This window comes from Pyrus communis, chromosome 4 (genome assembly GCF_041283825.1).
Source record: "Pyrus communis isolate YQ-2024b chromosome 4, ASM4128382v1, whole genome shotgun sequence".
Taxonomy (NCBI): Eukaryota; Viridiplantae; Streptophyta; class Magnoliopsida; order Rosales; family Rosaceae; genus Pyrus; species Pyrus communis.
The window spans coordinates 16,692,674-16,763,027 of NC_142568.1; the positions used below are offsets into that span (position 1 = coordinate 16,692,674).

The window sequence follows — 70,354 nt, forward strand, 5'->3', positions numbered from 1 at the left end:
AAAAATCAAATTGTTTCTATCATTCCATATTTGCCAACAAATAAGGAGAGCCTAACTAAGATCAGACAATTCCACCTTATCATTAGCATTCAATTGAGATAACGAATCATAAGGGCCAGAGAATGTTCGCCAAACTTCTTGAGCATAGATACATCTAACAAAAAGATGTTGTTGATCTTCTTCATCAATATAACAAAGATGACAAACACGATTAGTATTAGGAAAGAAATTATGCAATCTCACTCGTGTTTGGAGTCTCCTACAAAAGAGAAGCCAACAAAACATTTTTATCTTTTGAGGTATTAATAGTTTCCACATTTTGTTCAACAAAACAGTTGAAGTAATAAATTTTTCTTAGTATCAAAACCATTCATTTAAAAATATCAAGTAAGTTAAAATTGCAATAGATAATGTGAAAACTAAAATTGCAATAGATAAGAAGAATCTGGATCCTCTTTGTGAGAATCCCGGAGATTCGTGAATCGTGTCCCTTCATCGTACATCGTGCAGTCAGAAACTATTTTAAATATTTTTATTTAAAATTAAACACAAATAATACCTAACTAAAACTGACTGCACGATGCACGATGAACGGACACAATTCACGGATCCTCAGGACCCTCACCAAAAAGATCAGGATCCTGTTAGAGATAAGAAAAGTGAAAGTCTTAACCGATGATTAATTTAAAGCATGATAGAGTTTTGGCCCATCCTTTCGTTTTAGTATGAACTAGTCTTCATGCACGCGCTCACTCGCGTGTATAAGACATTTTTTGAATCACGGCGTGCTGTGCACGACTTACATGTTTTAAATGTATTTATATGCGTAAATTGATAAAAGGAAAATCAAATATTTGAAGTAAATGAATAATCTTAGATCATGCTAGAAAAAATCTTTCGTAAACTAATTAAAGCAGCTAAATTCACATATAAAATCGGTCTTCATAGAATTTGCATTAAGAATAGAGAAAATAATATTTAATAAGAAATTGATTGAATCACATTATTATTAGCCCATTGTGAGACTAAGCCCACCATCCTCCTCCTTAATATCGTTTGTTAAAATAAAAAATAAAAAACAATCATTTAACAACTAATTTAATCACATTATTATCTGCGTGAGAAAAACATTTTTTATGACCGGCATTACAAGTCTCGTAAGATGTTTTGAACGTGTTTAAAAATAGAGAAATTGGATCATATTATTGCTAACTTATTGTGTGATACTAATTTTTTTTTTTTTTTTTTTAAAAAAGCACAAAAACATTAATTATTAAAAAAAGTACTGTTTAAATAACAAAATACCGCTGCCTTATTTGATGTATTATTTTGGAATGCCTTTGAAATTTTTTATCTTGGAAACATTTTTGTCTAAATATTTTTCTTGAAGTTTGGTGACACAAAAATTACTATTCACATTTCATTTGGCTTTATATATAGAAGAAGATATACAAGATGATGATATCGATTGATTATACAAAAAAAATTAAATTCTAAATGAAAATAAAAATATAAAAATAGGGAATTTTTCGAATATTTCTTTTTCTCTTAGTCCGACTACTCTAAAACCCCTTTGCGTTCCAAGTTAGGGTTTTTGGATGATCCAATTCGGGAAGAGAAATCGCAGGAACCACGATGATTCCCACCGCAATTAAGCTATCACGATCTGCGGCCACTGTCGCTCGAACCGCCAAGCTTGGGCCCTCCATACGATCACCGCTGTTCAGGCTAGTCCACGGCGGGATCAACGGCTCAAACGCCAACCCTGTTGCTCTTCAGATGATCAACTACGCCCTCTCTCACGCCAGGTCTCAGAAATCAGGTCCTTTTACAATCCGGTCCTCTCATTTTTTTAATTTCCTTTTTTATTAATTTGTTTATAAATCTGAAATTAAAATCATATTAATTTGAAATTTGGGTTGTGGGAAGTGTAGATGAATCGTATGCGCAAGGTCTGCTTGTACTGGAACAGTGCCTTTCGACTCAGACGAGTGAAGGGCAAGACTCTGCTGGTGATAATTCAAGGGGAATGGTGTTATTGGCCATGTCCACTTTATCATCTGAAAGGTTTCTTTTTAATCTTCTTGGTGTTTTTCTTTGATTTGCGCACTAGTGATGTTATACTTTAAACTAATTTAAATAGCTGAGAGGGGGATTAGAACTCGGGTGTAGAGGGGGCCCATCCGCTCTAGCCAAGTTTGCTTGTTTTTGGGTGATTAGATAACCTGTTTAAGTTATCTGTTTGAGGGAATATGAAACTCATATAAATGAAATTCAAATTTTTCAGAGGAAATTTTGATGAAGCAATGGAGAAACTGCAAAAGGTTCAAGATTTAACCAGCTCTTCATTTGGTGTAAGGGGTAAGGTTATTTTATTGTTTTACATTTTTTCTGTATTTATTTTTTAAAGTTTTGCCTTAATAGACTGATCTATTGACTAATAAACCATACTGGGTTTTGCTAAAGTTGCGGCCTTGGAGGCTCTTGTCGGACTTCACTTAGAGTTAGAGCAGGTAAGTAGACACAAAAACGAAATGTTTTCTTGTGTTCTTTTATAGCTTGAATATGTAAATGATTCTCCCTATATAGGATGATACTTCATCAGTGCTCGCAGATAAATGCTTAGAACTGTTGGTGAAGAATGAGCCTGAATCTAATGGTGGAGATTTTATAAATGCTCGCGCTAGAGCAGTAAAAGGGCTTGTTGAACTTGTCCATGGTAATGCTGCATCAGGTACAGTTGAAGGCTAGCCTTTGGCTATTTATATACATTTGCTTCAACTAGTACACTGCTGAGAGTCAGGAAAGAAAAAGAAATTTCTGAATTTAGGTTCTGTGCAGCTGAGTCGTTCTTTCAAGGACTTAAGGACAACCAGGCAATCACTGGTGAGGTTCATCTTTTAAGTCATGATTGTCATCACGTCTAAGACATATGAGATGATTAACTGATATCTAGTTTAGGTAGTAATGCTTTATCCTATGGAGAATTCTTGCACGCAACACAGAACTTTTCATTAGCAAAGGATGTCTACCAGAATGTTATTCAAGGGGGGTCAAAGAACGAAGAGCTTGGTAACTCAAATGCATTAGCAGCCTGTAATATGTCAGCAGAGGAAGTTTCCTTAGCGGCCACATGTGCTTTGGGACAACTTGAGGCTCATTTGGGGTAAGTTCCTGACTACTGTTGAGACTTGAGTCTTTCCTTCTCTCTCTGTTTGTTTTTCCTGTTTAGAATGATCGAGAGAATAAATCTTGTTCTTTTAGAAACTTTGCTGATGCCGAGGAGATATTGACCAAGGCTTTAACAATAACAGAGGAACGTTTTGGTATGTTTCTTTGGCATAACTTTTGTTTCAGAGTGCTGTAGAATTCTCATAATTTTTATCTATTGATATGTTGGCCTCCTTTTGGTTCCTTGATTTTTGTGTAGGTTCTCATCACCCCAGGGTTGGTGTTGTTTTAACCTGCATAGCTCTCATGTTTCGACGTAAAGCAATGCTAGAGCATTCTAGTGCTCTTTTGATTCAAGAGGTTAGAACTTACATATTTCTTTGTCTGCTATATTTCTCAACTTAGGAAGCTTTCATTTTCTTGCTACTATATTCTATGGCCTTATCCTTCCCCCTTCCACCCCGAAAAATAAAAATGACAGGGACTTTATAGAAGGGCAATAGAGTTGCTGAAAGCCCCACCATTGGACGCAGAAGGTATGTGTTAACTGTGCCATAAATTTCTTCATATGAGAGCGGGTAGTAATTGCTTATTGCCCTTTATTGGGTTGTGTAGGTACAGAAGCAAATGTAGATAGAAGTGATATAGTGGCCCTTGCAAGAGGTAATGGCTAAACATCCAAATGTTTCCTCAACATGAGCATACTCGATATTATACCCGAGCAATGACCATTTTTAGAAAATCAGCCTTGATTTGTTAAAACGACTGGGCCTTATTCCATACATGTTAACCAGTTTCCAGTTGCTCAAATCTAAGCATTGTTTCCTGCACCTGGCCGGTGTGGCTTACACTGTAAAATGAGTATATATTCAAGTAGAATAGGTCTCTGTCTGGATATTTGGAAACCTGTAATGGCCTATATGGCTGCAGCTGTATGACCTGCTGACTTTTTAATTTAAAGATTCTAACCAGTTAATTGATTGTGTAGGCGGGTATGCCGAAGTGCTTTGTGTCCAAAAGAACCGAAAGGATCAAGGTGAAAAAGCGAAGGGTTGGGCGGAGGCTGCATGGAGGAACCGCCGGATGTCATTGGCCGAAGCACTGGACATATCTAATACTAGTTCAGCGGTTCCAATTATAGATGTTCGAATCAGGAGGGTACTGTAACGACGCCATTTCAAATACTTGCAATCGCAGTTGGAGGTTTTCTGGTGATATACATCACAAAGAATGAGGAGCCTTGCTCGCATACCGTCTTATGCCCTTTGCAGGCGTTAAGGATGCAGCAACTGAGAGAAGCATTGGACCAAGCATATCGTTACGCCATGCGACATCATGGCATGAATGTACACCGTTATGTACCTATTTTCGGATAATGTAAAGAGGTATCTTAGGTGGCCATAGGTGAGATGAACAAGCCCTCGGAAATAGATTTGTCATCGGAGTTGGATACCTTATGCTTATTGTCGAATAAACGTTTGTTGATTATAGCATCAATCCGAGGTGGTTTTGTTGCTTCGACATTACGATATCTTTTTGAGTTGATGGAGATTTGACTTCATTGAAGATTTTACGACGTGCACTGGCCGGAGATCATGAAGAAAACGTCATCGGGTTGGACGTAAAAAGTGAAGAATATCAGAAGTGTCCTATATTATGAGAGTGAGATCTTCACACAAGTTAATTGAGGTGCAAAACAGAATTACCCACTTAGATGAATTGCAAAATGCGGTTGAGTACCAGTGCTTGTTACAAATAAAGACCTCATCACAACGAAATTTAACGATCACAGAGGAATATCAAGGCCCTTTCCGATCTCCACTCCGATCAGCTGCAGTATTCCCTTGTTCAATATCTGGAAATTATGAAACCAAAATTAAACATATCAGCCAAAACCAAAAGCGGTCGTTCTACGGTGATGTTAACTGCACTTTTTCGACCGACTGTAAGGTCGAAGTATGAATGCTAGACCATGAAAAGCCAAAAGAAGAAGAATTTTACCAGTTCCACAATGAAGGTTCCAATAAGTCCAATCATACAAGCTCTAGAATTCCATATTTCTGCAGTCCTGGTGAATCCAGCAAAAGGGGCCTTAAGTTTTGGCTCTACTTTTGGCACCACCACCTGCAAATTTTGATCCATATTCATGATTAATCCACCTTTTCACAGCTATACTTTTGCATAAAGTTCTAAAAATTCGTACAAATTACAACATCATGAGAGAAAACAAGTGAACAAATGGATGGCCTGTTTGGAAAGCGCTTTTAAACTCTCAGATCACCAAAAGCGCTTATGACAATAATTAGAGAAAGAAAGAAAACAGTTCATTTTTATTAAAAATATGAACATGCTTGTAATTACACTAAACTCTCAGATCACCAAAAGTGCGTTTTAAAGAAGCATTTCCGGCCAAAGAACGTACCCCAGCAGGAAGTTTGGCAGCTTGAACTCTGAAGGAGCCGGGACGCCTCCTGGGAGCTGGGTGGAGTTGCTGGGTTTGAGGATTTGCTGTTAGAACCCTAGTGGGGAGGAGAGAAGACGAAAGTATGGTAGATGAAGTTGCCATGTTTTTTCTTTCTTTTTTTATTTAATTTAGAGTGTCGTTTTGGTTGTGATATATGTCATGCTCTCAAGCTATGGCTTCTTTGCCATCCTTATCCACACAGAACGATTGGCAAATAACCTTCCACGTCCATATAATTCTTTTGTGTTTTGTGGGGTATGAATTGACATCGATTTATGTAGAAAGGATGTGGAGCGTTATTTTGGTATTCTGCAAGTTCGCTGGGCGATTGTGAGGTCTGCTGCTAGAATGTTTGATGTCGAGGCTCTTTGATCCATCATGATAACGTGTATTATTCTCCACAACATGATTATGGAATATAAGTATGATTATGATGTCATCGATGAATATGAGCCGGATTCGATGAATAACTCAAGAACACATATCTACTATGCTCATGACCGAACCGAAGATCCCGTGCAACACGAGCCGTTGGAACAGGATGGACGTTACAATGAATTGATCGTTTAGCGTTACACTGATGTGCAAGAGCCGTAATGGCACGTAACCCGCCAGAATGACTTGATTGAGCACCAGTGGGGATTGCAATGAGCTGAAGATAATTAAAATAAGCTTGTGGTTGAAGAATAAAGTGTATTTGATGAGTTTATGTAATTTTATTTTAGTGTGTTTTTTTAAGTTTATTTGATGAGTATGTAATTTTATTTTAGTTTGTTTTTTTTTTTTTTAAGTTTATTTGAAATTTTATCTGAAATTGGTTAAAAATTTTATCCGAAAATAAAGCTATTTTTTTATTTATTCTTTTTTTAAAAAATATAAAATATTTTAAATGGGCTGAGTGCCAGCGCATTTTGTAAGGGTGGAGATCGTTTGTGTCATCGCATTTTTAGACTGGGTGCTAGCGCATTTTTTTAGGAATGGAAATGCTTTGGCCTATTACTGTTCACTGGGGTCTATTACTGTTCACTTGAGTGCATAAATGCGTTGGGTGCTGGCGCAAAGTTTTTAGGGATGTAACTGCTTTTATGGATCACATTTCATGAACTAGAAGTTATTTTACACACACACACACGATATTTCCAGGAAGTGTTAAAAATTTATGATTATTAGAGAATTTTAAAATGATGGAATTTAAAAAGAATGAATTTTATTTCTAAAAATAGTGAAATTTGTCTTTTGCCTAACTCAATGATTGTTGATCCTAAAAACTACCAAGCCTATGTGATACGTAAGCCGATTAATTAATAAGCTAACTACTTCTTTCAGTTGTGTGTGGGGCATGCCAACTCATCAGTTGAGCTTAGCTGGGAAGTAAAATGTGTTGATGTCGTGTTGGGTGCGTTGCTGACTTCTTGATCTCGCGACTGCGGCCGAGGAAGGAACATGTCTCCGCCTTTGGGTTCTAGAGCCTGAAGACAAGATTGCTAGTTCTGCGAAGTTCAATATCAAATTCGACTTTCAATGTGCCTAATGTAGTAACCTGTAATACCTCACTTTGCCGAGAAAGCTAATAAGATGACCTCTACCAATAATGATTTGAAAATCCTTCTCGACCGAGACTTGAATAGATAACCAGTCGGCCTCGACGCAGTGCTGTTTATCCAAATTGAAAGTGCTCCGTATTCGGTTGATTCTATGACCACAGTGCTGCTTATCCAAACTGAAGATGTTCACCGGTTGCCTTCACAGTGCTTTTTATTCAAACTGAAGATGTGTTGGCGAAAAAGAATATATAAAATCTCAAGGTGTTTGAGAGGTTTCATATGGAGTGAGGGCTTACGTAAGGCAGTTTGTGTGTTGATTTGAAGGGGCCCTTTCCCGTTGCCACTGCCTCTGTATTTATAGGTTTCAGTTCTTGCTTGGCATAGCCTGGTAACTTTGTAGAATTCAATTGGGATTCTACCTCCTTCTCCGCATAATATGCGACATCAAAATCCCAAATCTCTGATATAGACCACGTGCATTCGTGATAATGGCCCCAGGAAACAATTCTGATATTTGATGGTATCGTACCATGCATATGCATCCCTTAATGCCACGTGCTTTATTGGAGGACTTATCCATTGGTTTCTGTAAAACTTTATTAGCTTGTTGTCCTCCTTCCTTATCTTTTGCATAGCACCAATCTAATCCAAAATTGGTTTTATTATTTGAATGCCTAAATCGCAGTTTACGTGGATCTCATCTTAATGTACCATGCTGCTCCCATCTGATAACAAGAATCCAAAATCCATTTGAATTGTACTGCTTGCTTGGAAATATAATTTGCATCTTATCTATCTTGTTTAAGAATATGCCAAGACAATTCATATTAAAAGATAATTATTATGATAAAAGCCACAATATTATCCTTTAATAACAAAATTATCTTCACTTTTCCATCCGACGGTTGGGAGCTATGCTCACTTAACGCCCTTGATTGCATGGGCCAATAATGTAATTTGGGTCTAAGCAATGATACAATGAAATTTAAATGTGGAATTTAATGTATATTTATAGTCAATGTTATATAAATGAGAGTAGTTAGCTAATGTTCTAGTATTGATGGTGGTAGGTCCTGCAACGGTGGTAGGAATGGCGGTGAAGACCACGAAAACGCGATGATTGTAGGGGTGATGGTGGTGATAGTGATGGTGGTGATGATAGTGAAGATGGTTGTGACGGCAACACTAGCACTGGTGGAGTTGGTGACAACTCCAAAATGGTGAGAGTGGCAGCAATGCCTATAAAAATGTGGTGGTCATTGAGGTGGTGCCGACGGTGATGGTTGTAGTGCTGATCAGGAGAATATGGTGATGGTGACGATCGTAGTGGTGCAATTGGTGGTGACGTAGATATAGCGAGGGTGAGAGTGGAGGTGGTGGTGATAGGGATGGTAAGTTGGTGGTAGCAGTGATTGTGGTGATGTTGGCAACTTGACATGCATGGTTGAGTTTCTTACTTTTTTTTTTTTTCTCAAATTTTAAATTTATTTTCTTCATGCAAGGTCAAGTTTCAAAAAATTTATTCAATATACAGAGTATTTCAAGCCCAAGAAGTAGCATGTGCGAAAAAATGAGGCAATAATCAATAAAGCAGAGAGTCGAAAATTTGAAACCCTTTAGGAAGACAAAATTTCAAGTTAGCTAATTTAAGAGCTACTTAGTATTACAATCTAGTTGTATTTCTTTTTACTTTAATATTTATAAGTTGAAAGTCCTAGATTCGACTACTGTGGATTACCAGTGTGATGCCAAATTAAAATGGCATACTCATTGTGTAACTTAGCCCAAATATTACACCCCTCATAGCCCAGATCCTTTAGCCTTTAGTTTAAATATATATATCATTAAAAAGGAAAAAAGTGTAAATATATATATATATATATATATATTATAATAATTGATATCGGACTTATTATTCACGAGAATCGAATTTAAGACCTACTACTATATCCCTTGTATTAGAAAAAGATAAAAAATTATCTTGTCTAATTCCTCTTAAAAGAAAAAAAAAAAAAAAAAAAAACTCTATAGATTAGATCAAATTTACTTATTTGGTACGAAGATGAGAATGAATAGGTAAAAGAACAAACAAATGACTACAAATATTGGATGTGGGATAATCGATTGATCTTCTTGGTTATCTCAGATAGATCTTACCTTCAAATAACATGAACAAGAATGATACTCATTCCTATGCAACGTGATACGTAGGACTTCGTTGCCAGAAAACAAAAATGCACGGCTAAAATCGTCAAAATAAAAATGACGAGGGACGATAGTGAAAATAGGTCAAACTATAAGTCCCTTAAAACTAACCAGCCTTACATTTTTACATCCAGGTTCATCCTCCCGAACCAATTAATTGAATTTATCGACGATTTGCTGCTTCGTTTTCGCCGCTTCATTTTTCCATATACACACAAAAAGCTCCCCCCCTCTCTCTCCTCCTCTCTCTCTCTCCTCTCTCTGGAACTTGCTGGCCAATTTCTCACAAGCTTTAGGGTTTGTGCATGGAACCCTCTGCTTCTTCATCAGCGACGTCCGGCCAATCATCGACGGTTCGTATCTGTCGCTGTAGCTTCTTCAGACGCTGTTGTCGCTGCTACTGTTGCTGTTTCTACACCTAAATTCGGTAGCATCGATAGCATCTCGATACTTTCTGACCAATTTTGACCGGGAATTTTGAGAATTTTTGGGGTTTTTCGGTGGTTATGGGGCTCACGGAGGCTCAGCCGGGCCTCTCTCTAGGGTTTAGTTCGCATCAGAGTACGAGCTCGTCGAATTCAATCCAATCCGTTCCGCTGCAATTGCTCGACCAGAAAGGAGATAGGATTACGGTTGAGAATGGGGATGATCGCGAAGAGGACGAGAAGTTCAACCTCTTGGGGCACTCTATCTGCCTGAAAAGGCAGCGGGATGGGTTCGGAGTGAACCCGAACCCGTCAAAGTGCTTGGCGGTTGAATCGGCTGGGCTGGAGGCGAGGCGGGCCGCTGTTCGGTCTTGGGGGAACCAGCCCCTTTCGGTTGCGGACCCGGAGGTCCATGAAATTATGGAGAAGGAAAAACATCGGCAGTTCAAAGGTATTGAATTGGTTGCTTCTGAGAATTTTGTGTGCAGAGCTGTGATGGAAGCTCTTGGCAGCCACTTGACGAATAAGTATTCTGAGGGTATGCCCGGAGCGAGATACTACACGGGCAATCAGCATATTGATCAGATTGAATTGCTATGTCAAGAACGCGCATTGGCAGCTTTTGGTCTTGATCCAGAGAAATGGGGTGTCAATGTCCAGCCTTATTCTTGTACCTCTGCGAATATCGCAGTCTACACCGGTCTTTTGCTCCCAAATGATAGGATTATGGGCTTGGATTCGCCTTCGGGAGGGCATATGAGTCATGGGTATTATACTTCAGGTGGGAAGAAGGTAACGGCTGCCTCGATATTCTTTGATAGTTTCCCTTACAAGGTAAATCCGCAAACAGGGTACATTGATTTTGATAAGCTTGAGGAGAGGGCAGTTGATTATCGTCCCAAGATACTTATTTGCGGTGGTAGCTCATACCCCAGGGAGTGGGATTATGCCAGGTTTAGGCATATTGCAGATAAATGCGGAGCTGTGTTGATGTGTGACATGGCTCATATTAGCGGTCTTGTGGCGGCCAAGGTTTGAAATTTGATACCTTAACTCTCTCCCATTTATTTATTTTGTTAAGTTTCTCAAGTCTGTTAGCTATTTCTATACATGCGCGGTGCTGTTATTATTGCTTCATAGCATATATGTCTTGAACTTGTGGGAAGAAGGAGAAAGCAAATATTTTGACTGATATACTAAGATATCATATCATGTGGGCAGAAGGAGAATGCCAATCTTTGGAAAGTTCCCAGAGCTGTGATTTGGTGTTGAGTGTGGACCACAATTAGCAAGTTGCTGAATTTGTTACCTGTTTCTGTACATGTGTGATGCTGTTATTACTGTTTGATGTCAATTTCTTCACAAAGCTATAGACTGGCTGAGTAGCTGTTGTAGGAGAGCAGGGTACTTTTAGAGTCCCCTCTCTTACTTGGCAATATAGTGGACCATCTTTTTAATGCTCATAAGTTGAGCTGCTAAATAACAACATGGGTCACTGTGGCTGCACCATTTTACATTCTTATTGACAAAATGAAATAGATACTGAATTGATTAATCGAGATATATATCACAATCTCTTGGTTCGAAACCGATACCTAAATGGTATTTTATCTTTTAAGTATTTTGGTTGAGCTGTTTATTCATAAACAATTGTGTAATAGCATGCAAATAGTTCTTTTGCTGGCTATATGGCGGTCTAGTGGACTTTATGTTGACTTTCTAGCATCATTAGATAACTGCAGGATTGAGATATTTATTAGGCCATACTTATATTAGTTGAAAAAAGGTATATCTGCTATATATTTTGTTAGTTACCAGCTACTATTCATTACAGGAATGTGCAAGCCCGTTTGATTATTGTGATATTGTTACATCAACAACGCACAAAAGTCTCCGGGGTCCTAGAGGAGGTATTATTTTTTACAGAAAAGGCACAAAATTAAGGAAGCAAGGTGTACATCATACTGATGAGGGTAGTAACAATTATGATTTTGAGGAAAAGATAAACTTCGCCGTTTTCCCCTCCCTACAAGGAGGTCCTCACAACAATTATATTGCTGCTCTTGCCATTGCCTTAAAACAAGTAGCTACTCCAGAGTATAAAGCATACATGACCCAGGTGAAGAGAAATGCACAGGCCTTGGCTAATGCTTTGTTAAGAAGAAAATGCAGATTGGTGACTGGGGGTACTGATAATCACTTGCTGCTTTGGGATTTGACTGGTATTGGTATAACAGGTATTATAATGTTAACCAGCCCAATTTACACATGGTGGATTATGAAATTATATTTTTCCATGTAGAGAACATCTACTGTTTAACTTTCCAGTTCTGTTATCATTTTAGTCGAATTGGATTTTTATAGTTAGGTAAAAATCCAAGTTTACATACCTGTTCATGTTGGCATTACATTGTAAGCAAAAACATGCTCGAGGCCGGGCGCTTCCCTCTTAAGGAAGGGGCAGCGTGGTATTCCACGGGAGAGGTTTTATTCCAGGCACACATTAGTGCGTTGGGCTCACATTAACAACCCAACTAATTTTTTAAAGAGGTTGCTATGGGGGTTCCAAAGCCGCTCTGCTGCTCTAGTTTTTTTGCAGCATTTGCGATCTGTTTGCCCTACATCCTTTCACATTTTTATCACATGATTGCTTTTATATGCCAAACACAGAAGGTGATTTTCTGTAAGCACAACATAAATATGTTTTTGCAAAGTTCAATAGTGAACTTCTGGTCATTGATAATTTCAAAATAGAGAGAAAGGAAAATGTCTACAGAGATTCTAGGTTAGAAACACCAACCTGGCATTTTAGGGTGGTCAAGGCTACTTAGGGAAGCTACATTTGATGGATCACCGCTTTAAGCGGTTATGTTCTGGGATCCTTAATATACTTTGCATAATTTCTGAAATTGTTGTGGGGACTTTATATCCTCTCACTTTCTGTACAATTTTAATTATTAGCTAGTTTAATCCCAAATGTGGATGATAGTTGGGGTTCTTATCTTTTTCCTACCCTTTCTTTATTTCTTTCACTTTGGTTAAACTTGCAGTCTTGTGTAATTTTAAATTCTTAAGGTCTAATTTTGTACTTCACTATCCAACCCTCTTTCCTGTGTACAATTTAAATGTTATAGGTAAGAACTTTGAAAAGGTCTGCGAGTTGGCCGACATCACTCTCAATAAAACTGCTATATTTGGTGATAATGGTGCTCTTTCTCTTCGGGGAGTGAGAATTGGTAAGTAGCCTTTGTCATTTGAATTTGATCTTTTATTTTCTGCCATTTGGCTGCTTGAGTTCTTTTGAAATGTGGACATCAGGATCAAACAAACTCCCAATTTTTTGAAAGTCATTTCGTCCAGATTGCCTTTCGTCTTTGGTTTTCCTTCTGTCGTGTGATGTAATAAATTACTCAGCCAGCTTGCCTCACAACACATTTTTCTTTTCATTATTCAATGGTGGAGCAATTTCGTATCTCAGCTTATCTGTTTTCCAAAATACGTTTTGCTGTATTATGTATGGATATTAAGTTTCCTTTTGCCTGTTTGTTTTTTCAGGTACTCCTGCTATGACGACTAGAGGTTGTGTGGAGGCCGATTTTGAGACAATTGCAGACTTTCTTCTAAGGGCTGCTCAGATCACTGCTTCTGTTCAGAGGGAACAAGGAAAATTTCAGAAAGATTTTATGCAAGGTCTCCAGAACAACAAAGATATTGTTGAGCTCAGAAATCGGGTTGAAAAATTTGCGTACCAGTTTGAAATGCCAGGATATGATTGATGTTCAAACATGTGACATTGTTCTTGCATGTGCAGCTTATTATCTTTGCTTCTGTGGCTTACACCTTGCAATCGTGGTAACCATACACGATTCTTACTTTTTGACCGTCTGTTGTGTTCTCTGATTAGTTTGGTGTAAATTGCAGAGGAATACCAGAAAATATGTTGCCGATTTTCACAAGTAGTCCTTGTCCCGCATCCCTGCCTGACAATTTCTTTGTGGTTTTTGTATAGATTATAGCAAAGTTTAATTTTCTACATCTTTGTGAAGGTGTAACTAAAAGTATTGAGTTTGGTCTCTTTTGTTAGCTATTGTGCGTTCATCTAGTTGGAGATGCCTAACCTCCACAGGTCCGTTTGATTATTCGGGAATCGGAATTTAAAACCATACACCGGTATGGAAGAGGAGTTTCGTTCCCGAGCAGCCTATTACGGAACTGGGGGCTTCTAGCTATTGTAACGAAAGTTTATGTGCAGCATTTTACTCTTTTATGTATCCTACATTTATCTGGTCGTATTCAACATTCTGCAGTTGTATCATGCCTAGTGTGAAAGAAGCTGGAATCTCAAGCGGTACTTTTCTTTCAAGGACACTTTTTTTCCTTCTTGCAAAGGTCCAAAAGATCATAATAATTGCGTGTGTTTAGGCCAATTGACGAGGATAATGTGCTTGTCTCTTTGCAGTCAAAGTTTTATTCTCTTTTTGTAAATTAGAGTAGTTTAATATATCGTCGTCACGTAAAAACTTTCTTCCCTTTATTTTGCAACGTTTCTCCAAACTCCCAAACAAGGTGGAAGAAGGGAAATTATCTGCCTCAGAAAAGCCTATATAACTTGTTGTATACAGTATCTATATCTTCACTTACTACGCGACTAACTGGTAGTTAGGAAGTCTTTCCCGTGAAAGAGTTATGATACCCAATACCTAAATCTTGAGCTTTGACAAAATCAACCCCTAAATCTAAGACTCAAAGAACTGAATGAGAATACGTGATTCAGTTTATATAATTATGTGCATGTCGACTAATCGGTGATTGGCAAATTTTTCTTGTAAAGAGTAATAGTTATGAACCTTGTAGACCATCTCCATGAGGGTAGTGAAGGGAGGGCCCCAATTACTAGAAAAAAAAAAAAAAAGAAAAAAAAAAGGGCAACCCCTTGGGGTTATCCTACACTAGGAAGAAGACGGATTTTAAATGAATGAAATTACGATCTGTATGAAGTATAATGAAATAAAGCCGTTATGAGATTTCTTTTGAAATGAAGCATAGATCAGAGCACTACAAAGAAGTTCCGGTGGTTACAAAGGAAACTTAAAGCTCATATAAGTTATCAGAATGTTATGAGAAGGTTTCATCATGAGCACCGTTGCCTTCAAAGTGAACCGAATCGGATAAAAGCTTCTTAATTATGATCAAAAGAAGGAGCTTTTTTGACCCTAAAGCAACCAAAGAATCAGACTACAGTCTTAAGCCTCCCTTTTTCATCATTCCTTCACAAAAAGAATCATTACTCATTTACAAAAACAACTAACCACCTACTCTCGTACTTCATGAAAACGATTTTTCTTGATTACCTACAGGCACTAAGAGCCAGTATTTTTTCAACCATTTGATCGGGTCCGACTTTTATTGATCTTTAATTTTAAGTTGCTGGATCAACTCCAACGATCAATTGTGAAACAACACTTAATATTTGTTGGTACCTGAAAAAAAGGAAGATATTTTCATGAAAGACACCATCAACCACAAGAGAGAAACCTTTTCAAAAGAATCATATACTCTGATAATTAATATTTCCTTTTCTTTTTTTATATCAACTAAAAAGTTTGAATAAATAGGATTTTGATTGTGCCCTCAAGTCTTAAAAGATAATGACAATAAGCTTCCAATCCATTCTTTTTCATCTTTTCGTTCACCCAATCCTTTTTTACTCTCACTTTTTCTTCTTTTTGTGTTCTTGTAATTAATTTTCCTTTTTTACTCTCACTTTTTCTTCTTTTTGTGTTCTTGTAATTAATCTTTGAAGAAAAATAGTCCTCAATTAGATTTAGCACTAGGTCTTCTCAACCCATAATTGCATTTATTTTTTATTTTTTATACCGACGGTTTTTTTTATACTAGTGAAATTCTAATTTTGACGTATACTATGAGAAAGAGAAAGATTTGAATCTGAAACGTAATAATTTAAAACTAAAATTCCTACTAGGCAAATCATCACTTGCAAAAAACACTAAATACAATAAAAGCTATTATTGGATTCAACTATAATAACTAATAATGAACTATGTTTTACAAGTCGACGGTCAAAGTTGCTCTAAACTACTTTAATCTAGAGAAAAGGCGCATATCTGCAACTAGTAACTTTTCCTTTTATTTCGATTTGAGGATGTCCGATCATAATTTCATCCAAATTACAAAAGAAGGATATTCAAACATGAGCGCAAAAAAGAAAAAACCCGACGTTACCAGCAAACTTTTCTACGCCAAGTTCAACTAGTAACTACTGGAACAAAATAGAAGACACGAGAGAGAAAGTAACAAGTAAGAAAAGACATTTTTCTTCGGAAGGTAAAATTTTCTTTTCCAATAAGTTTTTTTAACTCAACACTCTTGGTTTTTTTTTTTTATTTTTTTTTATTTTTTATTTTTTTATTTTTACCTATGACTGCAAAAGTCCAAGAGCTTCTTCCTCCCCTCAACAATTTCATCAAACAAATCATCAAGTTGGCTCACAATATTCTCAGTACCAGAATTCAACACCCCAAAACACTCTCTCAAATTCTTCACTCTCTCTCCAATCCCACTCTCACTCTCCCAATCCATCACTCCCTGCTGTGGGCTCCTCCTCTCTTCCAGTTTACCTCTCAGCTCCTCCATCGCCGCCTTTGACCGCCTGAACTCCCACATCAGAATCCCAGGCCTCTCGCTCATCTGCCCCATCTCCGCCGCCACCAGCTGCTGCAGTCTGGCCGTTGATATCATGAACGGTGATCCGAAGATCAAGCAGCCTTCGTAGTCGTAGTCTCCTTCCCTGCAAAAGGTTGAGTCCTCTAACGAGCAGAAGACCAGTCCGTACAGCAAGATCATGAGAAGCAGAGAGCTCACGTTTCTCATTGCGTACAGGACTCCCCTGAACCCGCTGAACCCATTCAGCTTCGATTCGACGGCGACCCTTTCGTCGAATTTCAGTGAGAGTGGTTGGATTCTCGTCTCCATCAGCGCTCTGTTCTCTTCCTCCAATCCAAACGCCTCCCGTCGGCACCGAGAAATCGCGCGCACCACCTGTTCGAAATGACAGAACTGATAAGTCACCCAAAAATTGAGCTAAATTTTGAAAGAAGTTTAAAGATTGTGATCAGAATTGAAGACCCACCTGGCGGGAGAGCTGAGGATTGAGATGGTGGTGAGAGTCTAGGAGGGTGGAGGTGATGGTGAGGCCGGAAGTATAATAATTCTCCATGGCGGAGACAGCGGACTTGAGGACATGGCAGGCTTCCCAAAGCTTGGAGCTTTCGTCCATGTACTCGTCAAGCCACTTGTCCCCAACAGGCAGATGGAGCTTTTGGACGAGAAGGGTCAGCTGGGAGTGGAAAGATCGAAGAAGGGTAAGAGACCCTTGGAGGAATTGGATTGACATGAAGTTGTTCGAAAGATAGACCCTTTCGAGATCGTCCATCCCACGAGCCAGAAAGGAGTAGAAGCCATTGACAGAGTTCGTGGAGGAAGGATCATCCATTTTTTAGTTTGTTTTCTTCGATTCTTTTGGTGCGGAGTAAAAAGAGAGGGTGGTATTTGAATTTAAATGATGAGAGGAAGGAGTTGAGTTATGGAATGGGATTGTGGGAAGGAGGGAGAATCTCAGAAGACGAAGAAGCTCAGGTTTCGAAGGTTGAAAACGATTGTTATTGTTGGGAGCAATGATGGGTGTTTCCTAAGGAGGGGAAAAGGATGAAAGGTAATATGCCGTTTTCATCGTTTTAAACTTTTAATGGGATGAAACGATGTGTGAAAAATAAAAAATTAGCTTTAAAAAACCCAAAAAGGTAATGTAATTAATGTGTATTTGTGGATTGAGAGACTTATACAACGAGCAATAAATTTTCATTAGCTCAATTGACCATTACCATCAATTTTATACGCATAAAAGGAGGTGGAGGGGAAATATTTAGTAGGGCAGTCTAAACACGTCATATGTATGATAGCTCTTACAAGTAAGCAAGACTCATTGCGTTTGAGTTCTACTCGGCCTCACTCTGGTCCCACACGTTGTTGTACGGAATAGAGGGTGTTAAGTAGGGTTATTACTTACATAGAATATATTTACTGCTACCGTGACGACTTAGTTTAATAATAAATTGTGATGTAAAGAGAAACTTAGATATGATATTGCATTATTGAACCGGGACGCCATATGGATGTTAACCCATCCCATGTAAATCTTTTGCACGAAGTAGAGAGACAAGGGGCGTGTGGGTATGCTTACGAATTGAGAAATGATTTTTGCATATCTAATTTATTTTTATTTTTTTTCTTATGACCATCTCTGTTTATTTCTATCTCATAATTCATCTTTAATATATTTAATTTCAATGTAAAAGTTCAGCAGAAATGTGTAAGGGAAGAAAATAAACGCGCTTTACAAATTTGGTTGGAATTATGTTATTGGGTTGTAAAGTGTTTCTAATTTTACCTGTACAACTTCTAGTCCTTCCAATATTCTTGATTTGATGTTCCTTCTTCCTTCCTCCTTTTCTTCCTCGAGCTACTGATTTGGCTCCTTAATCCCCCCCTCCCCTCTATTCCATTGAAATCTGTGAGTTTCGTTTTTCCTAGATACTTCTTGTTTTGTTGATTTTTTTTTTTTTTTTTTTTATGAAAAAGGAGGGGGACTTTCTTTACTTGGAAATGGAACGATGAGGTTCCTTCCCTTGTATATGTAGTAGTTGTATTGTAATTTGAAAACCCTTCTTACCATGCATAAATACTCAGTCTTTTTAGGCGACAATTACCTTTAATATACAGTTTCTGTTAATCATTTTTCTTTGGGGACAAAAATTGATGATGCTTCTTCATGATTCATGCCCCATTAATTAAATCCCAGCCGTTTATTTGGCACTCCTTTAGGACCTGTCCAACGGCTGAGAATGTAAATCTTAGTTTGAAATGATCGAACTGCATGGGTGCTGCAGTCCCCTCCAAAGATTATTTGTACACCACTTGCCATATGTCATCATCTACATATATTATAATAGGCATATTTTAGCAATATTTATGAAATTCGAATTTAATTCCATATTTTTACAACAATAAAACTATAGCTACTTTTTATTTTGCAACTCGATTTTGCTCCACTTGTATTCACTCTATTTCTTTGAAATTGCTGACGTGGCTTCCATGCGGTAGAAACGAGATGGGTCTTTCGGTCAAACTCTCTCAATTATTTATTAATTAAAAATTAAAAAAAAATTAAAAACCAAGATCCCCATCTTCTAACCGTGGCTTCTGGGTTTGTTCATATGCTAGGGTTTTTTTTATTTTTATATTTTATTTTATTTTTTAATGGAGATAAAGATTCATACATAAGGTATCAAGGACTCAATCTATGAAATAAGATCCCAAAATAGTAAATCATATCTCAAGGCTCTTAAGTTTCTTAGGAAGTGTAAACAGCAAGGTTTGGATACATGTCTCATATGCTAGCTTTTAATTTGTAGTTTAAATTTCTGGAGTTTTGGGTGGAAGCAACATTGAAATCAATGTTAAGATGGTATGTGAATTGGCGGGGACGCAGGATGAGTGGTGAGGACAATGGCATCAAGCGGTTTATTTCCTGGAATTTCTAGAACGTATCGAATGCATTCGTTTTCTTCCTCCGTCGCTGCTGCATCATGTTTAGCTTGGAAGCGTCAACAGAGAGAGCTTATGGAGACTATCATCTCCAATCCTCCATTGGAGAAAGGAGAGGATTTTTGCTCACCACCATAATTCTGATGTATGCTTACCAAATACCTCATCATCTGATATGTGTTTTTTCAAGTAATTATAGTTAACTGTAATATTACAGTTTATTTTCTAATTTTGAAAAAAAAAATAACTATCATTAAGTGAAAAGATACGTGTCAAATAAAAAAGTATACGATGAACATACAATATAATTTATAGTAGTGAACAAAAAAGCGCTTAGACCTTCGAAGCCGACACGTTGATGTTGTGTACATGGAAAAGGACCATGTGGCAGCTTCTGAATGATAGACAAAATACCGCCAAAATGGAGTAAAAATTAAATTTCAACGTGTAAAGTGAAAAGTTTGATTAAATTCAAGTTGGCACTGCAATAAATAAATAACTACAATAAATAAGTAATTGTAATATGCGAAGTTTCACTTTTTATTCGGATACACATAATAATTTCTCTCAATCTACGGCTATAAATATGTTTAAAGTTGTGAGGTATATGTTTGTTTATTGTTTACAAAGCACTACGAAAGTTCCTTTAAATTTAATAGTAATTTCATCTTTATTTATTTATAATGCGGTTCTTTCTTGATGTGGGGAGGGGGGACCAGGAAATCTAAAATTATGTTGGGGTATATGACAGTTTACTTTCATTTTATTTTATTCGGGTTCTCGTGTGTTTTTGGAAACAAAAAAACGACATCTTAAGCGGATGTTGGTCTTTTGAGATTTCATCGGAAAGTGAAGTAGAAGCTTAGGACCAGTGCTTAAGGGAATTGTTATGGGTGTACGTACCTACATTTTTTTAGGGTAAAAGTGGTGACATATGATATAATGTTTCTCCATTCAATTTTTCTACTATTGAAATTAAAACACATATTTATTTTTTATTATATAATGTGTAAATGAGACATATCAATTATGTCTCCTACACATAATATAACATATAAAATAATTATACCACATGATGGTGCTATTAGTACACACAAAAATTTCTCTAATTTTCTTACAAACGTTTTTTTCTTTAGTTTTTCTACGTCATTAATTGAAGAGCATATTCACCTCGTATTAAGGTCAAATTAAGCATAAGGTCCTGAGCCCCAGAGTTAATAGGGCCCTAAGCCATCGGGTGCCCTCAAGTTAGTTGGACATTCCCACCCCCAATGGGCGGGTAAAAAATCACCTTGTAAACTATGACTTTGAACCTTGGAAAGTTTTGAGGATATTTCCGAATTTCTTTTTTGTTCGTATTTTGCTTCGAATTGATGCTGACATTGTATTACACGCTTTTATTTTAAGGATTATTTTATTCTACGTTAAACTTTATTTGTTAGAGAAGTAATATATTCTCATGTAATCTCTAGTTGATGTTTAAAATTTGTATTTCTTTTATTACAAAGGCAAAATTTTATTGTTTGATGTTATGTTGCCCCCCTTTAATACATATCTTATTTTCAACATTTTGTTGAAGAATCACAATATGAGCTTTAAGTTTGGCATAACAAATTCAACAAGCTTAAACTTTATTAAACTTTATGGGTTACCAACATAGTGCAAATTTCGATTACTAGAGGTCAGGAGAAGAAACCCTGATTGATAGTACAAATTGTGATTTTAATTTCCAAATTATTTTTCTTGAGAAACTCAGTTTGACAGTGAACACAATGAGACTGGAATTTTTTTTTTTTTTCCTGGTCAAGCGAATAGTTGTAGTTGAACTGTTCACTTACTGAATCCAATCCCATAGATGTTGTACCCCATACTCGCCATTATAGCTAGGCCTGCATATTGCCAACTGAGCCGGTTGTTATGGTTGGGAAGAACATAAATAGCCCTCTTTATTTCGATCAAGTTTCGGAAGAGAGTGATTTCTGTACAGAATTTTTCATGATCCGCATACTTGTTCAGAACTCATCTTTTTCAAAATTATAATTAAAAATAAAAGGATAACAAAAACCCAGCTCCATCAGATGTATTTAGAAAGTTTCTATTCTTTGCCAACCAAACAAAAGGAAGAATCCAGATATTGCCAAGTAAAATAAGGGTAGGTTTTGGATTTAGGTTATGGTGCGTGGGATGAGGGGTTGCTTGATTATTAACGGTTAAATATGGATTTTTCCTTAGAAAGTAGAAGAAAAAGAATCACAAAAAAATAAGTAGAAAACATATGGTAGATAAATACCTGCAGATGGAACAAAAAAATAAAATTAGGCTTTGACACCTCATTTGAGGTAAAAGTAAACGCACTTGATGGTTAGATTTGTCAAGCAGCATCGCTTTCATCCCCATCATGGTAAATACCAATAAAAGTCGATCTCTATGGAAGAATGTTTCATTTTCCTCTTAAGGAGCTTAATTAGATGCATACAACTGGATGGCCGGGAGCCCATTCAACCATGAAAATGATACAAAGGAATGAGTCGAATGATTGTTTAAGTCAAATTCAAAGGAGTTTTGGGTTGTCATGGCACTAGGGTTTTGTGTGTCGGTGGTGTTATCTGAAGAAAAATTGAGGTTTAACTATAAAATTAATTGACAAAATAAAGAGTAACCCAATTTTTTATAAGGTTCATTCTATTCCTAATGTGAAATTCATACTCTCAACATTATTTTGAACCTCCATGCCTCATGTTAACAGTTTAGATATTTATTTTCTTGGTTCACCTCAAGTCGTCATAACACCTAAATCTCAACCCTAATCCCACCATTCCTACGTTCACATTTTACTCCTCTATCCCATCTTCTGTTTTGTTCTTGTTCCTGAAATTAGATATGAAGGATATATTGGACGAGAGTGAAAGAAAACAAGCATTTGGAAATAGGGTTCTTTACTAATAAGAATCTAACCTTAACACCGTTTGCCATTTGGTTTGCCCTTTCTTTCCCTTCTTTAGGTGCAATTTATATAAAATTGGGATTAAATTTTAGGGTGATGCTAGATAAATCATTAACTTAAACTATATTTTGTAAACTATGTGATGTGGCAATTGATAGTTAAACTTTTCGTTTAAATAATTAAAGAACATATTCGACTACTAACTATCATATCACGTGATTTACAAAATATAATCTAAAAACATGATCTCTCTAAAGTTGAAGCAAAATAAAGTTGGGAAGGCCATTGTGGTCTTTTGAGCAGCAAAGATGCTCCGCTTATCATTTGACATGGGCAAGTCACTGCCCAAAAAGGTAAACCAAATCTAGGTTAAAATATACCTCTCTAAGCATACTAGGACATGTGGCAGCAATAAAACTGAACAACTAGATGATAATCATATTCTTAAGCTTCTAAAGTATAGTCTATTTTATTTTGTTCTGGGCCAACCTAATGAACTTTACCATCAAAAGTTCAAAGACGTGGATTCGGGGAAATTTTTAGTAAATTAGAAGAAAGAACAAAACAAATTCATCCACTCAATCATGCAGAATCATGGGGCCTTCTGTTTTATGCCACGTATACAAAATATTTTAATCGTATTCTATCATTTTCATCAATTTTTTTTTTTTAATATCGAACATTAATATACCTTAAGCTATAGTTTATATTCTACTATAAAATTTGCACAAGGTCACACGATTTGGTTTCACAAGGACCTGCATCTGTCGATGCTTAGTTGAGTCCCTGTTGAATTAACTTTCTAGTTTCCTCCTTGATCATTATTATCATTGTTCATATATATATTTGTATCGATCCAGACTATACAAGACTCTATTGGTTACTCTGTCAATTAATTAGGTTGTTTTTACTATCTTAGTGCTAAGCTTGGCCCCTCAAAATAAATACTCTGCTGCTCTCTACTGATCTTCACATATGGCTTCTCTCCTGTACCTGTTAAGATTTCTTTATGCTCCAGTGCACACCTGTGTGTGTGTGTGTGTTTGAGAGAGAGAGAGAGAGAGAGAGAGAGAGAGAGAGAGAAGAGAGGATACCCTTTGCACAGAAACAAAAGCGGTACGATGCTCAATAAGTTAAGGACATATACATACCATTGCACTTGAGGCCCTTCGAAATTACTTGTATTAAAAAAGTAGTAGGGGGATTGTTTAAAATTAAGGATGATAGATATGAAGAAAGGGGCCAAGTATAAAATTGTTAAAATCATGCCCTTCTTCTCACTTTAGATTTATAGAATATGGACTAAAATGTCACAGCTTCGATTCGTAGAAACAACCTCTTTGCAAAGCAAAAATAAGACTGCGTACAATAGAGGTTTTCTCTCAAACCCTCGTAAAATGGGAGACCTTGTTGGCTTGTGATTTGCCTTTTAGACTATCAATCCCTTTTTCATTACCAAAATAGATTGTTACTATAGGCTATACATCCTTTTTTTAATTTTCTTTTTGGTTCAAGTGGAGCAAAACCCACTTCAAGATTCCCTTACCCTAAAAGGAGGAGTCTTCCAAAAATCTGCATAATTCTGCAACCAAAGTGAAAGTTTGTTAAGCATCGGCTAGCTTAACTAGAACATTTATATATAGTGCTTATTTTAGAAGCTTCATATAATTAAATGATCTAAAAGATGAGAGATTTTCTTTTGCAATCGGCGACACTATGTGACAACGATCTAATGAACGTATAATGTGCTATTCAATTACCTAAAAATCATCTATGTCATTAATAGTGCTACTAAAACCAACATATTGATTTCAAGAGAAATTTTCTTCTAGAAGAAAGCTCCTAGGTGACCCTTCTTCCATGAAGGCTTCTATTACTATAAGGTCCTACACCATGATGCATGCCACATGGTGCCAAACTAATGGTTTGCAACCTCAATGGTGCTTAGCAATACGCTTGTACAGATGCCAAGCATATAAGTTTTGACAGCCGACGTGCTTGTTAATTCTGACCATGAGTACCTTACCCAACTCATTATAGTCTTGCAATAATTCATTAAGTCAATGATGTTCTTCTCGTCACTGCTAGGTGCTAAAAAAATACATTATTTTTGGATTTGATTTTAAGATGGGCGAATAAATAGATGTAATTTTAATCTCAATCTTTGAAACTAAGTTTAATAATAAATGATCATAAATCCTTGGTCACCAAACGATCAAGTAACGAAGCTCGAAATTAAGTTCCTTTAGCAACTTCAGATTTTTGAATAATTGATCATTATGGTAGTGATTGAAAGTGCACCAAAGGCCAAGGAAAGTTAAGAAATAAAACACCATACTATATGTGGAAAATTTACTAACTACCCCTTCAATCATATAATCATGTTTTTTATTTTTTATTTATTTTTTATATAAAGATGAAACCCACTTGCATGACATTGAACATTCTCAAATGTGCATGAGAGACGTGATAAATAATGTTATTATCATTAATACATGAATATATAGATCTTTTAACAATAGGGATCCTCATTTTTAAAAAAAAATGAAAGCATTCTCTTGACCATTAGATTTGACTTTAAAGAAATTATGTGGCTTGTGATTTGATCTCAACCACATAATTTCATTAAAGTTAATCCCCCTATTCATGTTTCTTGGCCAAAATATATATTTGAAATTTACTTTACAAAAGATTTTCTCTTTAAAAATCATTATTTGCAAGACTAGATGGCAATTGATTACACAAAACAAAGAGAGACTAGTAAAGTATTCTTGTAGCTTCTGTGTGTGCTAAGGCTGACACAGGAACATTATAGTTTCTAAGCTTTGTAGGGCATTATGGATTTAGCTCAATTATTTAGGATGAAGTAATATATCCAAAATTCAAATATAATTTCAACTTTGAGCGGAAGTTTCAGCCCAAATCTATTGCTAGCTTTTCATTACTCCATGAAAAGATATCATAGATTACATATTACGTTGTATTAGCATAAATTACACATTACGTTGTATTAGCACAGAACACTACAGTGCCGATGTATCTATGCTATGAAGTTGCTTTCCTCTCAAGAATGCAGTCAAATCAAATGCAGTAAAGCAAAAACAAAAGAGGTTCAAACCCGATAATCATTTGGCACTAGGACATTGGTTTAGGCATTGCCTATGCTTCTAAGCTTGTTGTTAGGGCAATTGAGTAAGTTTATGTAGTACCTAGAAGTCATCGAGTATATTTACCTTTAAATCATTGTGGCTTTGCAGTGGCAGCCTGGAACTGTAAAAGGCTGTGAATTACAGTAAGGTCGGCCAATGTGTTAGACCTAGACCCAGGGCCGCAAAAGGAGTCGCATCGCATCAATATATGAAAAATAAAGACAAAAAGAAGATAGATGGCTTGAATTTTGGTTTTGGTTTATCGTAGAATATCCAATGGTGTAAGTGTGAACACGAAAGATTCCTTGAAACAAGAAACCAGAATAACGTGTATAAAATAATATTTTTTGTGTTTATGATTTTTGGGGTTACGATCTCTCTTAAATTTGGTCCTCTGATTCTATCTCCGTAAGATCTAGATTTGTTGATCCAAGGGCCGTCGAGGCTTGATCTTGGATGAACAGTTGTAAGTTTCTTCAAGGGCCTTCGGGGCTTGATCTTGAATGTTGATGGATGAGCGGATCTTCAAGGGCTTTTGGGCTTGATCTTGAAGAACGGTTGGTTTTCTTCAAGGGCCGTCGAGGCTTGATCTTGAATGAACAGTTGGTTTTCTTCAAGGGCTTTTGGGCTTGATCTTGAAGAATAGATGTGTGGATTTGTTTGTTGATCCAAGGACCGTTGGGGCTTGATCTTGGATGAACAGTTGTTGAACGGATCTTCAAGGGGCGTTGGGCTTGATCTTGAAGAATGGGTGTATGGGTTTGTTGAGGTTGTTGATCCAAAGGGCCGTTGGGGCTTGATCTTAGGATGAACGGATGATGAATGATGAACACTTTCTTCAAGGGGCCGTCGGGGCTTGATCTTGAGTTGGTGGGAGTTCTTCAAGGGCCGTTGGGGCTTGATCTTGAAGGAGGATTTGACGAAGAACGAAGAGTGCTTTCTTGATCCTTCGGAATTCTTGGGAATTTGGATGCTTGAGAGCTTTGGAGTTTCAAAGCTTCAAGGATTTGGGGAATTCTCTTCCAATTTGGAAGTAGAGAAATGTATTTGTGAATTCCTTGATGCTTGATACCTTGATGGAGAAGCCTATTTATAGGCTTTGAGAATGAATCACCACCACAAAATATTTTTTTTCTTTCCAAGCACCATTGCCTAATTTTCCCACTTAATGCAATATTGAAATTGAAGTGGTGTAACTTATGGCCTAATTTCCCACTTAATACCATTTTAAACTTGAAATGTGTATGCTTTGTCATTGCCCAAATGAGAAAAACTTTCTTTGATCCGTAATGGATTGAAGTGTGCTTACCTTGTCATTGCCCAACATGAGAAGAAAAACTTGTTTTGATCCTCAATGGATTGAAATGTACTTGCCTTGTCATTGCCCAAAATGAGAAGAAAAACTTGTTTAATCCTTCAAGGGTATTTCTTCCTATTTTGTTGAGTCACACGCCATGTGTACAATTTGTACAACACGTGGCGTATGCCATGTATGCCTTGACACGTCAAAACTTTAATGCATTGGTGAACATTTGTTTTTTTACTGAAATTTCGATGTCTACAAATGCCCCCACTTCAAGGCGCGTCGTAGACATGTGCTTGTCACGTGTAGAAGATGCGTTTTGAAGTCCCTTAATGTAGATGTCAACCCAAGGGCCGTCGAGGCTTGATCTTGAATTAGGCTGGAAATTTCTTCAAGGGCCATTGAGGCTTGATCTTGAGTTCGACTGGAAGATTTTCTGGTTTCCTCCAATCGTTGATTTTCCTTTGTGCTACTCTTGAACTGGGCAGCATGAAATTTCTTCAAGGGCCATTGAGGCTTGATCTTGAGTTCGACTGGAAGATTTTCTGGTTTCCTCCAATCGTCTGAGCTTTACTCATTTTTTTTCTGTTTCTTTGTTCAATCTCTCCAATTCGTATTGAAGAGGGTTAGAGGATAGCTCAGCATATGCAGTTGTTGCTTGTCTCCACATGCTTCGATGTATCATTTTCACTTGCCTTACTTGCTCCATTTGCAGAAGTGGTATTTCCTTATGCAGGTTTAGCATCTTCTCTTGTAGTATTTGTCCTCTGATGCAGGAGTTGAATGCAAACCTTGCATTTGAATGGACCCTCACTTCTTGGTGGCAGCGCAAGTTTGAGTGGAGGTTCCAACATATTGCTTTCTCTGTCCTTGTCTTGGCAGGTGAGAACAAGGGCAAAGGAAAAGACAGGGAAAAAGCATGATATGAGATACCTTTGCTTTCGCCCTTGATGATATGAGATATTTTTGCTTTTGAAGAAGCGGCGAATGGATCAGCACATGTATTTGTTGTGCTTGTCTCCACATGCTTCAATCTACCGTTTCCTCCTAGGTCATCTGTACTCCAGGCATCTGGTATCTTCTTTGGGGAAGAAGAAAAAATTGAGTATTTCGAAAGGCTTTGCTGGGAGTGCGCCCTCAGAGGTGAGGAAGAGTTGGGCATTTTTTTTTTTTTTTGCAGGTCTGCCTTGCCATAAAAGATGAAGGTTGACATATATAGGGATTTCCCAATAGCAAGTGGTGGTTATGTTCTTTTACCCTTGTCGACAAACGTCTCTTCGATTTTTTAACAAGCGTCTCTTCGATTTCTGAGCGAGCGCCTCTTCGAAAAAATAGTCACGGGTGCGGCTCTGTCACCACGCTTGTTGGCAAAGGCGCGTAGTTGGGATGATAAACTTCACGTGTTTTCAACTTTGTCAGAGATCTTTTGACAAAGTTGAACGCGTTATCTGAAAAGCCGCGAAAACGTCGCCGAACTTCACGCAGGAAAATCCGATTTTTTGAATCGGTGGTCGTGTCGCCTTGGCTTTTTATAGAGGTATCGATTACCTCCAACATGCACACTTTGAAGATCGCCCGTTTGTGAAAATCGTCTTCGGCCCTTTCTGATTTTACTCCATCCACCTTTCTCTTTTAACCTTTTGACAATGGCTAACCCGTCTAACATTTGCTTAGATTTGAGTCTCAGCAGTGATCCGAGTGCGCCGCGTCAGGTAAATGTATGGTGCCCTTCTTTCTTATCTTCTAATGGCCCTTTGACAGGTGAAGATTCTGTGATGAAGGACGCAACAACAGCTACGATAGTAGCTAGGAACTTCCTCACTCCAAAAGATAGTAGGCTGCTTTCAGAACGGTCCGATGAGTTGGCCGTTCAAGAGTCCCTAACTCTCAGTGTTCAGTGCGCAGGCTCTGTATCCAACATGGGCCAACGCCTACTTGCTCGATCCCGCCAAGTGGAATCATTGATGGCGGAGGTGGAAACTCTTAAGCAAGAGATCAAACAGCTTAAGCACGAGAATAGAAGTTTGCATGTGCTTGCAAATAACTATTCGACGGGCATGAAGAGGAAGCTTGATGAGCTGCAAGAATCCAGTGGTCGAATTCAAAGTGACCGTCAAAGTGACCGTCAAAGGCTTGCTGCTTTTTTCCAGAGGCACCTTTTTCCTGGCTCATCTAGCGTTCCACCAAGTATTGAGGCCTCTTCTTTGATGCCTCCCGCTTCTGTAGTTTTCCCAAGTAGTGGGGCTTCACGTGAACAACCTTTATGAAAGCTCCATCTCTTTTTTTTTTTTTTTTTTTTTTTTTTTGTACGCACTTGTAATTTCTCGGAGATCAATGAACATGCTTTACTTATTTAGTGTATTGTGCTAAATACAGATAAAACATATACATCACCAAGATGTGTTATTTCCTCTTTTTTTTTTTTTTTTTTTTTTTTTTTTTTTTTTTTGATGATGTGACTGTACTTGAAGTTTTGAAGTTTCAAGTTGCCTACGTACCCTTGGTTGAGGAGGGATCAAGTCATGACGTAGTTCAAAATGAGTGATGATTTTTTTTTTTTTTTTTTTGATGATTTTGCCGTACACAGTTTATGCTCTTGCGGGCCAGGAGCGTTTGGTGCCGTTTGCAGTTTCAGCTCGTGCAGGCAATGAGCGTTTTGGTGCCGTTTGCAGTTTCAGCTCGTGCAGGCAATGAGCGTTTTGGTGTCACCTTTTAGGCTCGTGCGAACGAGGAGCTTGTGGTGTCGTTTGCAGTTTCAACTCGTGCAGACAAGGAGCTTTTGGTTGTCGCCTTTTAGGCTCGTGCGAACGAGGAGCATTGGTTGTCGCCTTTTATGCTCGTGCGAACGAGGAGCGTTGGTTGTCGCCTTTTATGCTCGTGCGAACGAGGAGCTTTGGTTGTCGCCTTTTATGCTCGTGCGAACGAGGAGCGTTGGTTGTCGCCTTTTATGCTCGTGCGAACGAGGAGCTTTGGTTGTCGCCTTTTATGCTCGTGCGAACGAGGAGCGTTGGTTGTCGCCTTTTATGCTCGTGCGAACGAGGAGCGTTGGTTGTCGCCTTTTATGCTCGTGCGAACGAGGAGCGTTGGTTGTCGCCTTTTATGCTCGTGCGAACGAGGAGCGTTGGTTGTCGCCTTTTATGCTCGTGCGAACGAGGAGCTTTGGTTGTCGCCTTTTATGCTCGTGCGAACGAGGAGCGTTGGTTGTCGCCTTTTATGCTCGTGCGAACGAGGAGCGTTGGTTGTCGCCTTTTATGCTCGTGCGAACGAGGAGCGTGGGTTGTCGCCTTTTAGGCTCGTGCGAACGAGGAGCATTGGTTGTCGCCTTTTATGCTCGTGCGAACGAGGAGCGTTGGTGTCGTTTGCAGTTTCAACTCGTGCAGACAAGGAGCTTTTGGTGAGGTCACGATCTTTGTCGTTGACGGTGTTTGAAACCTTCTTTCCAAGATTTGAAGAGGAAGCAAAGTTATGCCTAGCATTTGACATGAGTTCGTAGGCATTTGGGTCAAAGCCTTCTTCGGTCTTCTTAGTTGGAAGAGAGCTTGGTTTCACTTTGACGCCATGTTGTGCCTCCAGACGGTTGATGAGTCCGGCGGTTTGCAAGTTTTTCTCCTCTGCAGTCTTTATCAGCCTTGCAACTGTTTCCTTCATCTGAACCAGCTGTTTTTCAATGGAGGTAGTGCCGATAGTCATGACTTGTTCTTTGTTTGAAGCCATGGAGTGTGCTTGAATATCTTGAACGGAGACAGAGATGAGAGGTAGAGATTGTCCCACCGGGCGTGCCAAATTTGTGAACACGAAAGATTCCTTGAAACAAGAAACCAGAATAACGTGTACAAAATAATATTTTTTGTGTTTATGATTTTTGGGGTTACGATCTCTCTTAAATTTGGTCCTCTGATTCTATCTCCGTAAGATCTAGATTTGTTGATCCAAGGGCCGTCGAGGCTTGATCTTGGATGAACAGTTGTAAGTTTCTTCAAGGGCCTTCGGGGCTTGATCTTGAATGTTGATGGATGAGCGGATCTTCAAGGGCTTTTGGGCTTGATCTTGAAGAACGGTTGGTTTTCTTCAAGGGCCGTCGAGGCTTGATCTTGAATGAACAGTTGGTTTTCTTCAAGGGCTTTTGGGCTTGATCTTGAAGAATAGATGTGTGGATTTGTTTGTTGATCCAAGGACCGTCGGGGCTTGATCTTGGATGAACAGTTGTTGAACGGATCTTCAAGGGGCGTTGGGCTTGATCTTGAAGAATGGGTGTATGGGTTTGTTGAGGTTGTTGATCCAAAGGGCCGTTGGGGCTTGATCTTAGGATGAACGGATGATGAATGATGAACACTTTCTTCAAGGGGCCGTCGGGGCTTGATCTTGAGTTGGTGGGAGTTCTTCAAGGGCCGTTGGGGCTTGATCTTGAAGGAGGATTTGACGAAGAACGAAGAGTGCTTTCTTGATCCTTCGGAATTCTTGGGAATTTGGATGCTTGAGAGCTTTGGAGTTTCAAAGCTTCAAGGATTTGGGGAATTCTCTTCCAATTTGGAAGTAGAGAAATGTATTTGTGAATTCCTTGATGCTTGATACCTTGATGGAGAAGCCTATTTATAGGCTTTGAGAATGAATCACCACCACAAAATATTTTTTTTCTTTCCAAGCACCATTGCCTAATTTTCCCACTTAATGCAATATTGAAATTGAAGTGGTGTAACTTATGGCCTAATTTCCCACTTAATACCATTTTAAACTTGAAATGTGTATGCTTTGTCATTGCCCAAATGAGAAAAACTTTCTTTGATCCGTAATGGATTGAAGTGTGCTTACCTTGTCATTGCCCAACATGAGAAGAAAAACTTGTTTTGATCCTCAATGGATTGAAATGTACTTGCCTTGTCATTGCCCAAAATGAGAAGAAAAACTTGTTTAATCCTTCAAGGGTATTTCTTCCTATTTTGTTGAGTCACACGCCATGTGTACAATTTGTACAACACGTGGCGTATGCCATGTATGCCTTGACACGTCAAAACTTTAATGCATTGGTGAACATTTGTTTTTTTACTGAAATTTCGATGTCTACAGTAAGTAAGCAAATAAAAAAAATAAAATTACTTATACCATTGGATCAGATGCTCTGAGAATCCGAGTAGTAGAGCTGCTTGGCTCTGGAGTAAGGGCACGTATTATTGGATCTACCATTGCCGAAAGTTCCACAAGAAAGCTACGTTTTTAAATCAAGGAAGTCACAATTAAATGTCGAAGTTATTATAACTATGTATCGTCTCTATTATTATGCGAGTTGAATTTGAGATTTTCTTCAACTAAGTAGAGTCTGAAAATAAATTATTAGTAGGTGAAAAGGCTAGTTGGTATTAAACGACATGGTTTAAGGTTTGACAAAACAAAGGTTGGGTGTTTAAATAAAAAGGTTGGGCATTACCAAAAAAATGAAAAAAGAAAAAAAAAGAATTAACTGAATTGGTGGGCTTTATTCGAAATCTTTAGGTTAAAAGGGGATGTTTAAAGCCTTAATCTGATGTGAATGGTTTGCTGTAAAATAAAATAAATAGAAGGAAGAAAGCACGCCCGGTGGGACTCGAACCCACAATCGCCTGATTAGAAGTCAGATACCTTATCCATTAGGCCACGGGCGCCAGATGCTACAATTGCTAAATTAAAAGGATTAATAAACTTCAAAGGAAAAATTAGTTTCTTCAGAAAACAGACGCAAATGCTAGTGCACCAAAACGAAAAAAATGCCATTAACATATCCATGCGAATTTTATGAGCTGTTGAAGATTTAGAGTGCATAAGTCACCATTAATCTTTGTATTTCATACGTTCAAAATTGTATAACAAAGTCTGAAAAGTTGATAAAATTATGAAGATATTATCACAATGTACTACTCATCTACCTGAAAGATCGATGTTTGTTGAATAGAATGAAATTTCTTGGAGAATACGACTGAGTTTGAGGCTTCTAGGCTTCAAGCTATTCAAACGCTTTGGGCTTTGGCTGGACGACTCCTTCAAGTTCGAACCGTTTTGGTCCTGGTCCTATGCTATGCAGCAGCACAAAACGACATGGCAGTGTGAAACAGAACAGATCGTTTGAAAAGGTTAAATTAGATAATATGTAGTGTCTTTTCAACTGGATCCGTGGCGCAATGGTAGCGCGTCTGACTCCAGATCAGAAGGTTGCGTGTTCGATTCACGTCGGGTTCAATACCTCCCCGGGTTTGTTTTTTAATTTCTTTTTAGTTTTGGTTGCTTGATGGTTTCGGTTGGTGTTGCGCTTCCTCCAACTTTGAACTTTTCCTATTATTTTGATAGAAGTGCTTTCTAAAATTATTTGTTTAATGATACTATGATTTAGTGATATTCTTTTTTAGTTATAAGTTAGAGGTTTTAAGTTTGATTCTACTTTCTCACCCCCCTTAATGTAGATAATATCGTTTGTTAAAAAAAGTATATTTGTTTAATGCTAGGAGCCCTTAGACCATTTCAAACCCTTAGCCTAAAACCTAAAATTTTTAGCCCAGAAAATTTATATTTTAGCCCAAAAACAGCTTTTATACTCCAATCATTTTGACATAAAATTTTAGCCCCACATTATTAAAGAATGAATTTAGGCGATTTTTTTTTTTAAATTAACTTAAAAAAAATTATATAGACTATTCTAAATTAATTTTATGAACATTTTAACCTAAAAAATATTTAAATTCTGATATATATTGAAAAATCACTAAATTGATGAAACTCATGAAACACTATGGAAGAATATGAAAATCATGATAGAGTTGTATAAACACAAAATACATGAAACACAAAACACATATGAAGCACATACAAAACACATGATAGAGATGTATAACACACCAAACATGTTAAACACATGACACACATGAAACACATACCAATACATACAAAACACATGATAGAGATGTATAACACACCAAACATGTGAAACACATAGCACTTGCAAAACGCATGAAACACAAACCTACACACATGAAACCCAAAGCTTCAATCATTCTCTATATAAGCATAGGTTGAATATCTAACCATCACACAACATATTCACCAATCTTCCAACTTTCAAAGTGTTTTTGTTTCTTTAAAATCATCAATATCTCATCAATGGGTGATAGAAGAAAGCGTAGCTTGGCAATGCAAATGGCACAATACCAAGCAAGCCTTGCAAATGCGGATGTAGAAATGAACAACGAAGAAGCCGAATTTGCAAACTCGCTTATGCAATATGAGCACCATGCTGAATCTAGCTATCGTGGTTCTGGGCATTCATTTGTGTAGCGTGATAGATAAAAGTGTCATGATTGAATGATGAAAGATTATTTCATCGAACGTCCGAGATATCCTCCTTATGATTTTCGGAGGCGGTTTCGGATGAGGAGAGAGCTTTTTGAAAGCATCTTGAACGAAATTGTCAATCATGACCACTACTTTGTAGGGAAGATATTGTCATAGGCCGACAAAGTCTTTCACCTCATCAGAAGCTCACATTTGCATTTCGGATGCTAGCTAATGGGTGTTTTGCAGACTCAACTGACGAATATTATTGACTTGTGGAGAGCACTACTATTGAGAACCTCAAACACTTCTGTAATGCAATTGAAGCCATATATGGAGCCACATACCTCTGCAAGCCAAATCATGAAGATTTGAAGAGGCTTTTATGCAAGGTAGATAAAAGAGTCTTCCATGGCATGATAGGAAGTCTCGATTGTATGCATTGGGAGTGGAAGAATTGTCCTACTGCTTGGGCTGGCCAATTCAAAGGTCGTCACAACAAGCCAACCATTGTGCTCAAGGTAGGCTGTGGTGTCTTACGACACATGGTTTTGGCATGCATTCTTCGACACTTGTGGATCAAACAACGATATTAACGTTCTTTGGTCTTCTTCTCTGTTTGATGATGTTGTCAATGGATGGGCACAGGAATAAAGGTACAAGGTAAATGGTAATAGGCATGAGCTAGGTTACTACTTAACTGATGGTATTTATCCTAGTTGGTCTACCTTTGTGAAAAGTTATTCTCATCCCGGTAGTGCGAAGAAGAAATTATTTTCGTAGAAACAAGAGTCTTACAGGAAGGATGTGGAGACAGTGTTCGAGATCCTACAAGCTTAATGAACCATTGTTAGAGGGGCTGCACGATTGTGGCATGCCGAAGACCTCCATTCAATCATGATGACATGCATAATTTTGCACAACATGATTATGGAAGATGAGTACATAGAAATTGAAGAAGATTCTGACAAAGATGTGGATGATGACTAACCAACATATGTGAGAGCTATGGTAAGAGATGTTGAATGTCTCGCTGCATCCACATATGAGACCCGACATAATAGGGTCACACTGAGTGAGTAAATGAGACGTTTAAAATAGAATTCAAGCTCCTCAAGGTCATGACACACTAGAAGAAGAACGTTGATGATGTTGGTGTATTAATGTGTTCTTGTGTTAAATTTAAGTGTGCTATGTTGTTATTTTTTGTAATAATTGTAAGTGTACTATGTTGGTATTTTCGAGTAATAAATTGAAGTGTTTTCTTATGACAAGTCTTTTGTCTAATACGTTGTCAAAATTATTGAAGGCCGTTTGAATTATTGAAGACATCTAGATTAATAGAAACATTAATTAATAAGCCATAAATTTAATACACACGATAATTAATAAATCATAGACAATTAATAAACTACATAAACTTAATACAAACGATAATTAATAATCCACATAAACTTAATACAATCGATAATTCATAAACTTGATGTGAATTTAACTAACACACAAATTAAACCCTATTAAGATAGCTGTAGTATACAAAAGTAGGGATCGTTCTAGGGCGGAGATTAACTAGAGACGCTAATCTACACAAATGTGACTCAAAAACACAGAACTAGACTTAGAAACACTCAACTAGACACTAAAAACTCAAAACACACTAAACAGAATCTAAACACTAAATTGGATAGATTTGAACACGTTTCTAACTAATCTAACATACTTAATTAAAGGGGGGATTGATTTGGACAAAATTAATTAAACTAAACATATTGCATAAACTAAACAGGTTAGACACGAAAATGGGTGTTTTAAGGGTGAATGGCTAGCTAGATGGTTCATCTCCACACATGACACATATGCATACAAATCGATTTCCAGTTATTATTCCTATAAACCATGAATGACAATGCCCAAGTTAACCGTGAACTACACAAATTAACTCTCAGATTTTCCGAATTTCATTGAATTGGATGGATAACGCATCGGCAACCAAATTATTCTTCAATAGTTCCCTACATGAACAACATAATAGAGATACAATAAAAATCATTAAGCTTTGTGAAAATCATAAGCATTGACAAGGCATTTGTAACTATGAACTGCATGATACTCCTACCATGGATTTACTTAACACAATCATGACTAGTGACTTCCACTACTTATAAATATAAGTTCATAACGATTAGGTAAAATTCCCTTATATTTTAGCATCAAATTCATGCATGCAAACTAAGTATGCATCCTTAATCAACATACAAGAATAAGTTATCAATCAAACAGATAAGTAAATCACATTCATGTTTTACGAAACAATAACTGGAGGAAATCAATTCATATCACATACATGTTCATGGCTTTGAATCCACCTCTAGCTAAAACGAGTTTAGTTCCTCATGTTTGCACTTAAACAAAGATAAATTAAATTAAAAATTGAAAACGAAGGATAGAATACACCTAAGAACGTTTCAGCAATATTCAAGCAAGGCACGGCTCCAAGGGTCTCCTCTTCTTTCTCCTTGCAAAGCTGTGGCACAAGGGTGATTTCTGTGTATGATGGATGTGTGGTGTGAATTATGGTGAGAGATGGGTGGTGAATGAAGGCTGCGACACTATGTATTTATAGGGAGAAGGGAAGGCATGACAAGGCTGAGAAAGAGGGGAATTAGGACTCCAAATCAACAAAGAACAAGGACACTTTCAATCAGATTCCAGGAAAGACAAGGAATGACCCTTACGGCAGGTTCTAGAACTTCTAGAAGGAGTGGTGCGGCATAGATTTAGGGATAGGGTTTTAGCTTCTAGAAACCTGATTTGTAAGTATCCTAATATCATTTGGATGTCCTCCTTGCAGCTAGAATTAAGGTAGATTAGGATAAGGTTAGGATAAGATAAAATAAGATTTTGGATAATGTTTGGATAAGATAAGGTTGTTTGGATAATGCTTCATTCTTCTTTGCTGATTCCTTATCTTTCAAGTCTTGAATTACTTTCTTTAATTCTTGAGCACATTCCTAGCCTCTTTTAATCTTCAAAGACGTCCATCCACTTTGCTATATGCATGTGCAATCCATTCCAAGCCCAAAACTGCTCCAAATAGCTCCAAAATGCCTTTTCTTGCCACCTTTGCCAATTGGACCTACAAACACACGAAAATGCACTAAAACACTAAAATAAATAGAAACTAACTCACTAAATGCAAGGAAATAGGCTAACAAAGTCTCATAAATATGCTCCTATCAAAACTACATAAACTTAATAATGATATCCACTATCTTGACTTGGTGGTGGACTTGGGATATAGCCTTGAGATGAATCATCATTTTGAATTATACTCCTTATGGCATGCTTTCGCAAAATTTCCTTTTGCTTATCACGTAAGAACTTCTTCCTCTCTGGAGTATATTTGCTAAGGTCCTCCATCATGAAATTACATTCAAACCTTTCTTGCTCCCTATCCCCTTCTTGCGTCATGGCCAAACGCATTCAAGCCGCTTTTTCTTCCCAAGAGCTATGGCTTTCGGTCAATCTTGCAAATCTAGCAGCAATTTGTGCACTAATCGGATCTTAAGACTTCTTTTTTCTCTTTGCTTCCTTTTGCTTATCACTTCCATGGGGCCTTGCAAAAGAAGAAGTTGGGGTCAATTCATTGACACCTTCATTGACATCATTTGTCGGTGCAGCTGCACATTGAAATAATCTTCCCCATTGTTTGTTCGCATCGATTTCCCACCTCGGACAATCCTTGAGGATGTCCCAAGCATGATGCAACTTAAAAGTTTCATTTTTTGGTGTTACTCTTGTCTTGTAAATTGCCTTTGCTTTGTCACCTTTGCAACAAATACATAAAAACAATTAGTTGGAAAATAAATGTACATGACAAATAAAATATCAACAAAGAACCCACAATTTTTGCGGCCGTCCTTCCACTAGCCATGTCAACCACGCTCTCTCCAAGCTTCCCTTCCATAAAGTGCACGCTTTGTTGATAACCTTCCACCGATCGTAAACACCACCACCTTCTATTTGGCCGACGTTGGAGTTTTCATGGAAATTATCAACGATTTTACCCCACAAAACCTTTTTATTTTGATTCATGCCAACGGTACCATCTTCGCTAATAGAAACTTATGCCAAGCATAAAGCAACATCTTCTTCAGAGGTCTAATTACAACCTCTAATATGCTTATTGGGCGTGTTGGAGGAATCAGTACAAGTGAAGGAATTGGCAACTTGATCTTGAATCGAACGTCGTTACAAGTTTTAAGCTTGCAACAAAGTCTTGAAGGAATCGGCATAAGTGCTTGTTGATTCTTCAAGGGAATGCTTCGGCTTTGGTCGATAGAAAGATTTGACTTTAGTTATAAGTTCTTCGAAGAATGCTTTGGCAGCGTATTAGTCTTCAAAGATTTGGCAGAGGTTCTGCTTTTGTGAGAATTTTGGCCCTTCAATGTAGAAATTGTTGACCTTTATGCTTGTCTGAGGACCTTGTATTTATAAACTTCTCAATCTAGCCTCAATTTGGGCCTCTTGCTGATTTTGAGGAGATTTTTTCCCCTTCGCCGCATTTTAGGAATGCTTTTGAGCTTGCTTGATTTGTGTCACATGTCATTGATGACTTGTCCATTTGTGATGAGTTATATGCCACGTGAAGCTTTGTGATGCATCATTTGCATGCAACAAAATTTACACGTCTACAAATGCCCCCACTTCAAGGCGCGTTGTAGGCATGTGCTTGTCACATATAGGAAACGTGCTTTGAAGTCCTACAATGTGAATGTTCTAACTCAAGGGTCGTCGAGACTTGATATTGAATTAGTTTGCTTCTTCAAGGGCTGTAAAGGGTATTTCTTGAACGAAACATGTCTTCAAGGGCAGATAAGGCTTGGTCTTAAATGAAATGAAAATTTTCTTCAAGGGTCGTAGTGGCTTGATCTTGAATGAAAATTTTGTAAATGGATAAATCGGCACATACTTATTGTGCATATTGATTTTCCATAATTTTTTTGACAAAATACATTTGGTGTATTTTGGAACTTGAATTTTTTCCTTGTGGGTATGGGAAAAAAAATGCTTTTCCTCCCTTAGGTAGGAATCTCCTTCAATTTTGGTAATGAGGGTGATTTCCTTCAAGATGTTGGAAAGCTTTAGTGATTTCCTTCAAGGTTTTGGAAAGATTTAATACTTGTCCTTGGGTAAGTAGGATTTGCATTTTTTTTCATTTTCCTCTCCATTTTTTCGGCCAAAGGGTGTTTCCATTTTGGTTTGGGAAACTTGAAGACTTGTCCTTGCCTTGGAGGGATTCCCTTTTGTATTTTGGCAAGGAAAGGTATTTATTTATTTTTTTTCCCTTGTGCCGAAATCAGCTTGCCATTTTTTTTTTTTTGTTTGGAATTTGCTTCCTTCTTGCAGCTGGAATGTGCTTCATTCTTTCGATTTTCCTTTTTCTATTTGGTATGTATTCTCCCTATAGCATTAGGAAGCAATTGACCCTTATTTGTAGGACAATTGGGTGTGTGTTTTTGTCACAAAAATTCCTTGATGTGTGCACTGTTCTTGCTGCTGCCGTGTGTGCTGCTTGCCGTGAGTTGTGGCTGCTTGAAGCTTGTTGCAGTGCGTCGCTTTTTACCGTGTGGTGTTGTGCAAAAGACTACAGTGGTGTTACGCTGTGTGGTGCCTTTTGGTTGCAATTTTTCCTCAGTGGTCACATTGTTGTGCAGTGCAAGAAACTACTTGTCTAATCGTTGCGGGGTTGCGTAGTGCGATTGTGTAGCATTTTGATTTTCTTTGCTACTATAGCGTTCTTTGAAGGATCATTTTGTAGCTGCCCTCTTTGCCGTGCTGCTCAAGCTTTATGGCTGATTTCTTTTTGTCATTGTGACTTTGTCATTATCATCCTTCAACACTCACGAGGTTTGTATTGCATGTCTTTTTCTTTAGTGAAGCAATGTTTTTTTTCTTTTTTTTTTTCTTGCTGTCCCACCTTATGCTTATGTTGTCTTTTTTTTTTTTTTTTTTTTTTTTTTTTTTTTTTTTTTATCGTTGCAACCATGGTATTTTTCAAGTGCTTTAGAGCAATACCATCACTATTCTTGCGAAGGAAGGTGATTTGTAAGATAGGGGAACGACTGTGGATGCAAATTTTTTCCTCATTGCTCTTGGAAAAAATTGCACCTACAAAACAAATAACACCTTAGGTCAAAGCCAAGAGCCTCATGAGCCCATGATGAAATTTTGATGGGGGGGGGCCTTTGCTGAAGAACCTCCGATGCCAAAGTTAGAATTTTAAGGGAAAAGTGTTTGGAGAATTTAGAGAGTTTAGCAAGAGAATTGGAATTGAGTTGTGGAGAGAATGAGAGGGCTTATATAGGGATGTGGCCGGCCACCTTGGAAGGAGATAGACCTCCCACTTGGATGGTTTTGTGGGTTAGGTTCTTGATTTGTGGTTAATTAGCTAATTATTATAATAAAAGAGGAATGATTTGGGGGTTACCTTGTGGAGAATATATGATGAGGATGGATGAAATAGGTTGTAAATAAACACCTATTTGGGCACTTTTGATTTGATTGATGGATGATTGTCCACTGCTCACACGTAGGAGTTCCGGTGTGCTTGGAGGGTAATTTTGTCATTTTAAACCAAAAATCCACGTGTCGCCTCTTTATTATTTTTGGCTCCACAAATGCCCATACACTTATTGGGCTGCTCGCAGGAAAGGGCAGCAGGTGTAGAGATCTTCCTGCTTGAGGAAACATAAGATTGTTTCCTATTTTGATGTAGTTCCCTCTTTAATTGGAAATTAGATCCTTCTAGGAAAGGGAAATAAATTTCTCTCAAAGCCTATTTAAGTCCACCTTAAGTGGATTATTAAATCAACTTTAGAGAGCAATTTATTTTACCCTACAAGAGAGAGAAAGCTTAGAAGATAACTGTTCCCCATCCTCTAGCAATCTTTTACATCTTGCCTGTGCAAATGATCGTCTTTTGTTGCTTGCTTAGTCTTCTCTGAGACGCACCTTAGGAAGAAAAATTTAATTTTTCTTTTCTTTTTCTTAGATAGTGCTGTAGCGGGGCAGCCGTTGGGGTGGTGTGGCACGTCGGCTGGTAAGGGCCAGAGGTTAGCTCAGCATGGGCCGAGGAGATGTTGTGGCAGGGACCACTGCTTGGGTTGCATGGTTTGGCTAGAGCCAAGGGCAGCCTGTGTAGTTGGGGTTGTGGATTAAGGCACTGGGGCATAGTGCTAGGCGAGCTGCATGACTCATGTCCTTTGGGTTCTTGGACCTGACACGGGCTAGGCCAACGATTGAGAAAAATGAGGAGGTTGTAGGCCTCATAGGTTACTAGAATGTTGGGCATACATGCCTCCTGCTTGTTGGTTCGAGAGAAAAAATGAGGGAAAATCTAGTATGGGTTGAGCTCCCTTGCTGAGTAACGTGAATGGCGTTGGCTGCTTAGTTCTTTTCGCCATGAAAAATGTGGGCTGCTCCCGAAAGAGGAGGTAAAGAGGATCAAGGTGGATGCATTGGCTCGTCTGATGGCCGTCGTTAAGCCTAATATGAATGAAGGTGGAAAGAAGAGATCTTCCTTGCCTGGTCAAGAGATGCCGGTTGAGAAAAAACTGAAGACTTCATTCACTACTCATGAAGGTCCGCCTGCTGCCAAGATGCATGTGATTGACATGACTTCTTCTAATGGGAAGAAAAATGAGGCTGCTAGATCTTAGCCTGTGGTGCTTGCCATGTCAAGAATGGTTAGTGCGATTGCTGATAGGATTGTTCAGCGTAGAGGTCATGTCATGCCCCAAGTGCCAAAGTTTATACCAAGATATTTGCTAGGAGCTAAGTCCGGTTCACCTTTGAAGAGGCTTGCTATTATAAAGAGCGATAAGGTAGACTCTGCTGCTAAAGTGGCGCGAAGGCCCACTCCTTCTGCTGCTGAGATTGATTCTCTTGCTGGGAAAGATGAGATTGCTTGCGTGGGCAGCTGTGAGAAATCCACTAAGCTTGCTTCTGGGGAGGCTATTGAGATCTGTGCGCTTTTGAAACCAGATCTGCTTGAAGACATAGACATTTGTTTCTTTATTTCTCTGGAAGGCTTGCTTGCCTTTACTTTTGAGGCTTCTATTGGTGAAGTAGTCGAAGAGATTGGTGCCCAAGCTGGAGAAGCTGGAGGTGAAGCGCCGGACGATGCCGTTGTCTGAGAATATTACGACTGCTGAAGGTGTGGCGACCGAGTAATCGTGGAGTGTCCAAGTTGCTGAATAGTAGTCTTTTAGGATTTTCTTCGTGTTCCTTGTTGCTTTTGCTTTGCTTGAACTCATTCGGTCTTTGCTAGTCGTTAATCAATTTTGCTAGAAAATTTAATAAACTCGTTTCCTTCGCTTTTCTCCATCTTCGCTTCTTTTGTTAATACCCTAACCTTTAGATTTTTTAGACCAGTGGCAGGCGTGTTATTTTTTCTATAAGGAGACAGGCCGCGTAGCCTATGCAGCCATAGATGTTGGTGTAGAACTTTGCAAATTTGTTAGCCATAGGGTCGGTAGCCGGACTCTATACTTACAGAAACAGACAAGTCCACGTGAACACTAGGTTGTTAACCTTGGCTTTCTCCAATTCCGTAGGTTGCGTAGCAGGTATCATAACATTTTAGGACTTGGTGTAGGTCATTCCGCGCTTGGCAGAGGACAAGCTTATCGACTACGTAGCATGTCGGCAGTAAATAAAGGCTTTGTATATGCGCACTACCTTGTTTAACCTTTCACAAGAATGTGTGATTGTATAAGTCTAGTGTGGTTTTACTGCTAGAATGGCAAACCGTAGGCAGTCTTCTAGAAATCGTAGGCTACCTTAGTGCACTTAGTAGCAGCTTTAGGGTTTCAGGGTAGCCTTCTGTAGGTGTATTACGTAATGTGCCTTCTCCGTCTCTAGGACTCGATTCCCCGCGAATTAGGCCAAGAGACCTAATATCCTTTAGCTAGCTAAACCTTGAAAAATGCCATTGTGGCTACTTTTAGGAATCCCAGTGCAAGCCATCGTGCACCTAGTTATACCAGGGCAGGTCGGCTTATCCATGTCTAAATATTCGGAGTGTAAGTTTATCCTCTCGCCTTAGAGAGTATACCTATGTGGGTGTCGGGGAATTGGTTTACCTTTTCGCATTGGAGAGCAATTAGTTTATTCTTTTGCACTGGAGAGCAAACTCATTTGGGTGTCGGAGAATTGGTTTACCTTCTTGCACTGGAGAGCATGGTTGGTCATTTGGAGGGTGCAATTCCTGCGATGAGTCCCTAAGAAGGGTGCAATCTTCTTTTGAAGTGCATGAGTGATCAGTTGTCATAAGCATGCAGCCGAGCCAAGTTGCAGATTACTTTTGAATTCCTCATTGAAAAACGAGTGAAATGAACAAAAACTTAACTGTAAGGTAGGAATTGCATAACAACGGGATAGTCTTCAGCTTGTGAGAGGGTGCCCGTTGAGCTGCTTGAGTCTTTGAGCTTTGATGTAGCGGGAGGTCGCACATGGTACTTCCTTAGATTGTAGGCATTTCATCGCTTTTCGATCTCTTTGTCATTCATGTTGGAGAAGGTGTAATTTCCTTTGCCGCTTACTCTGCTGATCTTGTATAGACCTTCCTAGATGAGATTCATTTTTTTGGAGCCCTCACTGCTAGCAGTGATGAAGGTTTTCCTTAGGACTGGATCTTCGAGCTGGAACTACCGGATCTTGGCCCTTTTGTTGTAGCTGGAGAGGAGTTACTGCTGGTAAGCTGTGATGTTGGTGATGGTCTGCTCACGTTTCTCCTCTGCCAGATCTAAGCTTATGGCCATCTCCTTACTATTTTGCTCGATACTTGGTATTAAGTGCTGATACTTGGCACGATGACATTGGGAGGAATGATCACTTCTGAACCAAATGTCAAAGAGAAATAAGTCTTACCGGTGTGTGATATGCCCTTAGATATCTAGGGAGTTCATTTGGCCATTTTCCCTTCTTGTCGAAGAGGGACTTCTTGAAGCAGTCGAGGATCGTCTTATGGGATGCTTTGGCCTGCCCATTGCTTTGAGGATATCTTGGTATGGACATGTGCTGCTTGATGCCATACTTTTGGAAAAACTTCGCCAAATCTTTGCCTACGAATTACGGGGCGTTATTTATGACAATGGATTGAAGGATGCCAAATTGGCAAATGATGTTCCTCCATATAAAGCGCTCTATGTCCGTATGTGTCATGGTAGTCATGGGCTTTACTTCTACCCATTTGGTGAAGTAATCGGTTGTCATGATTTTCATGCTTTTACCCCCAGTAGCGAGAAACATTGGCCCTACCAAGTTGATTGCCCACTGCATGAATGGCCAAGGACTCGTCTGCGGGTGTGATTTGCTGGTAGGCAGTGCTGGTATTGGCTTGTAGCGTTGGCAGCGGTCGTACTTTTGTATTAACTCCTTACCATCTTGGTGCATGGTAGGCCAGTAGTAACCTGCGTTTAGAACCTTCTGTGCTAAAGATTAGCCTTTAAAGTGATTTCGATAAACAGCTTAATGGATTGAGCTTAGAACCTTTAGGTCATCAAGAGGCGCTAGGCAGCGGAAATGTGGTCTAGTGTAGGATCTTTGGACTAGAATGCCGTTCCACATGTAGTAGCGTGCTGCCTTTATTTGGAGCTTTCTAGACTCTAACCTTTTTATGGGGAATGTGCCATTGACCAAGTAGTCAATAATAGAAATTTGCCAGTTTGGAGTTGTACTAATCTGTGACACTTTGGCTACTGGCTTCACCTTTATGCTTGGTTTGTCTAGATACTCCACTGAAATAGAACGTTTAAGTTGGTGGTCGAGAGCAGAGCTTAGGCCAGCTACTGTGTCCCCATGATGTTTGCCTGTGGAACTTGAGTGAGGGTGTAAGTCTGAAACGTCTGAAATAGTCTGGCTAGTGATTAGTTGGGAATTAGAATGGATTGCGAGCTTTTTCACCGCCAAGTATTTTGCCATTTGGAGGCCTGCTAGTAGAGCCTTGTACTCTGCTTCGTTGTTGGATGCTTTGAAGCCTAGAGTGGTCGCCTGCTCATGCATTGAACCGTCTGAGGTGACAAGGACTATACCTGCTCCTGAACCTTTGTAGTTGGATGCGCCGTTTACAAGCAAATGCCAGAAGTCTCAATCGGGTGGAGTAGGCGCGGCTAGGGTGTGCTCAGCTACCTCTGGGGTGTTGTTGGGCCTCTTTGTTGCGTTGCCTAGGCTAGGTATGAAAGTGCAGTAGGGATTCGTGGAGCCGTCGTTGGGTCGCCCTGTTGCGTCGTGAACGTGTGGTAGGGAGCCGTGGAGTTGGGGCCATGTTACACGCAGCAGAAGATGCTCAATTATCGGTATTGGGCCATTATTATAGAGCAAGGGTCGACTGGGGCCATTTGACATGTAGCAAAAAGTGGTGTTTGACTGCCGGTACATGTTGCTCATATGTAGAATCTTTTGGGGCGACGAGGACAAAACTTACGTTCGAGTGTGTCTTTTTAGTGTTCGTCTGCCCTTGGCGCGCCTTTGGGCTTAGTTGTTGAGTTCGTCAGAAAATTTTGCATTCGCCAGTGTCTACGCCTTTATCGTCGCGTGTCTGGATTAGGCGGAATAGTGCGTGATGAGGATGACTGCGTATGTGTGAAGGTAAAACTTGAGCTTCTGAGTTGCAACAACTATCGTCCAAGTTAGCTTTTTGAATTTCTGGTAGCATCAATGAGAGTTTTTGAACAGTGAAATACAGGTAGTGGGGCCCCCAGCTCTTCTCATGTAATGGTAGAGCTTATTGCTGCTTCAAATACCTTCAAACATACAAATAGGTTTTCCGCTGCTTCCGGTTTGGATAGTAGGGAGGTGGTCTCAGGTTCTTTTTCAAGTCCTTACATCTTGATTGGCAAGCCTTGTCCCAAAATGCATACTTGTTTGTCAGAGCAAAAGAGTCTGCCAGAGTATAGATTTTTTTTTTCATGATCAATTTTTCAAATCAGCGGGTGGTCTACTAGGAGTCCTTTTTGGAAGGCTGCACTATCTGCTCGATCTCGTTTGTGAAAGGCGACTTACTTATGTTGGTCATGTCCCGTTGTAGTGCTTGGTGACCTTGTTACATTGGAAATTATGCAATCGTTTGGTCAAGAGTCTTTCTACTTCTTTCTGAATTTACCTTTGTTGGGGGTAGCAGAGCTCTTAGCTGCCCCCAGTCGTGACCTGTTGATCTAGGCTGCTCTTCCATGTATTCGGCTCCCGGTTTAATCGTCCGTCTGAAAATTTGGAGCCGGGACGGTTGAACTAATCTTGGGCGGATTTGGGCTGCTTGGAAATCCATGACAGTAGGCTGGGCCACTAGAGTAGGCTGCTCGATGGAAGCAGGCTGGGCCGCAGGAGTAGGTTGGACTGCGACAATGGGTTGCTCGGCGGGAGTAGGTTGGGCCATGGGAACATGCTGGGTCGCGGGAGCAGGCTTGGCCGTTGGAGCAAGTTGGGCCTTGGAATAGGATGGGCCGCAGGAGCAGGCTAGGCCTCGAGAGTGCTGCTCGATGTGTGGCACACACGGGTGCAAGGCTTGGGCTCGGTTTGGCAACGCAATAGGCTCTCGTTGGATTTGGGTGGCACGAGCTGGCTCGGCTAGGTTTAGGCCCTTGAATGTTAAGGTGGCACGGCTCAGGCCGTGGTTGTGGCACCATGAACCTTGCCGTAAGTGGTTGCCGTGGTGGCCAGCATGGTAGTTGCCACAGTGGTGCCTCGTGGGGGTGCCACTCCACTCACTGCTATGTTAAGCCTTATAGATCGTCGCAATCCTAATCCTTGAACGTTGGAATTTTCATTCGTAGAGGTTTCCGAATCTCTTACCATTGTACTTTTCTTTTACGTTTTATAAAGGATTTTTAGAAATAAAAATTCCTAGGACAATAACGTACGAAAAATCCACAAATAAGCAAGGAAAGAAAAAACCTTAGCTGCAAGAGTCTTCTACTAGCATGTGACTCAACTCTCAATGAAAGCACCAATTTGTGGATGCAAATTTGTTCGTCCTTGCTCTTAGACAAAATTGCACCTACAAAACAAATAACACCTTAGGTCGCCAAGAGCCTCACGCACCCATGATGAATTAGGGGGGGGGAGGCTTTGGCCAAAGAACCTCCGATATCAAAGTTAAAATTTTGAGGGAAAAATGTTTGGAGAATTTAGAGAGTTTAACAAGAGAATTAGAATTGATTTTTGGAGAGAATGAAAGAGCTTATATTTCTTCTTGCAAAAGACAACTCGATGCATATCAAGTCGTGGGCTTCTGAAGTATCTTCGGAGGTGACAGATTTTGGTCAACCAAATACGAAGAAGATGGCATGTACGTCGAGGATTCTTATCTTGAATCCTTCGCACCATATTCGTGACAATTCACTGGCATCGTTTGAGCTTCTGGGTGATTACATCTGTAGCGGAGCTTTGACTTGGAATGGAATCTTGTCTACTATTAGAGAGGCCGTCTTTGTTAAGTTTTATTGGGAGTGGCTTGAAGATGTCTTGAGCCGATTCCAAGATGTGCTTACTAAGGTGGGCCCTTATCACGCTGTGTACACATCTTTGTTTAGTTATGATCACCATTCTTTCGTCCTTCGTGCGTTCTTTGAGCATTGGTGTTCAGCGACCAACATACTTCATATGTCACAAGGGGGATGTCAATTTCACTTTGAGATCTCCACAAGATAGGATGTTTGCCGATCCAGGGTAAGTTTTACGACTAAGTTATTCCAAACGTGGAGGAATTTTCTCATCGTAATAGTCGAGGATTGCTTCCGAGTTGCCACTATTTGTTTTAGGCATATCACAACCTTTCCTAGGAGCCTTATGATAAGTCAAGCGTGGAGATATCTTCATGGATCCAATTTTGGTATTGGGGTGCCATAAAGATATCTTCACGCATGACTTACCTTAAGGCTTAGATCCGTTAGATGTCATCGGTTCAGCTGAGCGCTATTCTTCTGCCGAGTTGAAAGTGTTTGACGAACTTGGCATAACATTAGAGCATGTAGAAGATTTTTACCTAGCCGCTTTCTTAGCTTGTTGGCTTTGTAAGGTTGTTTTCCCAAAGATGATGTCAACTTTATCCATCTTGGAGTCTTTAAAGTGGCTAGCAAGATGGCTGCAGGTGAATCTTTTAGCCTCGCCATTCTGGTCTTAGCCAATATTTATGATGGCTTGGGGATTGTTTTGAACTCAGCGAGCACTAAAGATTGTGATGTGGTACTCCCTTATCACTATGTGTACAGTTGGTTGGGTAAGTATTTTGGCACTCATTTTTCTTTGTCAACTTTGGACAAGTTGAGGCCTTCTTCGTCAACTTCAGCCAAGTCGGGGGCTTTAATGACAAAGTACTCTGGCGTGTTTTCTGCAAAGAGCCTTAATGATTTGCAAGCATAAGCGTTGTTTACAAGCTATGAAGGTTTGAGAATAGATCATCTGGCAAGGGTTAGCTTAGCGCGGTGAGTGATGCGAGATTTATACGCACACAAATTAACCCTCTTTTTATCATTTGTAGTATAGGTGCAAGTAGGGATCGTTCTGGACCGGGGATTAGGAGGGATTGTTAACCACTTGGATTTGACTCAAAACAACACAAACACACTCAAATCTGCCTAAAAACCACTTTCTGGGCAGATTTGAGCACAAACACAAATTTGGATGAAATTAAGTAATAACTTGACTCAAGAACGTAAAAACACAATATAAAACACTAAACTAACTCAAAGAATGTAAAACTAAACACTTAAAACATTAAAACAAACCAAAAGACTCAAACATCACCCAAAACACTCAAAACTGCCTTAAAATCACTTTCTGGGCAGTTTTGAGCACTTTGGTGAATTTGGACGAAATTGGGAAATAAAATGAATCAAAACACTTAAAAGCACAAACTAAATTGATTTCTAACTAAATTGGACATTAAAGTAAAGGGGGATTTAGATTTATACGAAAATTGAAATAACAAAACAAGTTAATAAATTAAACAGATTGTAAAACGAATTTGATGGAATGGAATGAATGGATAATAGAATGGTAGCTAAGGGGTTCATCTTCACATATGTTACACTTGCATAATAAAATGATTTCTAATTGCATTTCAATAAACCATGAAACTCAACACCCCGGGTTAACCGTGATGCACTAATTAACCTTCAAATCTTCCTAACGTTATTGAATTGGATGGGTTAGCGCATACAACAATTCAAAACATTCCCCACAAGTCCTCAACATGAATGCATAGAAGAGATACAAGCAAGAATCATTACGCTCTATGAAAATTATAAGTGTTGACGAGGCATTCGTTACTATGGAATACGCATGAAACTTATGCCAAGAATTCGTTTAACGCGATTGTTTATAAGCAACCTCCACTACTTGTGAATATAAGTTCATAACGATTAGGTGAAACTCACTTATATTCTAGCGTCATATTCATGCATGAAAATTAAGCGCGCATTCTCAATAAACATACATAAATAAGTTATCAATCAAACGGTTAAACAAATTGAATCCACAACTTATAAAACGCAATTAGAAGTAAACAAATCAAAATGCAAGCATAAACATATATTCGAATCACCCCCTAGCTAAAGGGGATTTAGTTCCTCATGGTACAAAACAAAGAGTATTGAAATTAAACGTTGAAATCAAAGAAACACCTAAACATTCCAACAACTCGAACTTGAATTGTATGAACGTTTAGGCACTCTTCTCTTCCTCTTCGTTGTAGCACAAGGTCTAGGGATAGTTTGATGGTGTGAATGGTTTGGGGAGTGGTGGAAATGGAAGGATGGTGTTTGGATTTGTAGGGAATTGGTGGATTTGCACGGCAAAGGGGGAGGGGTTTTGGTGAATTTCTGAATATGGAAGAATGAATATGGAAGAGTGAATGACAGAAATCTGTATGAATGAGAATGAATGAGAATGAATGCTTATTTATAGGTGAAATGGGGGGAACATGACAGCTAGGTTGCATGTGCACATGTTGGTTGAATGATTATGAGTGCATGTGGCTGAAATAGCATGTGGAATGGCTGGAAATGCAAGGAGAAGGCATGTGCACGGTTTTGGGAGAGAATGGGAGTGCAAGTGGCTGAAATGTTAGAGGAACAAGTGCATGTGGCTGCATTGTGGTGCAATGATGGAAGAACAATGGCAATGATGATTTCTGGTGGTGTTTTGGGTGCATGTGGAATGAATGATTTCTTGGTGAGTGGATGCATGTGTTGATTAAAGGGGGAATGCAAAGGAAAAGCTAGAAATGCATGTGGAGTGGCTGCAAGGTGAATGAATAATGAAATGGGAAAGCATGTGCAAGGTTTTGGTGTGAATGATTGAATGTGCATGTGGCTGCAATGGAGGAGGAATCCTTCAATTTTGTCCATCCTCTTGGCTCCAAGCATATGATATCCATTCCAATCTCTAATTTGCTCCAAAAGGCTCCAAAAGGCATCCTTTTGCATACTTTGCCCTTAGAACCTGAAAACACACAAAAGAAGCATAAAGGACTAAAATAACTAAAGAAACATAACGTAAATGCACGAGAACAAGCCATTTAAGTCGCATGAATATGCTCCTATCAGTGAGGCCTCATAGATGATTCACACATTCGTTTCTCATATTTGTCTTATCTTACAAGTCTTCACTCGGGGTATGTTTCTTTGTAGCAAGGAGACTGATGTATTGTTCAGCTGTATAGTCCTCACCATTTCAACAGGCAATTTGGCTTTGTCCAACATGTGCCAGGCCAACTAAAGGAAAACACACAGTCAGAATCCTTGCAAGTCGTGTATATGCATTGAGAGTCTTGTACTCGTGCCTATGTAAGTTGGTGATCAAGTACGAGCTCAAGAGTAATCCAGTGACTTATGCCTACGTAAGTTGGTGGTCAAAGGTACACCATGAAGACTTGGGGATGAAAAGTGGCACCAATTCTTCTCGTTCACGCAATGATGCGCCTAGAGAGGGTCATTTTGCAATTCCTATGCAGTTGGCACCCTTCGATTGTGCGAGCATAACTTCTTTGCAAGATGGACCTGCGGTCTTAGCTCTTAAACACCCGTGTTTGTCTTATCAGCGTTAGGATGCTTCTGAAAAGGCGGGTGACGAAGTTAACTCGTATGAAGATGAAATTGTTTTGCAGCAGAGTTAACAAGTTTTGAATAAGCGACCGTTTGAAGGTGCTCAAGATAACAGTGATGTCAATTTTCTTCATAAGAAGAAGAAAGTGTTTAGGCCTCCTCAATTTGATGGTCGCATGTCACTTTAGAAAGATGTATGTATTTCCTTATTTCTTGTGATTTCTTTTGCTTTCAGTGGTTTAGTTTTTGTTTCTAATGGCTTTCTTTGTCTTCTTTAGGTTGTGCCTTCTTTCCTTTGATTTGGTGAACATGGGCATTCATTCCTTTATGAAAATGCTATTTGGAAGCAGTCTACCCACGGACAAAGAGATTGGAGACCTGCTTGGTGCAGAGCTTATTGCAAATTCGCCAAGTTGCTCAAGTTTACTGTGTGTAGGTGAAAGTATGCAATAGCCTATCATATGTTCAACATATTTGCCAGCTAGCTCTAAAATCTCTCGTAGAGGGTCGAACCTTAGTGGCACTGAGCAGCTTATCCATCGCATCAACCTTCACGTGGCCATGGATATCAAAAGCCACATTAAGAAGAGGATTTCAAAGTGCCTAGTGGAGGACCTTGCATTGCTTAAGGAGGACTTGTTGAAGCGTGTTTATGCGATTGACAACCTTAATGTTGATTCCTAGCTCTTGAGAGTCAAGATTGCCGAACTTATGGCCACCTCAACTGAGTATTCTTTCTTGCATGCTATTTCCTCAAAGTAGTTGAGTCCAGGGGTTAAAGCTCAACAACTTACGACAATAGATTTATCAATTGCCCAAGTTCGATATTCTCAACTAGCTCCTTCAAAAGGTTATCAAGTCACAGAGACTTCTTTAGCTTTTGTCCAAGCATATCTAGAAGTGTTAGTGTGTGAGCGAGAATAGTTTGAAATTAAAGCATCACAACTTCAAGGTGTTCTCTCGGAGCAGGAAGCTATAGTTTCTCAACATTGATAAGAGATTTCATGCCTAGAGCAAGAGAAAGGCGTGGCCATGGAAGTGCCCACCTTGTCCCCCATGGATGTGTGGACTTTGAAGACTTTGGAAGGCTTTCTTGAAGATCGTCATCCAAGTTTTAAGGACATAGTTTTCAAGCAGTGTCTTCTGTTCTTTGTACTTTAAGCCTTCTTTGTTTTTTTGCTCATTTCGTAATACGGCTTTGTAGACGAATTCTTCCTTTAAAGAAATAAAATATTCACATTCTTGAATTTGCTCTTTATTCTTCAAAGTATTTATGTTTTTGTTGATTATGTCATTGTACTTGAAGTTTTGAAGTTTTAAGTTGCCTACGTACCCTCGGTTGATGAAGGATCAAGTCGTGATGTGGTTCAAATGAATGATAGATTGCTTTTAATGGTTTTGATGGTGATTTTGATGATGATTTTGATTTTTTGATTTTTTTTTTGTTTTTCCGTATACAGTTTATGCTCTTGTAGGCTATGAGCATTGGGTGTTGCCTTTTTTAAGCCCGTGCGAACAAGAAGCATTGGGTGTCGCCTGTTAAGCTTGTGCGAACAGTGATCATTGTGGCCGTGTGTAGTATAGGCTTGTGCAGGCAATGAGCTTTGTGCCTTGTGCAGGCGATGAGCATTGCTTGTTTGGTTTAGGGGTAGTAATGCTTCAAGAATCTGCCATTGATGGGGCCGATCTTTAAGCCTTCTTCCGCCATGATTAAGTAGGTGCCGTTGGTGTAGACCTTTTGTATTACGTAAGGTCCATCCCACTTTGATGAGAACTTGTTTTTTTGTCTTGTGATTTGTGATGATAGACCTTCATAATGCCAAGACAAGATCTCTAGTTTGGAAAGACCTTGGGCGGACCTTCTTGTTGAATACCTTGGATAGCTGTGCTTGGTAGCATTCCAAGTGTTGTTGAGCTTCGAGCCTCCTTTAGTTGAGTGCTTCCAACTCTTAAAGTCAAAGCTTTGCATTTTCCTCTTCAGTCAAGCTTTCTTGTATAGCTATCCTTAGTGAGGGGATTTGACTTCCGAGTGGTAGAACAACTTCAACACCTTATATAAGTGAATAAGGTGTAGCTTCGGTAAGAGTTCTATGCGTCGTCTTACATGCCCAAATTGCTTCGCTTATTTTTTCATGCCAGTCTCTCTTTATTCGGTCAATTACCTTCCTCAGGAGGTTGCACAACGTTTTGTTAAATACTTCCACGAGACCGTTAGCCGAAGCATGATACATGGAAGATTTGTGCTGCTTGAACTTGTATTTCTCGAAAAGCTCGTCTATGAGTTGATTGGAGATCTGTTTTCTGTTGTAAGTGATGATGTAGCGAGGCACACCATATTGGTGGATGATATGCTCCTTGATGAAACGAACGACAATTTCCTTCTTAACTTCCCTTAGGGGTAGGGCTTCAACCCACTTGGAGAAGTAATTTCTTGCAACTAGAATGTAAGCTTCTTTTGCAAATGACTTTGGTGTGATTGGTCCTACGATGTGCAATCCCCATGCATCAAACGACTATGAAGCAACTGTAGGGTGTAATGGCTCAGGTGGTTGATGTATGAAGTTGGTGTTGAATTGGCAGGCTTGGCAGATTTTGACGTGTTCCAGGCAGTCATTCACTATGCTCAGCCAGTAGTAACTCATTCTCTTAAGCTGGAAGGGTAGTTTTGGTCTAGACTGATGCACTTCGCATATGCTTGAGTAAGCTTCTTCCATGGCTTGATTGGCTTCTTCCTCACCTAGGCATCTTAGAAGTACTCCTTCAAAAAAGCGTTGGTAGAGTGTTCCTTTGTAGTAAAGTTAGTGAGGTGTTCGTCAACATATTTCAAAGCGGTGTCTAGGATTATCTGGAAGTTTTCCATGCTCCAAGTAGTCGATCAGCGGCTGTCTCCATTCTTCAGTGCCGACTAGAAGTACTGAGATGATGTTTATGTCATCTAGTAACATTTCAGTAATGAGTGGGATCACTCATCTTTGGCAAACTAGCATGTCAGTAACTTCGTCTTTTTCTAGGGCCATACTTGAGGCTAGGTTAGCAAGAACTTCCGCCATTTGATTTTCTTTTCTTGGCACATGTTCTAGCCACGACCTCGAACTTTTGTAGTAGTTGAGTTGCTAGTCGAAGGTATGGGATAAGATCATCTTCCCTTACTTCATATTATGTTAAGAGTTGATTGATTATGAGTTTAGAGTATCCATACACTTCTAGTGTTGTGATTTCCATATCGATCACCGTTTGGAGTCCAATAATCAGCACTTGGTACTCAACGAGGTTGTTGGAGCATAGCTTGCTTAGTTGGAAGCAATAGGGTAGTACTTGTCTTTGTGGCGACATGAATACTACTTTTACCCTCACTCTGTCTGTTCGTGCGGATTCACCGAAGAACATTGTTCTCGTCAGGCAAGTTGTTTAAGATTTTCTAATCGGCTGGGATTGGATGATCGGCAAGGAAGTATGCTAGTATTTGTCCCTTGAAAGCTTTAGGTGAGACATAGATGATCTTATATTGATTGAGAAGTAACGGCCATTTAGCCAGTCACCCTATCAGAATAGGTTTGGACATAACATACTTAACTAGGTCAGCTTTAGCAACTAAGTGGATGATGTAAGCATGCATGTAGTGTTTTAGCTTTTGGACAACAAAGACTAGGGCAAGACACATCTTCTTGATCTGTGAGTAGTTAAGCTCGGCACCAGTAAGAGTTCTACTTAGATAGTAAAGTGCTTTTCCTTTTGGTCTTCATTTTCTTGTGCCAAAAATGCTCTAATGGAACCCTCTTATGTAGTAATGTATAAAATGAACGACTTTCCAGGCATGAGAGCTCCTAAGATTGGTGGGCGTACCTTTTCATGCTCCCAAGGCATTGCGACAGACATTATCCCTTATAAACAGAGCGTCATTCTTCTTGAGTCGACTGAAGGGTTGACATCGTCCAGCAAGGTTGAAGATGAAGCATCTGATGAAGGCTAGCCGCCCTTGTAGAGTTTTCAGCTCGTGTAAGTTCCTTGGTTCAGGCATGCTTTGGATGGCTTTGATCTTAGATTGTTCTACTTCAATGCCACAATGCTTGACAATGAAGCCGAAGAATTTCCCAGAAATGACGCCAAATGCACACTTCAACAGGTTCATTTTGAGGTTGTAGTGTCGTAGTTTGTTGAACATCATTCGTAAATCCTTTAAGTGATCGGATCTCTTTTTGGTATTAACAACTATGTTATCCACGTAACATTCTACCTTTTTATGTAACATGTTGTTGAAGATCTTCTGTTTTACGCATTGATATGTAAGTCCAACATTCTTCAAGCCAAAGGGTATTACCTTGTAGCAGTAGATACCTTTTGGAGTGCGAAAGGCTGTTAGTTCCTCGTCTTTGAGAGCCATGTAGATTTGATTGTATCTAGATGAGCTGTCCAAGAATGATAGTGCCTCGTGGCTAGTGGTTGCGTCCACCATGATTTCAAGGGAAAGTCATCATTCAGGCAAGCATCGATGAAGTCATGGAAATCTATGCAACCATGTATTTGTCCATATTTCTTAAGAACAATAACGATGTTGGAGATCCATTTAGGGTATTGCACCTTTCGAATGAAGCCTGCTTCGATTATTTTAACAATCTTGGCCTTAATTTGTGGGATGAGCTCGAATCAATAGCGTTTTGAGTTTGCTTTATTGGTCCCGTTCTAGGCTTGACCGTAAGACAATGCACGACGATGGTAGGGTTAAGGCCAGTCATTTCTTTCTAGGTCCAAGCAAAGACGTCTTTGTACTCCATTAGCAATTGGTAGTACTCTTTGATCTCGTCTATACTTAGTAGTGCACTTACGAAGATAGGTTTCAATTCCTCACTTATGCCTAAGTTGAGCTCCTTGAGATCATCAATCGTGGCTTGCCTCCCATCCTCGAGCTATGGTGGCGCAACAGTGACATATTCCTCGAGGATTTCATCTTCTTTGTTTTCTTGGATTGTGATGTAGAAGATGTCTTGGACCTCATTTTCAGTGCTGTCATCTTGGGCTTGTTGGCAAGAAGATTGGCCAGTGTGGATGACGGTGTGCTTTTTTACCTTTAGTTGTCCTTTTGTGTCAACTTCCAAGGTTACTTAGCACTTCATCCTTGAAAGTATCGAGCTTCAAACGTCGTCATTTGCTGCTAGACTTTCTTTTTTTGGCTTTGTCTTTCTCATTCTAAAAGGTTGTTTGGTTTCTTTAAGTTTTTCCAAAGCCGATCATCGTGGATGAAAGCTAGCCGTGTTGCTTTGTTTCCTAAGCTTTGACAACCTTTCGAAAACAGAGCTTTAGGGTGTTGGCGTGTTAAGCCACTTGAAGACGAAAGTTTAGTCTTGACCACCAATGCGATCAAGTACCGAAATTCTAGGTTTTGAGCTATTCAGTCTATCAAAGATTGATGTTCAAGGGGTGGGTTTAGGCTCCTCTTGATTTTATTCAACGCTCACCTTGATGTGTTGAGCGCTAATGTTTTTCGCTTTGCTTGAAATTTTCACAGGTGTATTTGGTGTAAAGCCAAGTCCAGCTTTGTTGTTGTCAACTCCGTAACCATGCTCTTTCAACTGCTTTTGAGTCTCGGTGAGGTCACGTTCTTTGTCATTGACGGTGTTTACATTCTTCTTTCCAAGATTTGAAGAGGAGGTGAAATTGTACCCAGCCTTTGACATGAGTTTATGGGTGTTTGGGTCAAAACCTTATTCAGTCTTCTTGGTTGGAAGAAAGCTTGGTTCTACCCCTTTTGGCAGGGGTTTTACAAAACCTTGTGGTGGTTTTGAAACTTTAGTGTTGCCTGGCTGTGTCAGAGGTAAAATTGTATTTGTCTTGAGTAGCTTTACATCATCCTTGAGCAGCTGTGTGTCGGCTTTTCTTGTTCCAGTTTCGAATAGGGATTGCTCATTCTTTCTTTTTGACATTGGGATATATCGGAAGATGGGTGTGATTGGTCTTTTTGAGGGTGTCACACTTCCTTTGATTGTTATGGACTTAGCAGGCTCATCGTCATTTTTGCTTGAAGATGGAACAACTTCCTTTTCTTGTTTCTTGGGCACGAATTGCCACTCTTGTTTCTTAAGTGTGGCTTTGCTTATGGATTTGATTTCATTTGGAAAAGCTTCGAGCACCATGTCTTCATCCATGTAGAACTTGGCGTCCGCGAAATGTGATTTGGCTTCGGTGAATGGCTTGGTGTCGCCTTGTATCACTTTTACTCCTTCTTAGTATAACTTTAAGCATTGATGAAGGTTGGACGACACTACTCCATTCTTATGGATCCAAAGCCTTCCTAAGAGCAAGTTGTAGGAAGTTCTTGCATCAATCACGTGAAATAAAGCTCTTTATTTGAGTTCGCCAATGGTTATCTCTACTCGGATTATGCCCATTACTCTTTGTCCTCATTGGTTAAAGCCTTGGATTACAAGACGACTTCAGGATAGTTCATCCACCTTGATGACGATTGTGGTCATTATTGACTTTAGCATGATGTTTATGGCTGACCCACCATTCACAAACATGTGGTTGATTTTGTTCTCTCTCATGTACCTAGAGACGAAGAGATGATGGTTGTGAGGCTTTGACCTTAGCAGCATGTCTTCGTCAGTGAAGTTGATTGCGTTATGGGCATCACAACATGTGGCATATTCATGTGGCTAAAGCTTCAAGCCTTCGTCTTTGCTTACTTGCACCTCGTGGTCGTCGGGACTTGCCAAGACCGCTACTAGTGCTTTTCGCATCTCCTTAGGCAATCGTAGTGCTTCCTTGATGCTAAAGTGTACCGACAGGCTTTCTTTGGGTGTGAGGGTTTTCTCTTCCTTGATGGCAATAACTTTGCCTTTTGAGGACTCTTCTATCTCCACTTCAACCATGTGACAGGTAGCGGTAGTGCACTAGTGGAAGAAGTCCTTTGGGAAGTACTCGTGCAAGGAGAAATGAATGTGCGACTCTTGCTCAATAGGTTCCTCTACGTATGTTGGCTTAGTAGCTCTTACGTTTCTTTTGGGCTTCCTATTGTTGCTACGGCGGTGTTTTCTCCCTTGTTCCATCTTTGGCCATGTGGCTTGTGGTCTTGGCTTCCTTGCCTTTTTGTAGGTCACCAGTGCCCACCCTTCTTCATCGTCGGTAGGCGTATTTTGGTCACTTACCCCCAACGATTGTTATGCAGAAGGTGCCGTGTAGCTTGAGCATAAACGAGAGTAGTCATACATCACTTAGAGAGGCATGGGATTGAAGGATCCAAACGCAAACATAGTAGTATGTGTTATGGATGTGTCTTCAAGGTCAAGCTCAATCTGCCCTTGTTGTGCTAGCTTCATGATGCTTGAGGACGAAGCACTTACCAATAAGATGACTTATGATACGATGGTATTTGCAGTACCTAGGATCGTTAACACGATTCATCTCTTCGGAGTGCTTGCATTCAAGTAACTTTCAATCACCATTTTTTCCAGCAAGTCATCTAGCATTGCAGCCATGTCAGAGTCAGGAAAAGGGTACATCTTCTGTTTTAGTTCCCTCAAGGTGTTTTTGCACTTGTCTTGGGTGCGAGAAGGCTCACCTCTCATCATCTCCTTCATTTTGTTTTTGGACAAGATCTTAACGGGCACAGAGAGGGTCTTGATGGGGTAATATGAACGGCAAAAGATTCCTTGGCGCACTTTTTCCAAGTCTTGTCTACCTTTGGGGCGAGCATCTTATCCTTTTTGAAGTCGATGATCGACACCTTCTTCCCATGATTGGTAATACTCAGCTTTAAATCATGGGATTGAGTTGCCAATTCTTTAAATGTTCTCAGTTTTATGCCTTTGAGGATGTAATGTAACCTCCAATGCATGCCTTGGACGCACATCTCAATGGCGGAGGTTTCAGAAGGCTGATTTTTGCAATCCAGACTTGATGTACGCCACCTATTGATGTTGTCCATGACAGGTTCATCCTTCCACTGTTTCGTACTCATTAGCTCCAACATGTTTACGGTGCGGCAAGTGTTGTAGAAGCGGTTGAGGAATTCATTTTCAAGTTAGTCCCAGCTGTTGATAGATTCAGGCTTGAGGTCGATGTACCAGTTAAATGCATTACCTTTTAGCAAGCGCACGAATTGCTTGACAAGGTAGTCTCCCTCATTCCCAGTATTGTTGCAGGTTTCAATGAAATGAGCAATATGTTGTTTAGGATTGCCATTTCCATCGAATTGCATGAATTTGGGTGGTTGATAACCCTTTGACATCCTCAAGGCATCAATCATTTTAAAGTATGGATTTGAGTACAACACGAATCATACGAGCTTCCTTCATATTGTGCCTTGATCGTGCTTGTGATCATCTCTTGTAGCTGTTGGATAAAAAGAAATCCCATGAGCGTTGTAGCTCGGTCTACCACTAGCTTCTCCTCAACTTTGTCCATTAGAGGCTTTTCCTTTTCATAAGTTTCCTCATTTGGTGGATCAACTTTTAGGTCAGCTTTCTCATCGTGTTGCGCCTTTAGACGGTTGACGAGTGTAGCAATCTACAAGTCCTTTTCCTCTATGGTCCTTGTCAGCCTTGCGATTGCTTCACTCATTTGTGCCAGCTGCTTTTCGATTAAAGTCGCACCAGTAGTCATGACTACAGGATATGAGTGCTTTTTGAGTCGGCATCGGAAGTCAACGACTCGGAGTACCTCATTGGGCTTTCTTCCCTTGGCACCCTTAGCGAGGCTAGGGTGATCACAGGCTCGTGCCTCAGGTGCTTTTGCTCCTTCGACATAGTTGATGTAGGGTTGGAAGGCACGGCAGAGAAAGCTTTTGCCTTGCTTTGGGCTGTGACGCCCAAAGTGCGACCACTTGCGGCAAGGATGTTCTTGTTCTTTGCCGGGAACAGCTTGATCCTTTCTTGACGCCATGTGTGTTTCTTATGGATTTGAAGACAAAGATGAGAAGTAGAGAGGTCCCACTAGGCGCACCAAATTTGTAAACACGAAAATTCTATAACGAATGAAACGAGAACACATGTACAAAGTAGATTTGTATTGATGAATTTGTAGGGTTACAATCTCTGTTTACAATTTTCCTCTGATTTAGTCATCAAATTTGATGTAGATGCATGGGTTATTGATCCAAAGGTCGCAATGACTTGATCTCGGACGAACGATCGAACGATTGCTTCAAGGTTTGAGCTTGAAACAATGCGTGGATAGTCTTTACCTGTAGGTTTGTGTATGACATGTGTCAAAGGTGATGTTGATGTGGAATTTTGTTGATTCAAGGGTATTGACGACTTGATCTTGAATTGAATGTCGTTACAAGTTTTAAGCTTGCAACAAGGTCTTGAAGGAATCGGCATAAGTGCTTGTTAATTCTTCAAGGGAATGCTTCGGCTTTGGTCGAAAGAAAGCTTCGACTTTGGTTGTACATTCTTTGAAGAGAGATTTGGCAGCGTATTAGTCTTCAAAGATTTGGTAGAGGTTCTCTTTTTGTGAGAATTTCGACTCTTCAATGTAGAAATTGTCAACCCTTATACTTGTCTGAGGTCTTTGTATTTATAGACTTCTCAAAACTTGCCTTTGGATGTATTTGGCTTTGATTTGTATCTTGATTTGTCCATAGGCGAATTTAGGCATGTTTTGTGTTTTAATTTCAGCCATTTTCCCTTGCTTGGCTGAAATCTATAGGGCTTTCTTGCCTATTTTGTGAGCAATCTTCAATTCTTGCTTGTTTTGTGAAGATGCTTTAGCTTTCATTCCGGTTTTGGGAGCAATTTGTGCCCTTTGCTGATTTTAAAGAGTTTTCTTCTCCTTTGCCGTATTTTAGGAATGCTTTTGAGCTTCCTTTGCTTGAATTGTGCCACATGTCATTGATGACTTGTCAATTTGTGATGAGTTATATGCCACGTGGAGCTCTGTGATGCATCATTTGCATGCAACAATATTTACATGTCTACAACAGATAATATCGTTTGTTTAAAAAATATATTTGTTTAATGCTAGGAGCCCTTAGGAACTTATTTTTCACTCCTTATTCCTTATGTTTAGGAGCTCTTAGTCATTTTGCTAATCTAGGAGCACGATCGAGTGTGATCAGAGATGGTAGTTTTCAAATTCTTCCTAAATTTTAGTTAGATTCTCATTTTGGAAGCCCATAGAAGATGCTTTAAGATAGCTAGACCACATTAATGGGATGACAAGTAAAAATAACTAGTCAACGGTAGTCGGATATTAAAACTTAGGGCATGAGTGCCAAGCTGGATTAGATCCAAATCCGAATATTTCAAAAAATGTGGATGGAAATTGGTATGTATAAAAAGCTTTTGAATTTCCCATCTAACTTTACCCGAAATTTGCCGAACTTATTTTGATAACAAAATTTTAGTATATTCTGAATTTTTATATTTATTTTCTGATTGTATCTACGTATCTTGTAATTAATATTTACATTTGTATTGAGTTCATTGTTATTTTTGAACATGTTTTATATCTTATTTTTTATATTTAACCATGAATAAAAATAAGTTGTACAATAATTCAAAGTATTGTTCAACCAGAAAAATAATAATTTAAGGGTCTGAATAAACTCAAAAGAGTGGTGTTTACCAAAAACACTCTTAACATAAATTGATAAGGATCCAAGAATTCAATGTTTGATATGTTAAATTCCCCAAAAGTATATACGTTTTTAATTAGTTTCGTCATCTTCTCTCTTTCTCTTGTTAATCCTAGTGATCATACTTTGATCTCTCATCTTAAGGAGAGAGAAATCAACATGGAAATCATAAAAATTAATACGTTCCTTCAGAACTGTGTTGTTGGACTTGAAGGGCAGTAATGGAAATCCTCGTGATCTCTTAATCTGTGTAGACAATCAACTGATGAATATTGCTCCTCCATCATCTTATGGCACTTCACCAACTCACCCTATAATATACAAGTAGTGGACAAATTACCAGTCAATAAAACAGTACCAGGAATAAAATGTTAGATGTTAATCAGCCAAAGAAAAGGGCAAATTAAAAAGGGCATTTGATACTGAAATTAATTAAGTGACCTTTTGATCATTATCCAATACACTTGTAAGACACGTGAGGTAGGCATTGTCCGATATGGCTGCTGAAAGTTGTATCTTATCCAGACTGCACCTTAGAGCAGATATTGCAACCACACTTGGCCTATAATCCAGAAACTTGGAATCTGAAAAGTTCATAATAATTTTTGTTTCTTAATTATGTGTACTATCAGAAAATAATAATACTGAGTAGTTTTATAATTATAATCGATATTACTACTCTAAGTTACATTAAAGAGAGGGGAAGAGCTTCAACATTGGACGTAATGAGTTGAAAGAAAAACTCTATTCACGAGGGCAATCCACCCACTTGTAGTACAAGTGTTTTAAGAGTTTCTATAAATTTGAGAAATTAATTTATAAAATAAAGGATAATTTAGAATTAATAAGTATCACTTGGTGTAAATTTTATGAATCTCATTGATTGAATTATATAAATCATTTACAATATATAGGGTTGCATCCAGAGTAATTTAAGTAATTAACCAACACTAATTACTATTACAATACTTTAGGAGCAAGTCATCTAGAAGAAGTGCATGTGAAATAAAAGCCCTTCTAACACTTGGGAAAAAGGAAATTTAGAGTTAATAATGGATATACCGGCTACATACATCGAATAATTAAGTTCGAAAAAACATACCCGAAATAGCTCGAAGAAGCAAATTGTTGAGTAGGGCAATGATCTCTTCATGAAGTTGGGGCTTCAATGAGTCCAGAAACCATGAGAACAGTTCTAGGTACGAGTAAGCCGTTGTAGAAGCAAGGCGCCATCCTAATGCATTTAGCACCATCATTTCCACTCGTTGGATTGTGCTTGGCTCAAATGAATGTTCCAGATCTTCCATCTGCGATCAATGAATCAACACAGTAATTAAACCTTTGCAGGAACAAATAATGGTGTCATTCTTCATTAATAATGCAAATAATTAACGAATAGGCTGTCACCTGAATTTCAAGCAGGGAAGGATTGTAGGTATCACTGAACTTGGAGGCAATAGATAAGCAGGCAATAGACACCAATTCCACCATCCAATATTTCCATCCCTGAAAATACATACATGTATATAGATATTAAGTCAGATTTCCTTTCAATTTTGCCCAATACATAACTAATTAAACAGATTTCCTTTCAACTCGGATTAATTAAACTTAAAAGCATTATATATCATGCAGTCCTTACATTGCAATGGTTCGTGGACATGAACCGATCAAGGTAATTTGCAGCATAAAAAACAGTTCCAGGGGAGAGGTTCAACCGACTTGAAGACTGAAAACACAAACCAAAGAATTAAATAAATATTTAGCACTACTACCATGATAATTTTCAGATATATACTTAATTTAAACATATACATACGTGTATATATATATATATATATATATATATATATGCGCGCGTGTGTATTGACCTTGATGAACCATTGAATGCTTTTTAACCTAGCAATGACCAAATTATTCGAACACAGGTTATCGAGGTAATTAGGTTCAGGCATATAGCTCTTCTCCTTCTCCATGCATATGGTCAGAGCCTGCTCATACTCTTCCTTAGTTGTATACATTGATATTGATCTACAGTAACTTTTTGAACCAAAGTTAATGCCAGGGATAGGTTCAGTAGTCACTGCAGGGCTTGAAGGGCATACCTCATCGCAAAGCAAACTTTCCATGCAAACCATGTTTTGAATAATAAAAAAGAAGCTATGGTCACTAGTCAGTCTAAAAAATGTACACAGTTGTTTCAATAATAGGGTACTCGATCGACTGAGAGATGAGCGGTTTGAGAAAACGAAATTAAGAAAAACTTGGAAGATGGTGAAAAGAGGGAAGTTGAGGGGAAGTTATATAAGAGTTGGTGGGTAGTTACAGTCTTACAGACAGATAGAGAAATAAAAAGAGGGACACGCCCATCATGAAATGGGGTAAATGCAGTCCGAATAGTAGTGGTAGTGGTGGGTTAAGAAATTGTTTTATATTATTTTTGGTATGTATTGGTGTTTTTGTATTAAATTAGCTAGGGTTTAATTCTGACCGCGGCCGGTTACGTACCAATTGCGTGAGTCCACGCACGAGGATGTCTCTGTAGGCTAGTAGTGGAGTAAATGCTCCACCCCCCACCCCCCCCCCCCCCCCCCCCCCCCCCCCCCCTCTCTGTCTCTTTCTCACATCGTCCTCCCTTCAATGCAGGAAACGAGGGCAGAAACTCATAAGGTTTGTGACTGATGCGGTGGGTTGGTTTGGTTGGCACTGAACTTGAGAATAATATTTAGAGACTCAAATGTGGGCCCCAATCTCAGTGTTGATGAGTGGGTCCCACTTCGTGATCGTCTTCAACGCTTGATCATGAGGGCCTTGGTGGTTAATGGTGATGGCCAATCCCTCATCTCATCGGTCACTTCTCTATTGGGACAAATTGCTAGTGCAAGATCAATGATCTCTAATTGAATTGAATCTCTCTACAGTCTCCACCAATAAAAGCTGCTAATTGAATGGCTTAGATGTTCATCCTTGAAGCCTGGACAGTTGGATTGGGACCACTAGGTCCACAAGACATATTCTCTACTAGCAGCATTTAGGTTTGTATAATCTTAAGAAAAATAGTTTATATAATCTTAAGAAAAATAGTACACATAATTATTCGAAATAAAAATCTCAAACATGATTTTTCATTACAAACAAACTTCTTGAATAGTATGTAGCTTGAGTTGTCTCGTGAAAAAGTATGAGCTACTTAGGAGACTTGAAGAATATATCAATATTAAAGCTTAACTTGTTTGTTATCGAGCCGAACAGGTGCAAGTTTGAGCTGTTTCAAACTGATTCACAACCCTAAGAAGCATTAGCTAAGCAGCCTAAGCCGAACTTTTTTTTCATTCCACTTGGGCATGTAAACTCTCAATTGAGTCAATTCTGTTTTAAGCCCCCTCAATCGTTCATGACAATCATTTAACCATACAAACTTCATGATTATAACCCATTAATACTCTTTCTCATTATCCAAAAACTATGTAGAAAAACTACTTTAATTCGGAGATTATTTAAGCATTTATGTGTGACAAACAAATCAACATTTACGACAACATATAACATCTTAATGGTGAACTTTCAATGCGTTTGATTCACATGGATGACTAAATAGTATTTTAATCAAATGAACTTCACATGCAAGGAGCCAAGCATTGTCCAATGCTCTCCCCAACCCGTTAGTTTTGTCACTTATTTTGTGAAATTAAGGGTATTTTCGTTCATTTTGTACTGTATAAGTCTTTGATTTAATGCATTAGTTTTAAGTTTCAATTGTCCAATTCTCTCCCTTTCCTGTTAGTTATGTCACTTATTAAGTGAAATTAAGGGTATTTCGTCGTATCGTAGATGCCTTTGATTTAAGGGAGTTTTAACGAAAGGGCTTGGCACTATTCAGTCTTAATCAAAAGGACATTTTGTGTATGAAAAGTCTATAATGGGTCAAGCTATTTTCTTTATTTACTCTTGTGCCATTAAAAGCGATTCACAATGATGTTGACATTTCTGTCTAGAAATACATTATTTTACATGATGCTATTCAACTTATGCTAATTTGCTGCCAACTTTTCATGCTTCCATCATGTTGTCGATGTTATGCAGCTCCTCTTTTGTCAAATTGTTCCAGTACTGTTCATCATCTTCTACTAACTTTGTGTCTCTTTCTCTATCTTCTTTCACCTTGTAATACATATCTTCTGTTTCTCCATTGAAATTTTGAGGCTTCCAGTATGGCTGATGGCGGGCTTTTGACTTGGTGTAAATATGCATTTCTTCTTCTTCTGGTACTAATTTCATATCATACCTAAAATCTTCAAATTCATCTAGGGCAAACATTTGGATCCCTCGAAATTTTAGAATATTGTTGTATGAAGAAGTCCATCTGTGTGAAGTGATAGGGTATGGTCTAAAAGACTCTTCATTAATCATGGCTCTATGCCTAGCTTTCTTCTTATGCATATGTACATACCAATCTGGAAGACTACGAATAAAACTTATGCAAATTTCTTTCCACTTTTCCAGATAATCTTCTGCTACTTTCATAAGTTTTTCAAGAAATGATTCTAGTTGGGAAACATGATTAATGAATATTTTATCAAGCTAGTCAAACTCTAATAGTGAAGCAGGGATAACTTCTACCACATTATGCTTTTTCTGATGCTCATAACTAAAATGCCATGATCTAAAATCTCTCATGTTAATCCTGGCCATAGCTATATTAACATCTGGTCTACAAATACAATTCTCTATACTATCACAAAGACATGGTGGATACATCTTTGTAATAATATTCATCCCTGATTTTGGATCAATGATTGACTAATACAAAGCACATTGTAATTGTAATTGTACTTTTTTCATGGACTGTGATATTCTGCTCAGGATTTCATTTTGCATGTCTGGTGGCATTATTCTTAATTTTGCTTTTGAAATTTCTTCTAATAAAATATCATCTAATATTAAGTCTAAATGTAAATTCCTAAGAAAACTTTCATATTTTTCTTATTTTTCTTTGTCACTCAGATGCTGATGCTGCTCATTATTTTGATGCTACTCCATTTCAATGTCTTCTTCTAAGAGTTCAATCTTAATTTCATCCATGGGCTTATTAGCCTCTGGTCTTATGGGTTCAATAACCTCTTTTTCTTTATTCTTATACTAATCAATTGTTTCCAAACCTATTTTCAATTCTCTTTTCAAGGTGTCACTTGCCTTTTGCTGCATTCTAAGAGATTGGAGTTCTTGGTTCATTTTGGTAAACTTACTAAGTAATGACTCATGGTCTCTAAAAACGACTTGAAGGTTGTGCTCAAGGGAATGAATATAATGCTGGTTTTGATGGAAATTGAAATTAAAACTATCAAACTCCTGTTCTAAGGCTCTAATTAGTTTCTCATGACATAACCTCATGCTTGACTGTTTGATTTGGATGTTCCAAAAATTATCTAAGAGAGCCCGTTGCTTATTAGAGAGTTTTGGTATCCTTGTCATATACCTCAGAATTGGATTTCTGATTCCTTCAACAATATTGCCATTAAAATTGAAAGTGGGTACTAGTGATGATGTTGGTTTGCTTATGCTATTTTGGAATCAATTGAATGGTGGAGATCTATGGTGTATCATTATGCTATTGAAAGGTGTTCTTCTGCCTTGTGGTCTTGTGTCATTTGAAGATGATGGTCCACGATATTCCATTCATGTTCAAAGTATTGATCTTGATAAGATATCAGCTAATATATTGTCATTACCTTTTATATATTCAAAAATTGGTTTAAAACCATTTCCTGTAATTGAATCAACAAAATTAACCCATCTTTAGGCTGCCTGTTTATTAGCAAGTATTTTTGTTATAATGAGAAACTATATTTTGACAATTTGTTCTAATCGTAAATACTTCATTATATAAAAATAAAGAGAATGCTTCGAGTGAGTTAATTATTCTTAAAATTTCTAAGTCTATTGATGGTAATCTGGATTGTACATCACTAAATTTTCCTGATGAATATCTACAAACTTGTTCATCAAACTTTTGTGAATCCTTATGTTTTTTCTAGTATAGTATATATGCCCATCCTAATGATGCAGCATCTGTTTCGACAATTTTGTAAATATCATCTAATGGTAATGTTACTGGCTTAAGTTGAATAATTTCATCCTATTTTTAACTAATTTAATATATTCACTATTAAAATACTTTTGTCCAGTTTTGCTAGTTTTACTGTGTAATACTGCTATTTTTCTTCCTAAATCAGGGAAAAAAATTCTTACATAATTTAACAATCTTAAAAATGCTTGTAACTGTTTTTTGTCTGCTAACTTATCTGGAAATTTTAAGACCTTTTTAGCTATATGATCTTGTAATTGTATTGTATCTGACTTGATATACATTCCTAAAAATTCTATATCTTGCTTTTGTAATGCTATTTTATTTTTGCTAATCACAATTCCATTATTAATAAATTCTTGTAAAACTATTTCTAAGTGTTTCCTATGTTCATTTCTATTTTTACTATGTACTAAAATATCATCTACATAAACACTACAAAATTTATCATATTTCTTGAAAATTTGGTCCATCTTTCTTTGAAAGATTGATGGAGCATTTTTAAGTCCAAATAGCATAACAAGCCACTCAAAATGTCATTCTGAACAAGTAAAAGCTGTCTACTCAATTGATTCTTCTACTAATCGTATTTGCCAAAACCCTGATTTACAATCAAATTTACTAAAATATTTACTCTCTTGAATTTTATTTATGAGCTCATCCTTGTTTGGTAATTTATAGCTATCTTCATATGCATTATCATTTAATCTCTTGTAATTATAAACTATTCTAACCTTACCTCTCTTTAATTCTGAATATTTTCTCACAATAAATGTTGTTGATCTATGTCTAGACTTGGAAGGTCTAATTACTTTTAAATTTAAAAACTCTTTTATTTGCTACTCAAACTCTTGTTTATCTAATAAACTACAAGGCATATCAGCTATCTTAATGGTTAAATTTGGATTAATTATATCTAATTTTGTTAATATTTTATTTTTATTCCAATGCAACTGAGGGTCTTCTCCTATAATTCTAGTTTGTTCTGTTAATTGTAATAATTCTTCTAAACTCTTTGGTCTATTTAACTGTAATATTTCTATACGGGTTTTTTCTTCTAAAATCGGATATTCATGTTCAAATATTTCTTCATCAAACTCTTCTATATGATTATGCTCATCATCTTCTTTTGAGTTTTCTAAATAATAACCATCTAGCCTACTAGATTCTTTTATACTTATGCTTTTATATACTTTTACAGTATTACTTTGGTCAATTATTGTAATACCTCTTTTGAAAAATGTTATGCTAGGATTCATAAATAAAAAATCTTGTAAACTTTTCAAAAAATTCAAACCTAAAATAAATGGGTATGATCCTACTAGTGAAACAAATGTTAATGATAAATTAAATTGTTGTTTTTCTACTTTAATAGACTCATTATTAATACAATGTGTTAAATAAACTAGTCTCTCATCAAATTGTGTTATTTTCATTGGTTTTGCTAATTTTTGTCTATATTTTTCTGGTACTAATTCTTCTTTTATGACACTCTTTGTACTCTCTGTATCTATCATAACTGTTGTTTGTATCTTATATTCTTTTGTTAATTCTATTTCACAATTTATGGTAATTAGGGAACTATTTTTTGGCTTTTCTATACTATAAACAATGTTTCCTAATATTTCAGTATTTTCGTGTGATTCTACTAAATTAATTTCTAATAACTTATTTCTATAACACTTTTTGCACAATATTGAATATATATTATAGCATTTATTTGCAACCAATTTACTACAATTATGACATTTTTCTGGCCAACCTAAATTAATGTATTTATATTCTTCTTCATGTGTTCTTCTATAAATACACACATATACTTTTCTAAATCACTACTTGTGCTATTTGAATCTTCAAAATCAGAATATATCATTATCACTTATATCATCTAAACTGTATATTGACTGCATGTCTTCATCCTCTTCTAACTTAAACAACTCCATTAAATGTAGTTTTTCTCTCGGCTATTTACCTAATTTTGGACATTTAGGTCTAATGTGTTTAGCTTCTCCACATGAATATTACAGCTACTCTTATCCTTTGGTACTTTATATTTTCTAATCTAAGGTCTACTACTCTTTTTCCTAAATCGTTTTGGAATATATTTTTTCTTCCTATATGTTCTTGAAGGTCTTATGCTGAAATTCTTATGTTGTTTGTATGGTTTGTATGATTTATATTTCTTTTTGTATGTTTTCTTCTGCTTATTCTTCTTATGACAGCCATACTATTGTGGTAAATCTATATTTTTATAACTCAAGTAAAATTGTTTCCTAATTTGTCTCTTAACTTTTATTTGACTACACTCTTGTCTAAGTATATCATATATATGTTGAATTCTAGGTCCTATTGCAATATCATTTTTCTCTGGATACTTTTGCCATTCATTCCAAATATTTTCACCTATTGGTCCTTTTATTTTTGTCATATAAGTATCTAATAAATTAGTATCACTAATTCTACCTGTTC

At 38.3% G+C, this 70,354-nt stretch overlaps 5 protein-coding genes and 2 non-coding genes across 10 annotated transcripts; 3 read left to right on the top strand and 4 right to left on the bottom strand.

Annotated features, from left to right (window-relative positions):
* The first annotated feature begins 1,479 nt into the window (after positions 1 to 1,479).
* LOC137723393 (uncharacterized) lies at positions 1,480 to 4,694 on the top strand. 4 transcript variants are annotated; one of them, XM_068462586.2, is made up of 12 exons: positions 1,480 to 1,822; positions 1,935 to 2,067; positions 2,288 to 2,361; positions 2,467 to 2,513; positions 2,590 to 2,734; positions 2,842 to 2,886; positions 2,962 to 3,166; positions 3,265 to 3,326; positions 3,431 to 3,531; positions 3,653 to 3,707; positions 3,787 to 3,834; positions 4,160 to 4,694. In XM_068462586.2, the coding sequence occupies exons 1-12, from the start codon at positions 1,636 to 1,638 to the stop codon at positions 4,336 to 4,338; spliced, it is 1,281 nt and encodes a 426-aa protein (XP_068318687.2). In that variant the 5' UTR covers positions 1,480 to 1,635; the 3' UTR covers positions 4,339 to 4,694. The 4 variants fall into 4 exon arrangements, with proteins under 4 accessions (XP_068318687.2, XP_088548791.1, XP_088548792.1 ...); XM_088692665.1 differs by lacking the exon at positions 2,467 to 2,513 and having other exon boundaries at positions 2,606 to 2,734; XM_088692666.1 differs by lacking the exon at positions 2,467 to 2,513 and having other exon boundaries at positions 2,615 to 2,734.
* A 161-nt stretch (positions 4,695 to 4,855) lies between these two features.
* On the bottom strand, positions 4,856 to 5,795 carry LOC137723394 (light-harvesting complex-like protein OHP1, chloroplastic). The gene is made up of 3 exons (XM_068462588.2): positions 5,594 to 5,795; positions 5,173 to 5,295; positions 4,856 to 5,026 (listed from the first exon to the last, which is right to left on the bottom strand). Exons 1-3 carry the CDS (start codon positions 5,735 to 5,737, stop codon positions 4,958 to 4,960), a joined length of 336 nt encoding a protein of 111 aa, XP_068318689.1. The 5' UTR covers positions 5,738 to 5,795; the 3' UTR covers positions 4,856 to 4,957.
* A 3,710-nt stretch (positions 5,796 to 9,505) lies between these two features.
* LOC137723392 (serine hydroxymethyltransferase 7) lies at positions 9,506 to 14,172 on the top strand. Its single transcript, XM_068462585.2, has 4 exons — positions 9,506 to 10,841; positions 11,644 to 12,046; positions 12,944 to 13,045; positions 13,365 to 14,172. The coding sequence occupies exons 1-4, from the start codon at positions 9,891 to 9,893 to the stop codon at positions 13,583 to 13,585; spliced, it is 1,677 nt and encodes a 558-aa protein (XP_068318686.2). The 5' UTR covers positions 9,506 to 9,890; the 3' UTR covers positions 13,586 to 14,172.
* A 1,761-nt stretch (positions 14,173 to 15,933) lies between these two features.
* Positions 15,934 to 17,472, bottom strand: LOC137723395 (uncharacterized). The gene is made up of 2 exons (XM_068462589.2): positions 16,960 to 17,472; positions 15,934 to 16,868 (listed from the first exon to the last, which is right to left on the bottom strand). Exons 1-2 carry the CDS (start codon positions 17,320 to 17,322, stop codon positions 16,242 to 16,244), a joined length of 990 nt encoding a protein of 329 aa, XP_068318690.1. The 5' UTR covers positions 17,323 to 17,472; the 3' UTR covers positions 15,934 to 16,241.
* Positions 17,473 to 32,392: 14,920 nt separating this feature from the next.
* Positions 32,393 to 32,465, bottom strand: TRNAR-UCU (transfer RNA arginine (anticodon UCU)). The gene has a single exon. It is a non-coding gene; the product is annotated as a tRNA-Arg (tRNA).
* Positions 32,466 to 32,964: 499 nt separating this feature from the next.
* Positions 32,965 to 33,036, top strand: TRNAW-CCA (transfer RNA tryptophan (anticodon CCA)). The gene has a single exon. It is a non-coding gene; the product is annotated as a tRNA-Trp (tRNA).
* A 28,749-nt stretch (positions 33,037 to 61,785) lies between these two features.
* Positions 61,786 to 64,135, bottom strand: LOC137722040 (putative cyclin-D7-1). Its single transcript, XM_068461042.2, has 6 exons — positions 63,672 to 64,135; positions 63,443 to 63,529; positions 63,208 to 63,306; positions 62,903 to 63,107; positions 62,242 to 62,384; positions 61,786 to 62,111 (listed from the first exon to the last, which is right to left on the bottom strand). Exons 1-6 carry the CDS (start codon positions 63,936 to 63,938, stop codon positions 61,989 to 61,991), a joined length of 924 nt encoding a protein of 307 aa, XP_068317143.1. The 5' UTR covers positions 63,939 to 64,135; the 3' UTR covers positions 61,786 to 61,988.
* Positions 64,136 to 70,354: the final 6,219 nt, after the last annotated feature.

Bases quoted from the DNA above. Each gene is read 5' to 3' on its own strand.
- LOC137723393 (XM_068462586.2), top strand. From the start codon at position 1,636: ATGATTCCCACCGCAATTAAGCTATCACGATCTGCGGCCACTGTCGCT. The intron at 2,068-2,287 runs GTTTCTTTTTAA...CAAATTTTTCAG, and splicing joins TCCACTTTATCATCTGAAAG to AGGAAATTTTGATGAAGCAA. The intron at 2,887-2,961 runs GTGAGGTTCATC...TATCTAGTTTAG, and splicing joins GGACAACCAGGCAATCACTG to GTAGTAATGCTTTATCCTAT.
- LOC137723394 (XM_068462588.2), bottom strand. From the start codon at position 5,737: ATGGCAACTTCATCTACCATACTTTCGTCTTCTCTCCTCCCCACTAGG. The intron at 5,296-5,593 runs GTACGTTCTTTG...CAAAATTTGCAG, and splicing joins CTGCCAAACTTCCTGCTGGG to GTGGTGGTGCCAAAAGTAGA. The intron at 5,027-5,172 runs GTAAAATTCTTC...CATAATTTCCAG, and splicing joins GAACCTTCATTGTGGAACTG to ATATTGAACAAGGGAATACT.
- LOC137723392 (XM_068462585.2), top strand. From the start codon at position 9,891: ATGGGGCTCACGGAGGCTCAGCCGGGCCTCTCTCTAGGGTTTAGTTCG. The intron at 10,842-11,643 runs GTTTGAAATTTG...TATTCATTACAG, and splicing joins GCGGTCTTGTGGCGGCCAAG to GAATGTGCAAGCCCGTTTGA. The intron at 13,046-13,364 runs GTAAGTAGCCTT...TTGTTTTTTCAG, and splicing joins TCTTCGGGGAGTGAGAATTG to GTACTCCTGCTATGACGACT.
- LOC137723395 (XM_068462589.2), bottom strand. From the start codon at position 17,322: ATGGATGATCCTTCCTCCACGAACTCTGTCAATGGCTTCTACTCCTTT. The intron at 16,869-16,959 runs GTGGGTCTTCAA...CATTTCGAACAG, and splicing joins ATCCTCAGCTCTCCCGCCAG to GTGGTGCGCGCGATTTCTCG.
- LOC137722040 (XM_068461042.2), bottom strand. From the start codon at position 63,938: ATGGTTTGCATGGAAAGTTTGCTTTGCGATGAGGTATGCCCTTCAAGC. The intron at 63,108-63,207 runs GTGACAGCCTAT...CATTGATCGCAG, and splicing joins CTTCCCTGCTTGAAATTCAG to ATGGAAGATCTGGAACATTC. The intron at 62,385-62,902 runs GTATGTTTTTTC...TGAACTTTTCAG, and splicing joins GCTTCTTCGAGCTATTTCGG to ATTCCAAGTTTCTGGATTAT.